This window comes from Lotus japonicus, chromosome 2, assembly GCF_012489685.1.
Source record: "Lotus japonicus ecotype B-129 chromosome 2, LjGifu_v1.2".
Lineage (NCBI taxonomy): Eukaryota > Viridiplantae > Streptophyta > Magnoliopsida > Fabales > Fabaceae > Lotus > Lotus japonicus.
The window spans coordinates 48,627,898-48,699,986 of record NC_080042.1 but is presented as its reverse complement, the minus strand read 5'-3'; the positions used below and the strand labels follow the sequence as shown (position 1 = coordinate 48,699,986).

The 72,089-nt window shown below is 39.9% G+C and overlaps 5 protein-coding genes and 1 long non-coding RNA gene across 9 annotated transcripts; 5 read left to right on the top strand and 1 right to left on the bottom strand.

Moving 5' to 3' along the window:
* Window positions 1-6,789: 6,789 nt before the first annotated feature.
* On the bottom strand, window positions 6,790-7,404 carry LOC130736544 (uncharacterized). The gene has a single exon (XM_057588363.1). It carries the CDS (start codon window positions 7,402-7,404, stop codon window positions 6,790-6,792), a length of 615 nt encoding a protein of 204 aa, XP_057444346.1.
* Window positions 7,405-16,521: 9,117 nt separating this feature from the next.
* LOC130738195 (extensin-2-like) lies at window positions 16,522-19,309 on the top strand. The gene is made up of 2 exons (XM_057590128.1): window positions 16,522-17,924; window positions 18,995-19,309. The coding sequence occupies exon 1, from the start codon at window positions 16,561-16,563 to the stop codon at window positions 17,896-17,898; it is 1,338 nt and encodes a 445-aa protein (XP_057446111.1). The 5' UTR covers window positions 16,522-16,560; the 3' UTR covers window positions 17,899-17,924; window positions 18,995-19,309.
* A 1,362-nt stretch (window positions 19,310-20,671) lies between these two features.
* LOC130738196 (proline-rich receptor-like protein kinase PERK7) lies at window positions 20,672-22,715 on the top strand. 2 transcript variants are annotated; one of them, XM_057590131.1, is made up of 5 exons: window positions 20,672-20,799; window positions 21,075-21,230; window positions 21,339-21,409; window positions 21,498-21,572; window positions 21,679-22,715. In XM_057590131.1, exons 2-5 carry the CDS (start codon window positions 21,161-21,163, stop codon window positions 21,691-21,693), a joined length of 231 nt encoding a protein of 76 aa, XP_057446114.1. In that variant the 5' UTR covers window positions 20,672-20,799; window positions 21,075-21,160; the 3' UTR covers window positions 21,694-22,715. The 2 variants fall into 2 exon arrangements, with proteins under 2 accessions (XP_057446114.1, XP_057446112.1); XM_057590129.1 differs by lacking the exon at window positions 20,672-20,799 and having other exon boundaries at window positions 20,871-21,409.
* Window positions 22,716-34,605: 11,890 nt separating this feature from the next.
* On the top strand, window positions 34,606-35,481 carry LOC130736543 (uncharacterized). Its single transcript, XM_057588362.1, has one exon. The coding sequence runs from the start codon at window positions 34,606-34,608 to the stop codon at window positions 35,479-35,481; it is 876 nt and encodes a 291-aa protein (XP_057444345.1).
* Window positions 35,482-44,563: 9,082 nt separating this feature from the next.
* On the top strand, window positions 44,564-52,062 carry LOC130738194 (uncharacterized). Of its 3 annotated transcripts, XR_009019253.1 has the most exons (10): window positions 44,566-45,167; window positions 45,292-45,585; window positions 46,449-46,574; window positions 46,782-46,925; window positions 47,016-47,234; window positions 47,909-49,280; window positions 49,909-50,020; window positions 50,843-50,928; window positions 51,072-51,424; window positions 51,507-52,062. It is a non-coding gene; the product is annotated as an uncharacterized LOC130738194 (long non-coding RNA). The 3 variants fall into 3 exon arrangements; XR_009019252.1 differs by having other exon boundaries at window positions 44,564-45,167; window positions 46,477-46,574; window positions 47,909-50,020; XR_009019251.1 differs by having other exon boundaries at window positions 44,564-45,167; window positions 47,909-50,020.
* Window positions 52,063-53,591: 1,529 nt separating this feature from the next.
* LOC130738192 (extensin-2-like) lies at window positions 53,592-56,106 on the top strand. The gene is made up of 2 exons (XM_057590127.1): window positions 53,592-54,746; window positions 55,870-56,106. The coding sequence occupies exon 1, from the start codon at window positions 53,638-53,640 to the stop codon at window positions 54,718-54,720; it is 1,083 nt and encodes a 360-aa protein (XP_057446110.1). The 5' UTR covers window positions 53,592-53,637; the 3' UTR covers window positions 54,721-54,746; window positions 55,870-56,106.
* Window positions 56,107-72,089: the final 15,983 nt, after the last annotated feature.

Sequence of the window (72,089 nt, the reverse complement as noted above, 5' to 3'; positions counted from 1 at the left end):
ATCATTTCCTTTTGTCAGCACGGGACACGATCTCCCACAATTTCCACAATTCTCTACACGTGGGCACGATCCCAACCGTTACTTCCCTTAATCTCTTAATTCGCCACTTTTGAAATCCTCATATTCTTCAAAAGAGTCAACAACTTTGCACCCTCTCCCATCCTTGTTCTTACTTTGCTTTTAGCGAAAATGACTTCCCAACGCCGTTCTAAGAAATCCTCTCATTCCCAGAGCACCGCCCCTGCATCTCCGTCCCCAGTTGCCCTTCCCCCTCCCGGAGGACTTCCCCTAGGTGACGAGGACATCGAAGCCTTTTGGCTCCGGGTGTTTGCCACTATTCCAGAACCCACGAACCAGGCCCCCCTCGAGGAGGTCATTTGTCAGCCTTCCGAATAGACCTCCGACGACTCCGTCATTGAAACAGCTCGCCAAGCCGGCGGGCTCTGCCACAAGAAACTCCTTGAAGACGCTCTTGTCACCGGGAAGTGCCCAGGCGACTGCCAGCCTTGGCAGCATCGTACGGTTGATCGTGGGGTGAAGAGACCCCATTTCTTCTATGTTTACGAATATTTGTTCCTCGACCTAGGAATCAAGCTACCCTTTTCTCCTTTTCTTTGACAAGTTATGGGGTGAAGAGACCCCATTTCTTCTATGTTTACGAATATTTGTTCCTCGACCTAGGAATCAAGCTACCCTTTTCTCCTTTTCTTTGACAAGTTATGGGGGAGATCAACGTGGCTCCTTCACAACTTCACCAAAACGCTTGGGCCTTCGGCCGGTGTTTCGAGATCCTGTGTTGCGCTGTCGGCATCGAGCCAAAGGTTGCACACTTCTTCTACCTCTACGCCGTGGAGCCGAAGTCCTTGAAAACCCCAGGGTGGGTTTCGCTGAAATCCCGCACGGGCCGACAGCGCCTTCATCCTTATAAGAGCAATGTCAAGATGGGGCCCGAACGCCGGTACTTCCGCATTGCAGTGCACCCCACGTATCCTAAAGCCTTTACCCTTCAGGATGGGACCGCCCAGTTCCCTCTCTACCAGACCAAAACCCCCCGCGTCGTTCCGCCGCCGCCGGACGCGTCGCTGAGTGATGAAGATAAAAAGCCATCCTTAGCTTTCTTGCCAGCCTTCCTATCCTCGAATCGTCTCAACTGCTTGAAGTCGTGTGCAAGAACACCCTTAATTCATTCCTAGGTTAGATTGTCCTCTTTTGCTGCAACATTATACACTTCCCGTGGAGTTTATCACTTGCTCATATGTTTTTCTTTCTTCTCTTAGGTTCGATAAAGTGTACCAAGGCTGAATTGGAGCGTGTTCTTACTGCCAAGGTGATCAAATTTCCCCCCACCTTCAACACTAGTGGGGGTAAGAGAAGACGTGTCAAAACGTCCATTGAGCCAGCGTCTGGAGCCACAAGCGGCATTGCCCTCCCTAAGGCTGGTGAGGCAACCCCGAGCACTGCTGCTCCTGAATCCGGCGAGCCAGCATCAGGTGCCGCCGTCCTCCCTGAGTCTGGTGGGGCAGCGTTGGGGGTTATGGACGATGCTGTTCGCCCTTCCACTTCAAAGAAATCCCCTAAATCCAAAAAGGCTGAGACCAACGAGGACGGGAAGGGCGGAGCCGCGCTCCCCTCGTTAGAGAAGAGCAAGAGAAAGAAGATCAAGAAAAATAAAACAGGCTAGACAACCATTCCTCGCTGGAGACTGGTTGGCGAGGACGTGCCAAACCCTGAAGACGGGGTAGGGAGTCTGATCCCCTCTAAGGAAGCTTTCGACAGCCAGGGTGCAGCCGAGGATTCCATTCTTGTCGCCCTCCAACCGGGCCATCGGATTCAACAATCTGAAATGGATTCACTCCGGGCTTCGCCCGGTCATTGTTGGTCAATCTGCAAGTGTACAGAAACCTCCGGGTTTTAAAATATCGAACCACAGGGATTGTGGGTGAGAATTGTGGATTTAAACCTAAAGTTCGCAAGTTGTGAAAGCAATAAAATTTTGAAATTGATTTTGGTTGTTGGTAACAATGGATTTGCAAAAGAGCAATATTGTAAGTGTTGAAAATAACAATTGATGGAAATGCCTTGGGTTATTGATCATCTAAGCCACTCTAGTCTACCAATCCTATTTATGTGAAACCTTGATTCATTCCCTGTTGCTTTAGCCTATGTATTCACTTATTGATTCCTCACATAAGCAATTCTCTCAAACTAAAAGTTAAGCCCTATTCCTTGTGTACTTAATCATTCATTTGAGGTTTTAGAGCATACATATTCAGGCCAACAAAACCCAACCCTCACTCTATTCCTAGTAGCAAGCATAGAATGATATATTCCAATTCATGTCCCTAAATTATAACAAACTTCCGTTTTGATTATAATCTAGTCTATAGCAAGTGTGCACTCAAGCTAAACATGCATAATGGAATTGAAATACAAGGTTAAATCAAGAACTCATGCATGGAGATAGGATTTAGAAAACTAAAGCTTCACAGAATCTCAAAAAACCCAAAGCATAAAAGAAAACTAGCCACTCATGGCTAGAGAATCCATACAAGAAATGTTAAGAACTTGAGAAAAATTACAAGTTGGAAGCCTCACACAAGCCCCAAGGTTCTCCTCAGCTTCTAAACTTAATCCAAAATGAGTAAAATGTCTAACTCCTCCAAAGAAATTGGCCAAAGCCTTATTTATAGGCAAAACACACAAGTCTGGGCGCTCAGGCGCCAATTCAGCGCGGTTGAGCGCCAATTCCATGCTGAAAACATGCCTCTGGAAGGCAATTGGCGCCTAGCACGCCAATTCCAGAAACCCTGGAAAAAGCAATCGGCGCCTAGGTGCCAATGGAGCACGCCTAGGCGCTCAAGCTCGCTGGAAAACCTTTTTATCTTCCTCTTAACTCATCTTCAAGCCTCTTTAAGCCTCCCTTCAATTCCCAAAGCTTCTTGACCTTCTTTCTCCCTCAGTTTCAGACCTGAACATTTAACCACAAAGCCAAGGAAATATCTAGGAGCTCCAAGAGTCTATTAGCAAAGAGAACCCTCAAATAAAATTGGAAAATTATGGAAGTTCTAAACTTACTTAAAATGCAAGAAAAGTCCTTATAAAACTATGAAATTACCAAAACAAAGTAAAAATACAAAGAAAGGCAAAAATGCATGAGAATGCATGAAACACTACATGAGACACAAGAAAAAGACTCAAAACCTACAAAGAAGTGACCCTAAAAATAAGACTAAATCCGGGTCATCATTCATCAGATGAGTCGCGACGAGGCGGATCAGGCTCTTGTTTCCCTGCCATCCCCTCACTGCCCTTCTCCTGCTCCTAGCCGCCCGACTACCGAGGAAAAAGAAAATTCCCACTTGGACCAGCGACCCACCCCCATCAACTTCATGCTGTCCGATCCTTTTGTTTGGTGGCCTGAAAGATACTGAAAATCCCAATCTCGATGGTATGGCACAAGAAGCCATCTCGAGCCTCCTCCGCGCGGGATGCCTCTTCGCCAAGCTATCACAAGATTCGGCCTCTGCCGCTGAAATGGAGGAGCTCCGACAGAAAGCGGAGAGTTATCGTCTTGCCACACTCGAGGCGTATGACGAGCGTGACAGGGTGCTAACCCAGGTGACGACCCAGGTAATCAAACTGAACAACCTGGGTATCGAGATGAACCACCGCGAGGAGGATTTACTCGCCTACGATGGGAAAGTGGAGGAATTAGCGGAAGAGCTGGAAGATATGCGGAAGGAAGTAGAGGCGAGGGCTGAGGCGATTGCTGCGAGCAAGGCAGCTTGTGACGCCAAGGATAAGGAACTTGCGTCCTTGCGTAGTGACCTGGCGGCATCAAACGAAGCCCTCGCCGCGGTAAGAACCCAGCTCGAAGCGAAAGACAGGGCTATCGCGGAGGCGGAAACTTGGGCGCCTTCTGAGGCCAGGGCTCTTAGAACTAGGTTGGAGATTGAAGCTGCCGCTGAGGCCGTGGAAGAGCGTGGCCGTGGTTTCTTCCTCGCGAAAGCCCAGGTTCAACACCTTTACGAAGGACTTGATCTTAGCGGATGGGGGCCTTCAAGAGAGTTATCCCCGAGGGTTTGGTCGGTCTTGACGATCCTCCAGGCTTCAATAAAGAGTACTTTCTAGCTGCTGAAAATGCAAGGAGAGAAGAAGAAAATATTAATGCAGTTTGAATATTTGTAATTATCTTTCCCTCACTATTTTTGTAACTAACAGTTTCCTGCAGGCTAGCTATTAATGAGAGTTTGTCGTGGTGTTACTCTGGCTTCTTCTATTCGGCACTCTGCCACGCTTTATTTTTTGCGATCGTTTACGATTTGAGTTTAAGTTTCGTGTAGCGATTTTAAATGTGTGCCAAAGAAAACTAGGACTTTCGCTCAGCTTTGAACTGAGGCTTCGTTCACACCATTTTTCCCGTAAGATTAGGTGTGGCCTTGCCATTTTTGTCCCGGCGAGGACTTACAGTGGTTGGGGTCCCAATGGCCATGTGGGTTGCCCGAGACTTAGCCTAGTTTTGAATGCTCGACCATATTTCGGGGAGGCTTTCGCTCGCCCATATTTCGGGGAGGCTTTTGGGATAAGAAGCTTATCCGCAAACGTCGCCAACGAGTGACCAACGGTTCGTGCCGGACTTTCCGGAGCGATCCTCAGACATCAAGGTCGTGTTGGGTTCGCCACCTTCAAGGAATTGTTCCCATCGGGCGACCATGACAATTCAGTTTGTAAATTTAGGAGTATTTCCGAGAATATCCTTTTGTATTTGATTTGTAAAAAGTTTTTACATTTTGAGGGATGCCTCATTAAAAAACTCCCGTGGTGGAGAAAAAGAGTGCATCTTTATTTTTGTCCTAATTCCTGCTTTTCCTCGCCGCGCCCCTGCTCCATCTTCTGCCACCCCGATCAGAGCACCACGTCGAACACCCCATCCTTCAAACTTGATGTGCTTGCTTCCTCCACCTGGCTCTTGTGAGGCCAGTCCCTTCGCCAGACCGCTCCATCGTAGAGAGGATCCTCTTCTAACTCGCCTCCTTGCTTGTCGCTCTTAGCTGGCCTCTAGTATCCCGCCTTCCCCTTTTTCTTGCTCTCGCGGCGGTGCGATCGGTTCCGCTTTCGCACCTTCTCTGGTTTGCCCTGGGGTTGCCCAAATGTTCTCCATCCATTTTTCCTGACGCCTCCCTGTTTCAGATTCGCTCGAGCCACAACTTGCGTCGCCACCCCCTTTTCTCTGCTCTCCTCCTGGCCCATGCTTAAAAGAGCTAGCTTCTTAAACCGGGGCAATCCCCAGAGCGTTGCATCTTTCTGACTCCAATTAAAGAGGTCAAAATTATCCTCCACCAGTTTCTCTAGACGCTTCTCTTGGCTAGTCGTGAGCCTGGGCTCAATCGCCAGCACTCCTCTGCTAAATTTGTACATTTCCAAGTCCCCGATTATGTTCGCTCAGCGTTCCTCAACATGGGCATCAGTGAATTGCCCATCTCTTCTCGTCCTACCGTCTAACCTTCCCTGGCCTTGGCTGCGCCTTAGTCTCTCGCTCTTTCAAGCAACCATCTGCTCCAATCTCCCTGCACTGTTTCGCCCATGGCCTTGGAAGCCCTACTGGCTTTGACCCCCTTTCAAGATCTCGATCTCGTGGCATCTGTGTCCATCACTAACTCCCTTCATTTTATACATACTAAGGCAATTATTATAGCATTCTCTCGCTCTCCGCTGATCCACCATAGATTAGTGGGTACTTCACCGCTAGGTGAGCCGTCGAAGTTACTGCGCAGAGGCGATTCAGAGTGTTCCGCCCGATGATGACATTGTATGACGCCACAACCTGCAATACGAAATACCTTACACGCAAAAGCTTGGCGTTCTCGTTTATTCCAAAGATCGTGTCTAAATCCAGATAGCCACACACCCAGACCTGCTCTCCCGAGAAACCTACCAGAGTCCCAGCGTACGGCATCAGGTCCTTATCTGTTAGTCCCAATTGCTCAAACGCATCGCTGTATATAATGTCCGCAGAACTTCCCTGGTCCAAAAGTTCTCTTCGCACATTAAAGTTATTGATCCTTACCAATTACCACCACGGGATCATCCTTGTGTGTCTTGATTCCCTCGAAATCTGCCGATGATATCACTATGTCCGGGTGATGAAAACCGAATGGAGTTGCATTCTCTTGCACTGATGTTACCGCCCTGACATGCCTGCGCCTTGCCGAAGGTGTGTCACCGCCTCCACCGAAGCCTCCGGCGATTGTATTTATCCTTTCCACCGGCGGTTCGAGATCTTTGTTGAAGGTTTCTTTAGCTCCCTTCTTTCTTGTTGCCAACGTCTCCTTCTTGTCAGTTGTTGGCGTTTGGCGACGATCGTCTTGTTCGCGATCATCCTGCTGACGACTCCCTTTATAGCGATTTCCCTGTTGTCGTTCGCCTTGCCAACGATCACCTTGATCATTCATCTGTAAGCGTCCCACCCTGATTAGTCTCCCAATCTCGTTCTTTAACGTGAAACAATCTCTGGTGTCATGACCCGCCGATCGATGGTATTCGCACCACTTGGTTTTATCCACTGTCGCCCGAGGCAGGTTAGCTTCCTTCTCACCCTCTTCGACTGTGTGTGTCACCTTGACTTCTCAGAGCAATTCCGTCAGATGTGCGCTCAGACTTTTGCCCGATTCCTCCCGCCGGTGAGAATTAGCTTGACGCCACGGGCGTCGACGCTCGAAACTTTCTTTATTTGGGTAGAGTTGCTCCTTTGCAAATTTTTCAACTGACTTGCCCCTCTTGTCCTTCCGCTTACTGCTTGCTGCTTTCTCCTTTTTCCCACCTTTGTTTACCCGTCGGCGAGACATCCCTCTGGTTGCCGTCCTTCTCCATCTTTGTGCGCTTCCTTTTGAAAGCGTCGTCCTCCTCATCCAAGATGTAGGTGTTCGCCCGAGCACGTACTTCCACCATTGATCGAGCGGGCTTATGACTCAACTTACTGTTCAGCTTCCCCGGCTGCAGTCCATTCTTAAAAGCTCGCGCACAGGCATGCGGTTCCGACTCCTCAATCTTAACAGATGCTGCACTGAACTGCCTCACATATTGTTTCAAAGTTTCACCTTCTGACTGGCGGACATTATATAGATCGTCAATCGTTACCTGCTTGATCTTACTCGCAGATAATTGAACAAGGAACTTTGACGAGAAGTCACGAAAATTTGTGATAGATCCCTGAGATAGAGTCGTGAACCAAGCCATTGCTGTACCCTTAAACGTCGACAGGAACATCCTGCACTTCACCGCGTCGGAAGCTGAGCTTATGACCATCTTCGTGTTGAAATAAAGCAGATGATCCTTTGTATCGGTCTTCCCACTGTACGTCTCAAGAACAAGGTTCTTCATGTTGTCCAGGATGACCACTTCCATCACCGCTGCCGAGAACGGCTCGAACTCCGCGACGGCCTCTGCTTCCCGCTCTCCCTCGTCTTGCTGCTCGTGATGATAGTACTCTAACTGTTTCTACAAGTAATTGTTCTGTTGCTGTATGTCATCAACATTGCGGATCAGGTGTCTCCAATCGCAGTCAGTGATCGGAGCCTGAGCTAGCGGCGTTCTATCTCCCGAGACCTCCGGTGAGTGCGCCGGGGATTCCTGTCGCTCAGGCGAGGACGGTGGAGAAGGTAACGGGGGCGTCGAAGAAGGAGGAGGAGGCGACGGTGGAGGCGGAGGAGGAGTTGGTTGCTCAGGTTGCTCGCGACGGATCTCTTCCTGGCTCGGCCTTCCTCTTACACGGCGCGGTGGTGAACCACGTCGCTGCTCCAGCTCCCTGTCGCGTCGTCGACGTCATGTTTCCATCAAATATCGATCACAAACTAGGAATTTTGCCGGAAATACGGAAATCAAAGTAAATTCTATAGAAAATCAAACTTCTCTCAACGAAATCACAATCCACGTAGTCCGGGAATCGAAATCTACTGATCCCCACAGACGACGTCAAATGTTCTATCCTCATTACATAGAGATAGGGTATAGTACCTAATGTGAGAGGATTGCGATGTGAGAATCTTAGAGAGAAAAAGTGTAACCTCTTAGAGAGAGAATGTAACTGAATTTCAGGCTTATTATTTCTCAAATGAGCTAAGAGTCCCTTACAATTGGTAACCGCCCCCTATTTATAGGCTTGAGGTTGGGCCTAGCGTCCCTAATCGTCCTTAGTGGGCCAGACGGGCCTCTCGGGGGAGGCCCAACTCCCTGGCTCGCGCACCGCCCTTAGGTAAGTGCCCCTGGGCGAGGGCCCCTGGGGTCTCGCCCAGTCCATTTAAGAATACCAAAACCTAACTGCGTGATGTGCTTCGTGTTGTGTGATTAGGGTTTTGATATTTGAGTTCACGCTTGTTTTGTAACTCTCTCATCAGCTTTATGTTCTTGTATTAGCTGAAAGTTGTTTGATCTTGAGATTTGTCTTTACTCCTATATGTAAGAGATCAGTCATTGTGGCAGTGATTTGGTGAGAAATTGAGAGGAGCTCTCGTACATAGGGGGGACTAAGGAATAACCATAGGTAGGAATACGTAGAAAATGCAGTCAACCGGAGCTAAGACCTTTTGTGTACATGATTCCCTATAATAGTGGATTATCTTTCTCGGGTGAAAACCCTCCAAACGTATGTGATATTGCACCAAACTTGGTTACCAATCTCTTGTGTGTCTATTTTGCTATTTCTTCTCTTTAACTTGCATATTCAAACATTGATAATTGCAACTTGTTGTACAAGATGTCTTAGACTTTGTGTAGAACATCTGTCCTACGAGTGCCATAATTTCAATTGGTATCAGAGCAGGCACCCTATTATGCTTGGGTGAGATTTAGCCATTTAGGGAACTTTTATTCTGGTATTATGGGCAACAGCAAAGAGGGAGGATTTGTTCATAGGCCACTAATCTTGGATGGCACCAACTACGATTACTGGAAGACATGTATGATTGCGTTTCTGAGATCAATTGATAGCAAGACCTGGAAATCAATACTTTCACTATTGCTAAAGATGTCTGGGAAATTATCAGGGCTGCTCATAAAAGAACCACTACAGTACAATTGTCAAGGCTCCAATTGGTTTCTACACAATTTGAGAACCGAAAGATGAAGGAGGATGAAACAATATCCGATTTTCACATGATGGTGCGTGATATGGAAAATGCATTTTTTCCCTTAGGAGAGCAGATGTCCGAAGAAAAGCTTCTCAGGAAGATTCTCAGGTCATTGCCTAAAAGGTTTGATATGAAGGTTACAACTATTGAGGAGGCTCAGGATATTGGTAGTATCAAAGTGGATGGACTCATTAGCTCTCTACAAACTTTTGAAATGTCTTTCAATGAGATATAATACAAGAAGAGCAAGAGCATAACTTTAATGTCCAATATAGAAGATGATGATCAAAGTGAGAAGGACTCCGATGAGAATCTGTCAGAGGCAATAGATTAACTTCGAAGAAAGTTCAACAAAGTCATGAGAAGATTTGACAGAAGACCTAGACCAAATATTCCAGACAAACGGTCCGACATTGTCAAGAACTTTGGTATCCTCGTAGAAATAAGGAAGAGGATAAACCTAACAAAAGCAAAGTTGTTCATGAATGTGAGGGGTATGGTCACATTAAGGCTGAATGGAAAACATATTTGAAGAAACAAGGGATAGCAATGGTGGCAACTTGGTCAGATGACGATTCTGAAGAACAAGAAGAAACTCAAGACATGGGTCTTACAGTGAAATGCAATTATGACAATGAGTCTAGTGATGGTGAAATATCAGAAGAAGAACTTGTTGAAACCTACAAGCTGTTATTCAAGAACTGGAAGAAGCTTGTGAAAATGGCAAGAAGCTGGAAAGGACTGTGAAGGATCTTGAAACTGAAAAACAGAATCTTCTAGACATCAATAGCAATCTTCACGAGGAAGTCACTGTGCTGAAATAAAAATAGAAGGTATGATAAAATTTGTACGTATGCTGAACAATGGAACTAATGTTTTTTATTTGATATTGGATACATGAAAGAGGACTAAGGATATGAAAGGATTGGGATATGCTGATGAATCTACACCAGAAGAAAGCAAAAAGGTCATTCACAAGTTTATTCCTACAGAAAGAAAAACTGAGTTCAGGATGTCAAACCAGATGTTGCAACATGATGTCAAACATATGTAATTGTGGTAAAGAACTCAAGCTGGAGATGTCATCATTGTGGTAGACATGGACATATAAGACCATATTGCTACAAGTTATATGGAATTCCTAAGTCTCAAAAGCAAACTCAGAGGAACAATCATGCTAGTCCAAAAAGGAAAGAGTGGAAACCCAAGAGCAATGTAACAACACTTGTTGCTTACACCTCTCTAAGAGTATCTTCTAAAGAGGATTGGTATTTTGACAGTAGATGTTCCAGACACAAGACAAGAGTGAAGATTTATCTTGACAATGCCAAGCCACACTCCAGTAGTTATGTTACTTTTGGTGATGGTGCTAAAGGAAAAATCAAAGGATATGGAAAATTTATCAGTAGTGGATAACCTACTCTGAGTGATGTGTTGTTGGTGGAAGGTCTAACTGCAAATCTGATCAGTATAAGTCAATTGTGTGACTTGGACCTCAATGTCTTTTTCAGTAAATCTGGATGTAAAGTGATTGATGAAAATGATGAAGTGATCATGACATAAGTAAGATCAAAAGACAATTGCTACATGTGGACTCCACAAAACAAGGTTATGTCCTCAATGTGTATTGTATCTAAGGAAGAAGAGGTAAAACTGTGGCATCAAAAACTAGGGCATCTCAATCCTACAAGCATGAAGAAGATTATCTCCAAGGAAGCTATCAGAGTTCTCCATAAAATGAAGATTGAAGAAGGAAAAGTGGGTGGAGAGTGCCAGATTGGAAAGCAAACTAAGACATCTCATAAGAAATTGCAGCATGTGGCTAGAACTAGAACACTGGAATTGTAGAAAGAAAGCATTGGAGGATAAATGTATGTTTTTATATGTGTTGATGATTTTTCAAGATTCACTTGGGTGAGTTTTATTGCAGAAAAATCAGATACCGTTGAAGTCTCCAGAGAACTTAGTCAATAACTTCAAAGAGAGAAAGGATATGGAATTGTGAGAATTCGATGTGATCATGGGAAGGAATTTGAAAACAGAAAATTTTCAGAATACTGCATCAATGAAGGTATCAAGCATGAGTTCTCAACACCAATTACCCCTCAACAGAATGGCGTGGTTGAAAGGAAGAACAGAACCTTGCAAGAATCTGCAAGAGTTATGCTGCATACAAAGAAGATTCCATATCATTATGGGCTGAAGCTATAAACATTGATTGCTACATACACAATCGTGTGACTATTCGTTCAGATACTGATTCTACACAATATGAGCTGTGGAAAGGGAAGAAGCCAATTGTCTAATACTTTCATGTTTTTGGAAGAAAGTGTTACATTCTGACAGTTGGATACCAAGAGTGATGAGGAAATATTCCTCTCCATCAATAGTAAAGCTTACAGAGTGTTCTATTCTCGCACTACAACCTTGATGGAATCAATAAATGTTGTTATTGATGATAATTTGAGTGATATGAAGGAATCTATTGAATTGAAGATTACAGTATACATCAGGTAGTTGATGTAAGACCACATGTCTCAGACATCTGGTCCAACACTGAATCTGAAGATGAGAGTGAGAGTATGTCACCAAGGGATAAAGTTCCATCAATCAAAATCCAGAAGATTCATCCCAAAGAAAACATCATATGAAATTTGAATGAAGGTGTCACTACCAGATCTAGAGAGATCATCTCTAATGCCTGTTTCATTTCCAAAATTGAACCAAAGAACATCAAGGAAGCTTTAACAGATGAGTATTGGATCAATGCCATGCAGGAAGAACTGGCTCATTTCAAAAGAAATGAAGTGTGGGATTTAGTTCCAAGGCCAGATGGAGTAAATGTAATAGGTACCAAGTCGATCTTCAGGAATAAGACATATGAGAATGGTATTGTAACCAGGAACAAGGTCATATTAGTTGCTCAAGGGTACACTCATATTGAAGGAATTGACTTTGATGAGACCTTTTCCAACATGATGTCTTTTGTTTCTTTTTACTATTGTCATTTCCTTTCCTGTACTATCAATTAAATTTGGCCATGTTATTTCAAAATCACTTATATATAAGATTATAATTGTCTTATTCATGCTTGTATGAGAACAATTTGAATCGCAAGATCGAGAAAGAGATATTAAATAGAGACAAAAGATCTTCATCCATATACCTTAGATGATTAATGCTCAAAAGTGCAAAAGGAGTTGCTCACTCTAGAAATAGTACTTGTGCTTGCTTGTGAGTTAGGGTGCAGGAGTTCCTTTGACTGTAAGGATGCCGTGGATATTATGAGTTCTGATAATGATATTAATAATCACTTGTTGAGGAATGTCATTCTTATTATATACGTGCTACTCACGAGGAATTGGAATGCTAGTGCCAAGCATATTCGTGAACATAATATTGTTGAGGATGTTGTGACTTACCAGGCTTCACGAGATGGATCTCCTATGCATTTTTCTAAGTTTTCTTATTCATCTGTTAGTTCTTTTTTGTGCCAAGAATTACTTAGATTGTCTTGAGTATTTTATTTCAAGTAGAAAAAAGGGTTTTAAACTCTAAGATCATTACTATATAAGAAGCCTTAATCGACATTTATTATATAAATTAGAGTAATTTTCTTGGAGATTGACGCTATTGTGCTCTCAATATTCTCAATGAAACTTCTTGAATATTCTCTCTCTTCCTCATTGGAGAGTGAGTTGAACACACTACCTGTGTGAATGAGATTCTCATAATTCAAAATAATGATTTTTTTTTTCTAATTATGGTTATTGTTTTTTATATTAATTAACATTATTTTTTATAATTTAACTTTAAATTTAATTAAGATCAAAATTTATTATTTAAATTGAATAATTACAATAAATTAACTCAAAATTTAATTTAATTAAATTTTTAAATTAATTATGTAGCATTATATTATTTTTTTTATCTTTTTTCTAATAAAATATTTGGGTGCATTCGGCTTCGACCACCCCCACGGTCAAGACACGCCTTTGGTACCATAGGTCGATTACATAGGTACTTATAGATTGTCCACCAATACAACCCTCACAGCGGCAACGAGAATGAAACACACAATCTTCTGAAGAAAAGTGGTTCGTCCTTGTCAACTGAGCAAATATGTACTGGAACTACTTTTAATCATTTGATATTTTTTTCATTTTATGATTCTTACTTATATATTGACTTAATTGGAGTTTTAGCCCCTGATCTAATATGATATGCAAAAGGTCGGATCCTCGATGTTTTAACGAGCGCATTTCGTCCCAAATCTTTATACCGTTAGCAAATTTGGTCCCTTTGTTAAAGTTCCGTCAAAAAACTAACAGAAGTAGGTGATGTGAATCTCATTAAATGAGTTGGCACCCAACAAAGCATCCTCATAATAATTATAATAAAATTAATATTTTCATAAATAATAAAACAGAAACTCATAAAAAATTAGAATCTCCAATCCCTTCTTCTTCCAATCTCCACTCCCGCTATAACTCCCACCAGTGCCACATCACCCTAACTTCCAAATCCTTAGCAGTGAGTTCTTCATCACCAATCTAGGCATATTGACTCTGAGTCTTGTACACCTCAAACATCTTTCGAAATTCTACTTCCTCTTACAAGCCAAATCCCCAACAACAACGAGAAGAATCATAAAAAGCAGAGCTTACCCCCACCAAGCTTACCCCAACCAACTAGAAAACCCCAACCAACTAGAAACCCCAACGTAACTTACCCCAATGAACCCTGAAACCTTGTAATACCCGAAACTGCGCAGAAGTTACATAGGATGCAGAAGCATTGAAAAATATTTTTTATTTATATATTTTGTTAACTAATTATCTATGTGGAGGCATGAGATGACATGCCACATCATTTAATGTGGCCATATCACCTACTTTTGTTAGTTTTTTATAGAACTTTAACGAAGGGATCAAAATTGCTCGTGCCAGAAAAAGTTGGGACCAAAAACGCCCGTTTTAAACATTGAGGATCAGTTTTGCACAATCGTATTAAATTAGGTTTCAAAAGTGAATTTAAACCTTATATTTTCTATGATCCATAAGAGATTCATGAATATTAATTTTTTAATTCTTATCAGCTCATCTCAATATATAAAACACTAAATCAAATTCATAATAATTATCATTTAAAAAATTATCCATTTAAGAAATGTGTTTTCATATCTAAATATTAAATCTATTTATTGTATTTTAAATGTCTATTATAAATGTGTTTAAAATAATTATTATACAAAAGATATTTGTCAGATCCAATTATACGCGGGATAAAATATAGTTAACCATTATTTTAGACAGGGGAATTAGTCTTACAGTCACATTTGTGTATATTCTGAATATAGAAAAGTTAAGAAAATAAACAAAAGGAGCAATATTGAGTTATAGACCTCTTCTAGTTTTTATCTTTTCTATGATTCCTCCGGCAGCGGAAAAAATTATGCAATATCCCAAATATAATAAAAAGTACACGCACTAAATTGACTCGTAGAGAAAGGGGAAAAATTGTAAAAAATAAGACATCGCACTTGATTTTAAGTGAAAATGAATGATAGCAAGTAGTAAGAGTTAGTAGACATATGAGTTGGGTGAAGGAGGTTCAGGATCAATCTCTAAGTGTAATTTATCTTTTCGATGTACCACAAAAATGAAAATTACCACTTTGTTTGTTTGAGGGGAGATAGAAGAGAGAGATGCAAGAGAGAGATAGAGGAGAGGGGTGGAGCACATTTGCTTAGAGTGAATAAATACTGTAGACAAGAGAGATAGAGGGTATATGTTTTTCCCTCTTTTCCTGGTCTTCGCAGAGATTGGGTACCAGCACGTTCTTTTTTTTTTTCTTGTTCTCTGCACTTAGTAGCGGCTTAGAACTGCCACTCCACTATTTGCTTCGACCCACTAAAGTACACTTTTCAGTTACAAAAATGTTTTTTTTATTCAAAAGTTATTTTTTTTTCTCTTTCACCTCATTATTTCTCATCTCTCTCTTCTTTATCTCTACCATATCAAACAACCATAAATCTACTCTATTTTTCACCTATTTCTCACTACTCAACTTCTCTCTCCTCTACTCTCTCTTCTCTATCAAACGGAGCAAACAGGTGGAGAGGAGAAAGATAAAAAAAAAAGATAGAGAAAATATGAAATGTGATGTAATAGATTATTGGAAGAAGTAAAAACGTAATTAACTGCTATAAATGAAGTTAAATTTTTTAAGAGTGTGAATGAAATTTAGTATGTTCCATATTAAATGCAAATATGACTAAAACGTATGTGATTATAAATAAATGGGTCATCCTCACCTCTAAATTGGTTTTAGGAGAAGAGTATATTCATCCCTAATTTTTGTGATAAGAGAGAAAAGGAAAAAAACAAAGTAGATATATAAGTATTTTGTATAAGCATTAAGAAAAATGTGATAGTTCTTTTTACTATTTTTAATGTTATAAATTTGATATTTTGAAAAAATGTGTATGATAAACTGTGTTAGTCATTTTCAATTTATTTTCACAGTTTAACCAAACATATTCATAGATGAAATAGAAGAAAAAAATCAGTGTGAATGGAATAAAATTTATTTAAATTTTTATAAGCCATTCCATACTTTCATTAAATTAGAGAGAGAAAAAAAGTTAAGAGATGCATGAAAATCATTGTGGCAGCCCTGGGCCGGTACTTGAAGGGGGACACGTCTAGGATAGGGCAACATGTAGTGTCAAACTTTGCTATGGAATTATAGATGAAGAGGAGAAAGGACAACGTAACTAGATTAAATACCCTATTATTAAATTGACCAAGACTATGCATTTATAATTTAATTATTTAAGTGGTTGGAGCTTCTTATTTTTTATTTGCAACATATTTTATACCTAATAGTTATGAGACTAATCTATAAAGTTCTGAGATCATGTTTATTGGATAGGCCGAATCCAAAAAATACTTCTCTAAATTAACACTCTGTTCATCAGGAATCGAATCTACGACTAAAAACTCGTAACTATCTATAATTGTGCTACATGAAATTGTTAAGAGGCTTTCTTCTTGTAAAGAAAATAAGGGCAGGGTCAACAGCTACAGCTAATTAGCTGGTTACTTTATTTATTTATTTTGGGCTACAAAGGAAAATGCTGGTTACTTTATTCGTTTTTTATATTTCAGGTAAAGTTTGCTGTCTCTATCTAATCCAAATCCGCGTTCTGAAACCCACTTGGATCGAATTGGTCCAACAAAGCTCAATGATTTATTCCAAGGAGGCCCAATGCTCTAATTATTTCAGATTTTTCATGAAGTGAAACGTAATTATATGGAGTCAAAATTCACCAACCAATGTCAAAAGTTTGTGTTAAATTGGTAAAGAAAAAACTATATAAAGGGTGACACTCTATTCCTGATAGCAGTACCAAAACCCACTTCAGGGGAAAATGGGGTCTCTCATGGCCTCTATTACTCTAACTCTTGCATTAGCAATAGTCTCTCTAAGCTTGCCAAACCAGGTTTCAGCAAACAGCTACATTTATTCATCTCCACCACCACCAAAGAAGCCTTACTATTATCACTCTCCGCCACCACCAGTGCACTCACCTCCTCCTCCATATCATTACTCTTCACCACCACCTCCACCAAAGAAGCCATACAAGTACCCTTCTCCTCCACCACCAGTTTACAAGTATAAGTCTCCACCCCCACCAGTTTATAAGTATAAGTCCCCACCACCACCACCTAAGAAGCCATACAAATACCCATCTCCTCCACCACCAGTTTACAAATACAAGTCTCCACCACCACCAGTTTACAAGTATAAGTCTCCTCCTCCTCCACCAAAGAAGCCATACAAATACCCTTCACCTCCACCACCAGTTTATAAATACAAGTCTCCTCCACCACCACCAAAGAAGCCATACAAGTATGCTTCACCTCCACCTCCAGTTTATAAGTACAAATCTCCACCACCACCAGTCTACAAGTACAAGTCTCCTCCACCTCCAGCAAAGAAACCATACAAGTACCATTCCCCTCCACCACCAGTTTATAAGTACAAGTCTCCACCACCACCAGCTTACTATTACAAATCTCCTCCACCTCCACCAAAGAAGCCATACAAGTACTCATCTCCTCCACCACCCCCATACAAGTACTCATCTCCTCCTCCTCCACCATACAAGTATTCATCCCCTCCACCACCCCCTTACAAGTACTCATCCCCTCCACCACCGCCATATAAGTACTCATCTCCTCCTCCTCCACCTTACAAGTACTCATCTCCCCCACCACCTCCGTACAAGTACTCATCTCCTCCTCCTCCACCCTACAAGTACTCATCTCCTCCACCACCCCCGTACAAGTACTCATCCCCTCCTCCTCCACCTTACAAGTACTCATCTCCTCCACCACCCCCGTACAAGTACTCATCCCCTCCTCCTCCACCATACAAGTACTCATCTCCTCCACCACCCCCGTACAAGTACTCATCCCCTCCTCCTCCACCATACAAGTACTCATCTCCTCCACCACCGGTCTACAAGTATAAGTCCCCTCCTCCTCCACCTCCTTACCATTACTCTTCACCCCCACCACCACCAAAGAAGCCCTACAAATACTCATCTCCTCCACCCCCAGTTTACAAATACAAGTCTCCTCCTCCTCCTGTCCATTCACCACCTCCACCACATTATGTATATTCATCACCTCCTCCTCCCGTCCATTCCCCACCTCCACCACATTACATCTATGCTTCACCTCCTCCCCCTTACCACTACTAGATAGTGGTTTAGCATAGCATCTCATGGTAAGCTTCTTCGTGCAACCTATATTATCATGTGTGACATTTTACAAATTAAGTTTCATTCGAATAATATATCTACAAAGTTACAATATCTGTCCAGGGTCGGCCCTGGGCCCGTGCAAGCAGGCCCACAACCCAGGGCCTCCAAAAAAGAAGGGGTCACAAAAAAAATTCGAATACTTTTTACAGCGTTTTTACTTAAAAAAGCGCTGTAAATAGTCAATCTTTTACAGCGCTTCATACCGCTGTATACTATTTAACAGCGGCGAGAGGTTCGAAGCGCTGTAAAAAGCCCTTTTTTTGGCTTAGTGATTCTATTAAACTTTCTCCAAAAAAAATTTAGTGGTCCATTTTTATTATTAACCCAGGGCCTCCAAAATGTCGGGACCGGCCCTGTATCTGTCTATTCAGCAGTTCCATGGTTAACCATATTAAAAACCAATTTTCCCATGTAAACCATATTTTATGATTAAAATTTAATACATATTATTTATAATATAGTTGTTACGTGTTAAAATTAATACGCAAAGAAAATTAAACTCCTAACTTTTTTAAACCAAAAGATATTATATTATTAACAACAAACCTCGAGACTATCATTTTCAAATTGATGTAATTTTCTATTCAATTTACCCAATCCATGGCCAAATATGAATCTCTCTCAATAATCACATTGGTGATATTATGAACTGCATGTTTTTTTTTTTCATGGTAGAGAAAGCCGTCTCTATTTCTCTAGTATAAATAAATAAATAAAACATAATTTCAACAAAATTATTTTAGTTTAAATGCTTGGTTGCATTACCCATTTCAAGAGTTGTGATAATCTTACATATATATATATATATATATATATATATATATATATATATATATATTATATTTGTTTTATACATATTTCTCAACTCCTATCATATCATATATTATATTCATTATTTCTCTTTTTAAATTAATTATTATTAACACTACTTGAGTTTCACTTTTCTCCCTAATAATCTAAAGTATACATATCTCTCTGATTTATCAATATTAATGACAGGGACTGATATATCCATGTGTATGTACTTATGTAGGATTTGAAGTATATTTGCAAATAAGAACATAGTGGACAGGAGGAAGATGCACTTCGCAATGACCCAAAAGGAAAACAACGGAAGCAAAGTTTCCGCGTATTTTGTCTTTTAGAAAAGAAATTAAGAAGTGCCACTCCTTTTCTCTTTGTTTGTTTTATTCAATTATTATTGTGTATTTAGACAGTTGCAAGGCACTACTTTTGCAATACTGTCATTGAATTTTCATGAATGTATTTTTGTTCGATACTTAATAAGTTTGAGAGGAGTTGTGAAGCCATGACTATAATAAAATAAATAATATATCTTTTTGTCTTACGCTTGAACTACAGTGGGAACTTTCTTTTTAAGCAAAACAGTATTTCTTAATAGATGAAAATCTTGAGGCCTCCTTCAAGCAGGTTAAATGTATTCTTAGCAACAGGGGTATCCAGGAATTTTTTTTGTTGCGAGGGCTGAAATTAAGGACTAAAAAAATTTCACTGGATATTGCATCAACTAATAACAAAATTTATTTGATTACAACTCTTCGTTCTTTAATAATAATAAATTTATTTATTATATATTATTGCATCAACTATGATTTTTTTAGCAATTTCTCGCTTAAATGTATACAACTACTACATTTTTAAGAAGATAATATCCAATCTTGTTGCACATTCGAGTCTTAACAACTTTAATTGCAAAAAAAGATTGTTATATAATTAATACTATTGAAATAGGAAATTCCAAGACAAGACATATCAATATAGCTGAAAGAAAAAGATCAGTAGACATTTTTCCTAAATTAAGATCTCGAGAAACATTTGAATAATATTATCTTTGCTGAAATGACAAATTTATATCATAGTTGTAAGGGCTGACAAATGATATTATTGATTCTCAATATTTCTTTCATTTCATTTAACATAAAAGCAAATTCAAAACTCACAATTTTCGAGAAGTTTCTCTTGTATCTCTTCGTTGAGAAGAATTAAATGTATTCTCATTTATATTTTCAAGAACCTTAGCAATTTTACTAATAATTTTATCAATCTTATTATTAATTTAAAATGAGAACTTCATCTAGTTTCAACAGGACATTGTAAAGTATATATTTGTGATAAGTGAGGGATGAGACTAAAATTCTACAACAACAACAAAACTTTGCAGGGACCGGAATATGATCACAAACAAAACTACATAAAAATACCTATAGTCAGTGGAAAAATTATAATTCTTGCGAGGGTCGTAACCCCTGCCGGCCCCTCCCTACATACACCCCTGTTTGATATTATCACCAGAAGGGAAAACAATCAAAAATAAAAAATGAGAACGATGTCAACGGATCGGGTGAAGATGGTGGTGGTAGTGGTGGCAATCACTACTACAGAAATGACATTTTGCCACGCCTCAATTGCCACGGTTATAGGCGGAACCGTGGCAAAAGCTCAATTGTCACGGTTATAAACGGAACCGTGGTAATAGGGGACAATATTTTATTATTTTTTTAAGGGACCGTGACAATAGATACCCCTAAACCTTCTCCCCTCTATCCCACTCTCCACACTCCAACCCTTCAAAACGACGGCGGCAGACCCAAGCTCTCTCTTCTCGAGGTCGACCTCGCAGCCTCTCTTCTGTTCACGACGACGGTACCATGGTCTCGCTTATCCTCTTCGTGAGGTCAAGCTCGTTACTCTTCCTCTATCATCTACAGGTCTCTGTCGCGTCTTCCTCCTTCGTTCTTTTGTTCTCCATCGCGTCGTTCTCTGTGGTTGTTCTTCGTCGCGCCATCGCCCATCATCGTCATGCTAGAGTCGTTTTAGGTATGCATTTCTGTCTCTCACACTCTCTCCCTCCCTCTATCTCTCACACGGCTATTTTATTTGCTAGCTAGGGTTTCAAGGGACCAAGGTTAGAGAAGGAGTGAAGGAAATTTTGTAATCTTTTTTGAATATGATGATATGAGTAGTTGAAATTGATTGTATAGGTTCCAATGTCATAGATATACTTGGGAATTTCTTTGAATCAATTCAGTCGAAAAGTGTTTGATTTTTGAAACTACTAATCAATTTCTTGTAATTTTCTTTTTTATGAGCAGTGGCTGCTCTCCAGGACCTATACAGAACCTTGAACTACCCACCAGAGCTTCAAGGATGGAATGGTAGTGATCCTTGTGTATAACTGATGGACTGGGACACCAGGCTCAAAATTGCGATTGGATCAGCCAAAGGACTTGCTTATTTACATGAGGATTGTAAGTGATATGCATGCTTATCTTCTCTTAAATAATCAATTTGTGTAGACTTTTTTTTTGTTAAAAGGATGAAATCATTGTTATTAACTTATGGGAAACATCAATCAGGTCACCCTCGCATCATTCACCGAGACATAAAGGGTGCAAACATTCTAATTGAAAACAACTTTGATGCCAAAGTATGTATATCAAATTTCATGAGCTAGAGATATTTTAAGAATTGTGGCTCTTGATTCCTATTGGTAATCATTGGTTTTATCTATTCAGGTGGCAGATTTTGGATTGGCAAAGTTTAATCAAGACACTAACACATGTTTCTACTTGTGTGATGGGAACATTTGGGTAAAATACTAATAAACCAAACAATTCACAAAGTTTTATATCATTATATGTGTATGTTTCTGTCTGCTAATACCAAATTGGTCTAATCACTTGGTTTCTTATTCAGGTATTTGGCTCCTGAGTATGCATCAAGTGGCAAATTAACTGTGAAATCTGATGTTTTCTCATTTGGTATCATGCTATTGGAGCTCATTACAGGACGACGGCCGGTAGACAACACTGGTGATTATGAAGAGGATAGTTTGGTTGATTGGGTAAATTACTTCAAAGTTCTGAGCTCATTTGCCATTCTTGTGTGGAGTCCTTTAGCATGCTCTATAGTGTAGAGTAGACAAATTAAATTTTATCTATATTGGGTTTCATCCAACTAAATTTAATGTGAAATCTCGAGTCATCAACCAAATTTTGTTTGAAGGAGCAGCCAAATAAGTGGGGCTTTATGAGTTTCCTAGTTTACTTTGTAACTTCGTCCTCATGCCAAATTATATTGTTTCTAATTCATCAAACTTGCATTTCCTTTGGGGAAGAACTGTGACTTGTTCAGAAATATTTTGACTTTATCTTTGCTGGTGAAGCACGTTGTGTGTAACCTCTTGTTCTCATTTTCTTATAAACTTCCGTTCAGAATCACATTGACTAATATTTTCTAGTTAGGTGTGCTCTTGTGTTTGTTTTCATTTTCATTGGACTTTTGTTCTGAAGCACATTGTCTCTATCTTTACTAGTAAAGAACATTTCATGTTTGTAACCTCTTTCTGATTTTCATTAGACTTGTGCTACCTTTGGGTAAGAACTCTCCACTTGTTCAGAAGCATTACTAGTAAGTCATGTCTTCGTTATCCCATTGCTCATGTTTTCATTAGACTTCTGTTTCCATATAGAGCAGATCTCTTGCTTGTTCACACTATAGATACTTACATTTAGAACTAGCACCCCAACTCTTGCTTGAGCATTTCATTTTCCTCACAGGATACTGAGTGCTCATGTTCCATTTCCTATAGAATGGTCTCAAGTCCTGTACTAAAACAGCTCTTGTTTTCATGTTTCATAACTTGAGAATAACATGCTTTCAGTCATCCAATCTTAGTCTATTTTATTGTAAATTTGCCAACATTTGGGTTTTCAAATATGAAAGTTTAAATATTTGTGGTCTGATTTTATTTTAAGAATTTCTATTTGAAATTATTTGAGCTGCAATTGTGCACTTTGATCATAAATCAGCAAGCTGAAGCTCTTAAGCAACTGGGTCAGAACTTCAATGGTAGTTCTATCAGTTCTTCCCACAGTCCTGGTAATGATTCATTCAAGAACATATTTTTTGTTTTTCGTTTTTTTTTTCACTTTGATATGGCTTTGGCTTTTTAGTTGTTGGGGAAGCTTTGAGTTTTAGCATGTCATAGTAAATTTTGCATTTATTTATAATATGTTTCTTTTGCCTATTCGGATGAAGGAAGGTCCAAAATGGAGAAAGGCAAGGGACAGATGAAAGTCATGAAACAGACATAGCACAGAATGTTGTCTCTCACAGAGGACAGAGATTGTTAAAAAGTGTGGTTGCTGTTGCAGGGTTCTAATTTGGATTCTGCAATGATGTAAAAGATGATAGCATGGTAAACTTCTACACCAAGGTGATCATATTCATATTACATCTCAAAAAGTGTTCAAAATTGAAGTACTTAAAATGATTATCACGTTCAGTTAGATCTAAGCAGGGTACATTCACATCCTAGTAGAGCTAGCGCTCCTTGCTAGAGTTTTACTTTTATTTATACACAGGACTCAAACATAAGACATTAAGAAGATGGAAAAGAAACTGCCTGAAAAAAAAACTGTGAAGGTGGGTAAGAAAAGGTCTATGGGGATGGCTATGAGCCTATGATAGTGGCTATGCTCATGGGTTTGACCATGGTGTTGGCTACGGCAGCAGGAAGGATGTATATAGGAACTATGATGACAACAACATCAGTAAATACTCTTAACCATGGCCATGGCTCTGAGCTTGGTCATGACTGCATTGACAGTGGATATGGCTACTATGAAAATTATGGCAGTGAATATGCTTTTGGAGGTTATCATGGTGCTTTGGAGTGTGTTAGAGGAAGTAATATAGTTAGTCTTCACAGTTATGTAATTGGTTAGGAAAGCTATTACATGTTAGTCTGCTAGTTGATCAGTTTGGTTTAATTTTGTTATTATGCTCCAACTAATTCTGTTTTGAGAGATTAACTTGTACAAGGTTTATAATATACCCTTCATTGCCACTAATTAATGAACCCCTTAATTACCTACTTTTTGTCTTTATGCAGCAAAATTCAAGGATTGAACATCACTAGGTATCTCGGAGGCTTTCTTCACAATCTACAAAACTTGAAGCATATGTAAGTAATTGTGTATATATTTCAAGTTGTTCTGTTTCACTGTAAACATATGTGACTTACTTGTTTCCACATGGATGTGATTTCTAACAACATAGTTGGTGAGATACCATATAGTTTGCCACCCAATGCCACACATATGTAAGCCTATTGTTCTGATGATTTTTTCCTTCATCAGTGAATTCTATTTGTTTATGTGACCCTGTGTCTTCAGCAGTGAGTTTTTTTGATGAATCTTCTTTATTGCAGAAACATGGCTTGCAATTATTTGAGCCAAAATATCCCTCATTCTTTACCAACCATGAAGAAACTGAGACTTCTGTGAGTCATTTTCTTATTGATTTTAGTCCACTGGTTGCTTATTTTGTCTTATGTTCTCATTTTTGTTGAGTGAGATATAGTGATTCAGTTTTACAAATGACTGTGAGGTGTGAAAACTTTCAGGGTCTTGGAGTTTACTAGTGTTTTTTTTATCCTATTCATGTATAATTTGTTTCAGTGTTTAATTTGAGCCCATGCCATTTTCCCCATTTTCCACATGATTCATGGCATCGGGGAATTGAAAGTATGTAGTGGTTTACAATTGGATCATTTCTTAGATGGAAAAAACAATCTATAGTCAGGGAATAACTTGGCCATGCCATTTCCCCCATTTTCATCATGGTTCATGGCTTTTCTACCATGTCAATCAGTTTGCTTGCTTGCTTCACCATTTTTTTCTCCTTCTTTTCCTAAATGTACATACATAACTTCCCTCCCTCTTACCTCGTGTGTTGCTTTTTTGAAGGCTTGGTCCCTTGGAAAATCAACTCAAACAGAGCAAAGTAGCAACACAAGGATATACAACTCATAGCCCTACAATAATGACAAGGCCTAAACAGGTGACATGCATTTCCCCTTTTTTCCATGTTACTTCTGGTTTACTACTTAGAGCTTTGCATTTAACTAATATACATTCCTCCCTCTCAAACGACCCGTTTCCATGATTTATTTGCTACATTTTTCTTCCTAGAACAAAAAGGGTTTGGTTATTTTTAGCTTTATCAAAGTGCATGTAAACAAAGTAGTGGCTTTGACATAGTGTTGCTCAATTGTGTTTGCACTGTTTAAATTTGGCATTGTAGTATTTTTGTTTCGGCTTCTGCTGTGCTGTTGGTGATGGACTGCTGTTTTTCTGCTACAGTGTGCATTATGGCAAGTTGTTGCAGATGCTCTACTCTCCCTCGCGTCTTTCTGGATGCAGCTAGATCCGATTCTAATTCCAACAAAACTTTGTTAATTCATGCTTTTAACTGATGTAGCTTGCTTTAATTTCTTGAGAGAGTATGTTCTCAACAATAATTAGTATTGTTTTAGACAAATTAGTAAAGTGACATGGATTTTAGTATTGTTTTGTTATTCAAGGCTGGAATATTTGAGTAATTCTGTTAGAATATGTGAATGTTGTTCTCAACATGAGATTTTATGAAATTTATTTTTCTTGAAAAAATGTACTGCAATTTATGCATAGACCAGATCAAATAAAAAAAAACATAAATCTGGCCGTGGTAATTGCACAGCCCAGGTGTACAACATATTGCCACGGTTAAAAAACCGTGGTACAAAAGCCTCATATTGTCACGGTTACGTACTTGACCGTGGCAATATGTGGACTCTATTGCCACGGTTGAGTGGGTAACCGTGGCAATATGTGGACCCTATTGCCACGGTTATCCTTTACCGACTGTGGTAATAGGCGAATCAATTGCCACGGTTCGCCCTTGAACCGTGGCAATTGAGCAATTGCCACGCAAGCTATCGCCACGGTTAAACCGTGGCTAAAGGGCGTGCGGAACCATGGCGAAAAGCCTTTTCTGTAGTAGTGAATGGTTATGCTTAGTGGTGGAGGAAGGTAGTTGTGGCGGTAGTGGTGATGGCAGCAGCGATGGCGGTGGTGGTGGCGGGGTCATGGCAGTTAATTATTGGTACTGGGTGATGTTGGTGGAGAGTATTGTGGTGGAGTTAGTGTGGTAGGGCGATGGTGGTCGACGACAGTGGTGGTGGCGGTTTAGGTGGCGACAACGGTGATAGTGGTATAGGAAGGTGATGGTGATGGTGGTGGTGGTGGTGATGGAGGCAACAACGGTGGTGACAGTGGTGGGGTTGAGGCAGAGGTGGAGGTAGCGATGGCGGAGGGTGGTAGTAGTGGTGGTGCATGAAATATTTTTATGTAGCTTATATATACATCACACTCTTATTATCCGGATTTTCCCTCATCCATATGGTGATCCAATAATCCATCATTTTAATGTATAGGAGTTTATACAATACTATGTTAGAATCAAATAATATATAAGGGCCCGTTTGGTACGCCGTATTAGACATGATAGTATAAGTTTATCCATTGTTTGGTACTCACATTGTACTGTATAGGCTTATACATCAATCCCCTCTTATACATCAAAATGATGGATTTGATGGATAAGGCATGATAAGAATTTGATGTACAACTACTTGAATATATTTAATATAATCAACCGCCACAACCACCAGCACCCTCCACCACCGCCGCCGCCACCCTCGCCGCCGCCACCATTGCCGCCGCCACCACCACTGCCACCACCGTCGCCGCCACCACCACGACCATCAAGCTCCACCACTGCCAGCATCGTTGATATCGTCATCGTTATCACCACTACTACCACCACCATCACGCGCCGCCATCACAACCGCCACTACTGCCACATCCACTGTCGTTGCCACCACCACCACCACACTCCACCACTGTCACCATCGTTGATACCGTAATCGCCACTACCACCAGTGCTGCTGCCACCACCACCGTCACCGCCACCACCCTCTACCACCATAATCGCTGCTACCGCCACTATTACCTTCACCACCACCGCCACAAACCTTCACCACCACCACTGTCACCACCACCCTCCACCAGTACTTCCACCGCCGCTACCGCCGCTGCCCCCATCCACCACCGTCATCACTTTCCAATACCACCACTACCACACCACCACTGTTGCCACCAAATTATACAGTGCATGACCAAATGTTGTATAGTATTAAAATTTTATCAGGCCTTATCCTATCAGGCCTAATACAATCAGGTCTTATACTATCAGGCCTTATATTATACATCATACCAAACGAGTCCTTAGTCGTTTATAAATATAACCTTATATGATCATGTCTAATACTATGTACCAAACGAGCTCTTAATTTCGTAAACTCTCTAAAACATATTGATTATTTTTCTATTGGCTTAGTAGTACTTTTGGTCTCTCACTTATCCCGATTTTGCAGTTTTAATCCCTCATAGAATTTATTAGCCTAAAACGTCCCTCACGTTTACTAATTGTTTCAGTTATTTTTTTCCTTCAACTTCCATATAATTTATGACGGTTTTTGATTCAAAAATCAATTAAAAAACTAGAAACCATAAAATTGTTAATTAGAAAACATTAAAATGTTCCAAAGCGTTATTTTTAATTGATTTTTAATTAAAAATCGTTAAATATTGGATGAAAATTGACAAAATACCAAAAATGCAATAGTTAGTAAACGTACTGGACGTACTAGGCTAATAAATTCCTCGAGCGACTAGAACTGTCAAATCTTGATAAGTGATGAACCAAAAATTCTATTAAGCCTTTTCTATTTTCTAAAAATTATATTTTATCTCTCCTCATTTATTGTTCTCATGGTGATATTATTTGATAAAACATTAATTAATATTCTTTTAGAATTCTAAGTGAATAGATAAATAAAAATAATTTTCTCTCTCTAAGTGGTTAGTTATTAAGGAACTAAAATAGTATTTCTCAATGGGAAAAATTATCTATAAGCATCGTTGTTGCGTTAAAAATTACACATATATACACCCAAGTAAATCAAATTCAATTTAATTTCTGATATAAAAAAAATCAAATTTTGGTGCTTCCAACTTCTCCTTTTTGTTTTGAAACAAATAGCATATATATATTAAGAAGAGGGCACATAGGATATTACATCATGATTGATGTTCTTGCCATTAACATGAAGAGAGGGTATAGCACCGAGAGTAGAGAGATTGCATTTAGAGAGAGAAAGTTAGAGAGAGAATATAACTGAATTTCATGTGTTATTTAGCAAATGAGCCAAGAGTCCCCTTCAAATGGTAACCGCTCCCTATTTATAATGGGTGAGCTGGGCCTAGCATGCGTAACTGTCCGGCTGACTCAAGTGCCCCCGAACCGTGCGAAGTGGTCGCCTATTACACGGCTCACTAACTCTGCCTAGGGTGTGCGGCTACGGAGAAGTTCCGGAGGTTACGAATGAAGCTTCTACGAGGCCCAATTCCGAGGCTGGGCGACCGCCGCTTGGCGGGTAACCCCTGGACGTAGGCCTCCTAGGGGCTCGCCTAGTCCAATTGAAAAGCGGAAGGATCCAAACTCTATGACGTACGTACAAAAATAAAAGTTAGCCAAATTATCGACAACAACATTACCAGTACGTTACACAAAAGAAAAAACAATAACATCATAACTTGAAACTAATAGTAACAATCGCTAATAATAGAGTTAAGGTAGGATGCTCCCCAAAGGCTTGCATTGACCTCTCAAACATTGAAAATAGTCAGTTTCAAAACAAATTGAATGAAAACTAAACACCCAAATAAAGTAAGAGCCCATAATTATAGTTATATAAAGCAGATATACGTGCTATTTTTTTAAAGGTGCAGATAAACGTTGTTGTCAGTCCGTACAGGTTTTATTTGACGAATAATTTGATGAGCAACCATGCTCTAGGTAGGGCAATGACAAATTAAGACAGAATCGATGACTTTAAATATCTTTTTCTTTTTACTTATTGGTCAATAATTACTTTATTTTTTTTTAAACTAATTACTTTATATTTGAATGAACGTGACCACGTCTTTTATTATTTTTGGATTTTGGTTAACATGACAAAGTTATATTGAAGTTGGGCCAAAGGTCCTAAGATCATCATCAATGCATGGTTGCTAGTTGGGTTACTTAAATATTATTCTGGTGGACCAAACTGCCGCATATGATTTAATCAATCCAAGCAGAACTCGTTCCAACCACAATTGTTTATTTTATTTTGGGATGGGTCCAACTATACTTCACATATTTATATTATTCCAATGCCATAACACTATTCATGTTCATGAATGAAAGAAAAAAATATAATATTTTAGTCAAAAAGTAAGAAGAAAAAGAATAAGCAACTGTTCCTTAAATTAGCAACGTTGCTAAAATTTAAGCAACAACAACTGTCATGTCATGTTGCTCCAATAGTACACCAAAATAAGCAACGTTGTTTCAGTGCTCCAACTAGATTAAGCAACCCCATTGGAGATGCTCTAAAGAAGCTTACAAAGCGAACTTCAATCATTCCTGACACTAAACTCATCACTAGAATATCCAACAACTCATTTAATACTCAATTTAGACACAAAAGTAAAAATAAGAGGAATTGATATAAAGAGAAAATAAGGCAATTTTAAAGTTGTTTTTGGCATTGAGAGGAGTAAGATTTTTACCATTACTAATTTTCCCTTATTTATAATTTTTACAAATAAGTTAGATCCAATTTATAAATTATAACTTTCAAAAAAACTTAAATTATAACATTATAATATTTAAAAAAATCATTAATATAATATATATTTTATCTTTCACTTTTTTTTTTGAAAATCATTTTTTTAAGTCACTTTTTTTTATAACAACTATCCACAGATAATTTTTCTCATGTTTTATTTTCTTGTAATATATCAGGCGTTTTTTTTTATATTTATCTATTTTTATCATGTTGTTAGTAAAATATATTACAAAGTGGTAAATAATATGTATATAAGGGCTCAAGTTCATCTTCAGATTTTTGCCCAATGAAGTTTCTCAACAAAATAAGCGAAATGCATTTGTGGCTTTTTTTATTGTAGAACATGATTTTCACAGCAATGTTGGAGAGATTGTTTACATTAAACTATTCACGTATAGTTTTTATGATGAATAATGTTGCTTTCACATCCGTTTTTGGGTGGAAAAAGGTGGAAGGAGGAGAAAGAAAGTAAGAAAAGAAAAAGTAAGAGAGAAAAAAAATATGAGATGTGATAAATATTAAGAGGAGAGAAATATTTCAGTCTATAGTGACATTAAGGGGTCAAAACCCTCTCTTCAATTGTCGTTAGGGTTTCCACCTCACTGCCCATGAGATCTCGAATCACTGGGATCGTGACTACCTCATCCAGTTCCTGCTCCTCCCTGACCATCTAAAATGCCTCGATCCTCAAAACCTCCTAACCCAAAAAGACACAAGGGTTTTAAAGCTTTGTTCACCCATGTCACATCCACACTAAAAACATTTCAAAGAATAAGAAGGGGAGCTGTGACTGAAAGCCATACCAAGACTTCATGTGAAGTTTAACTGAGCTACCTCATGTGCAGTCACGTTACCCTTCCTTAAGACCCAAGTGAATATATATATGCACCTTCCAAATGTGGCCTTGAACCTTACTATATCTCTATGACGCTTCAAGTACAATAATGCATCGAAATGCAAAATGCAATAACTCTATAAGTCTGATATATTCCCTACAACTTCCACACCGGAGAATCGCAGGAAAGCAATGCATCGAAACCTACACAAAACCAAGAGTAACTTATATAATTAACCCTACAAGCTTTAACCAATGATGGTAAACTTCACTACCCAAGGCCCTAGCCTTATATTTAACACCACTTTTACAGTATTCGATTGATCCACCAATCCAGTCTTCCCGTCGATCAGTGCAATCACCTTCTCCTAACAACAAGCAGCTACTCACAGTACCACCTGTTATGGTCTGGCAGTTTGATGATCGCCTAAGCACAAACAATACAAACAATGCAAGCAAGGGCCAATTCCTAGAGTAATGTAATATAGATCCTAGCATAATTAAGCATAGTTATATCCAACATGTAAATAATTAATTAAAAGAGGCACATGTCCATATGTGACATATGCACATCATGCCATCAGTCCGTAGCTCATCGGCTACACATAGATCTATCTTCATATCCTCACAGGGGCAGCACCACGTGCCACTAACGTACTTGCACAACCCAACGGTCCATCAAAACTAACCCGATTAAATTATATCCATTTAATCAAAGAACAAGATTAAGGTTTATCCCCTTAATCAAACAACAAACAACGTGATCAAGGTCTATCCCCCTGATCAAACAACAAACAACAGGATTAAGGTCCATCCCCTTAATTAAAAAAAAAAACAACACACACGATTGAGGTCCATCCCCTCAATCAAACAACAAACACGATTAAGGTCCATCCCCTTAACCGATCAACAAACACAATTAAGGTCCATCCCATCAACTGATCAACAAACATGGTTAAGGTCCATCCCCTTAACCGATCAACAAAACATGATTGAGGTCCATCCCCTCAACCGATCAATAAACACGGTTAAGGTCCATCCTCTAAACCGATCAACAAAACACGATTGAGGTCCATCCCTTCTACAGATCAACAAACACGGTTAAGTCTCATCCCCTTAACCGATCAACAAAACACGATTGAGGTTCATCCCCTCAATCAAACAACAAACAAGATTAAGGTCCATCCCCTTAACCCAACAACAAATAACACGATTGAGGAACATCCCCTCAACCGACGTGAAGCCCGATCTTTCGACCGTCTCAACCTCAAGATATGCACGCATGAAAAAGCTAGCAAATAATGATTCATCCTCACACGGATACGCGTCTAGCTAAAGTTCATTGTCTCTTTCATTTTCCTAGGGTAAACGTTGGTCCATTGACCAATTGCTTTAACAAGCAAGGAAGTGCCACCTGCACTTAGTGACTTCTTCAGTCTATTCCATTAACAGTTCAATAATTCGGCATAACTCAACAGTTATGCATAACCAACAATTCAATGAATCCAAAACTTGTCATATCCACTACAATGCGATAAAACATAAACTTGTCCTATCCACTAAAGTGCAATAAAACATAACTCTGTCCTATCCACTACAGTGCAATAAACCATAACCATGTCCTACTAGAAAGCAATAGAACAAAAATTAGTAAACGACATCAGCCTCAACAGTCCAATAAATTGGCATACGCCTTAGCAATCCAATAAATCGGGATAAGTCTCAACAATTCAATAAATGACCTAAGCCTCAACAATTCACAGTCATTAAAAATTGTCGATTCTTTGACACCTAAACATAATAGCTAGTAACTAGGAGAGTTGCCTTACCTCGAAAGCTTTCCTTCCTATCATAAGCTTCCAAGTCCGAAGTGTGCTCTGAACCTTAGCAAACACACACACACAACTAACTTAGTCTCTACAAACCAAGTTTCAAGTCAACCTAGCTAGTTCTTCTAGTTTACTCGACTATACATCAACCTTCATACAAAAGGGACCGATTTGAAAACAAGTTTCAAGCTTTACAAACAAGCCCTTGAATAAACCATAAATTGCAAATAGGTCATCAAAATTTAAATCCTAGTCTTCCCAAATTGACAATTAATTGTAAAGAAGCCTTTAAACTTTTAGGAACTAACATTGGTCTTCAAACCTTAAACAGTTTACATTTTCAACCCAAAACACTTTCAACTACCTTTATTGTCTAAAAACACTTAATCGATACTTGAACAACGTTTTCAAAAGCCCAACCCCAAAGGCAAGCCATGTTCGAAACCTCAAGATTCAAAGGTATGATTTTTCTTATTTAACTCTTAGCCAAATGCTATAAAACAAAATCTTTAACATTAAGCATTCCGATTAGTTTATGAAAGAAAGTTTCGACTCCAAAGTTGTACATAGGCCACGACGATACCCATAAAAGGCAAGATAAGATTTTTGTCCAAAACCAACTTGTACATAAACATTAGACAAGCTAGAACATAAGGCATATTCATTTTAGAACTCGAAATTACTTTTAGCCAAAATCACTTATCTACAATCATTCAAAGGTATGATTTTTCTTATTTAACTCTTAGCCAAATGCTATAAAACAAAATCTTTAACATTAAGCATTCCGATTAGTTTATGAAAGAAAGTTTCGACTCCAAAGTTGTACATAGGCCACGACGATACCCATAAAAGGCAAGATAAGATTTTTGTCCAAAACCAACTTGTACATAAACATTAGACAAGCTAGAACATAAGGCATATTCATTTTAGAACTCGAAATTACTTTTAGCCAAAATCACTTATCTACAATCATTCGAACAATACAACAACATCAAAGACACAACAAAGAGTTTAACCTAAGCAAGTAACAAGTAAGCAATTAATACTTCTACTTCACATTTCAAAACACAAGACATGGCAACAACCATAAGCAATCATCCTAACATGTTTCTAGTGCATTCCGACAGTTTCTCTTCTCTTTCCCGACCTTCATGGCCTCTAACTCATTTTTAGCATACCATTTCATTTCCACTTCATTTCCTACATACATCATTAATATAAGTTCATGTTGAGTCTTTCTATCAATTACACCGGACTGGGCGAGACCCCAGGAGCCCTCGCCCAGGGACGCTCGTCCGGGGCGACGCGCACGCTAGAAAGTTGGACCCTTTCCCAAGTGGCCCAGCCGAACCACTAAGGACAGTCCAGGGCGCTAGGCCCAGCCCCAAGTCTATAAATAGGGGACGGTTGCCTATTGCTAAGGTACCATACCTCATATCCATATTCTTGGATAGAACATTTGACGTCGTCTGTAGGGATCGGTAGATTTCGATTCCCGGACAACGCGGATTGTGATTTGGTTGAAAGAAGTTTGGTTTTCTATGCAATCTTCTTCGATTTTCGGAAGGGATCGGTAGATTTCGATTCCCGGACAACGCGGATTGTGATTTGGTTGAAAGAAGTTTGGTTTTCTATGCAATTTTCTTCAATAGACCACTAAGGACAGTCCAGGGAGCTAGGCCCTACCCCAAGTCTATAAATAGGGGACAGTTGCCTATTGCTAAGGTACCATACCTCATATCCATATTCTTGGATAGAACATTTGACGTCGTCTGTAGGGATCGGTAGATTTCGATTCCCGGACAACGCGGATTGTGATTTGGTTGAAAGAAGTTTGGTTTTCTATGCAATTTTCTTCGATTTTCGGATTTTCGGTTGGATTCCTAGTTTGCTAGTGGAACTTGATGGACTCACGTCGCCGACGGCGCAACGAAAAGTTGGAGCAGAGGCACGGCTCACCACTGCGCCGCGTGAGAGGGAGGCTGCGCCGCGAAGAGGTGTGTCGTGCACGATTTGAGCAATCGACTCTTCCTCCGCCGCCTGCCCCGTCTCCTCCTCCAACACCTCCGTTACTTTCTCCACCGTCATCGCCGGACGTCTCGGGAGACGATGCGGCGCTACCGCAGCCCCCGATCACTGATGGTGATTGGAGGCGCCTGATCCGCAATGTTGACAACATAAGATAGCGAAACGATTATTTGCACGAGCAATTAGAGCACTATCGCCTCGAGCAGCGAGATGAAGAAGTGCGGGAAGCCGAAGCCGTCGCGGAATTCGAGCCGTTCTCAGTGACGGTGAGAGAAGTGGCCATACCACACAACATGAAGAGCCTAGTGTTGGAGACGTACAACGGGCAAACTGATCCAAAGGACCACTTGCTTCATTTCAATACGAAGATGGTAAAAATTGCAACTTCCGACACGGTGAAGTGCAGGATGTTCCCATCTACGTTTAAGAACGCGACGATGGTCTGGTTTACGACTTTGCCTCGGGGATCCATAGCGAAATTCCGCGACTTCTCGTCAAAATTCCTCATCCAGTTCTCTGCAAGCAAAATCAAGCAGGTTACGATTGAAGATCTGTATGATGTTCGACAGTTGGAGCGAGAAACTTTGAAGCAATACGTGAAGCGGTACAGTGCTGCGTCCGTGAGAATCGAGGAGTCGGAACTTCAGGCATGCGCGCGCGCTTTCAAAAATGGATTGCTGCCGGGAAAGCTGAACAGCAAGCTGAGTCGGAAACCAACGTGCTCGATGACGGAAGCTCGCGCCCGGGCGACCGCCTACATCCTGGATGAGGAGGACAACGCGTTTAAGAGGAAACGTGTAGAGGCGGAAAAGGTAGGCGGCCGAAGGATTGTGTCGCTAACGGGGAAACGAGTACGGAGAAAGGGAGCGAACAGTACGCGAAAGGATAAGAAGGTCGAGAAATTTGAGCACTTTGAAGGGAAGCGACTTTGTTCGAAGAAGGAGAACCTTGAACGTCTCCGCCCGCGGCGGACAACCGACACTCGCCGGCGTGAGAGGCCAAAAAGATACTTGAATGCGGAATTGGCAAAGCTGCTCCGAGAGGTAGAGGTAACGCATGTAGTTGTGGATAGCAAGAACGGAGTCGACTCACGACGGGGGTTGGAAGGCCGGACAAAATGGTTCGAATGTCACTGCTTGGAAGGCCACAACACCAGTGATTGTTTCACGTTGAAAGGCGAGGTTGGAAGGCTGATAAGGGCGAGGAGATCGCGAATAACGGACCGCGAATCGGACAAGGACTAACAGGGCGAGACCGGGCAGGGCGACCGTCGGCGAACGCCAGTAACAGACAAGAAGAAGACGATGGTGACAAGGAAAGAAGGAGTTGAAAAAACCTTCAACAACGATGTCAGGCCGCCAGTTGAGATGATCAACACAATCGCAGGGGGCTTTGGCGAGGGCGGCAACACGTCGACGGCGAGACGCAAGCATATGAGGGCGGTGACGTCAGTACAAGAGTATCCAACCCCATTTGGTTGTCAGTACCCAGATATAGTGATATCGCCGGCAGACTTTGAGGGGATCGAGGCGCACAAAGACGACCCTGTGGTAGTGATGGTAAAGATCAACGGCTTTAACGTGCGAAGAGTGCTTTTGGACCAGGGGAGTTCTGCGGATATTATTTACGGTGATGCGTTCGATCAGTTGGGATTAACGGACAAGGATTTGATGCCGTACATGGGGACTCTAGTAGGTTTCTCAGGGGAGTAGGTCTGGGTGCGCGGCTACTTGGATTTGGTTACGGTTTTTGGGGTTGGTGAAAACGCTAAGCTTTTGCGCGTAAGGTATTTGGTCTTGCAGGTCGTAGTAGCGTACAATGTCATCATAGGACGGAACATGTTAAATCGCCTCTGCGCAGTGATATCAACGGCTAACCTAGCGGTGAAGTATCCGCTGATCTGCGGAAAGGTAGGAAAAATCGCAGTAGATCAGCGGAGGGCGAGGGAATGCTACAACAACTGCCTTAGTCTATATGGGAGGAAGGGAGCTAGTGATTGACACCGGTGTCATGAAATTGAGGTCTTTGAGGGCGGACGGGTACAACCAGCCACACAAGGCCAAGGCACCGCGAGAGGGCGGGAGTGGCCGATCAATGAAAGGATAAAAAGGTCAAGTAAAGACCGAAGTCAGGAAAGAGAAAGTCAAGAGACAGAGCGGTGGGGGAACCGGGATATGGACACATCTAGTAGGGGCGTAATAGCAATTGAGTCCAGACTCACCGCTGAGCAGGAAGGGCGCCAGGATAAGTTGGTGAAGGACAACGCTGACCTCTTTAGTTGGGATAAAAAAGACGCAACGCCCTGGAGATTGCCCACATTCGACAGACCAGCACAGCTGATGAGAAGAAAGGTGGAAGGGGCGAAGCTACAGGGGGCAAGCAGGAAAGCCGGTCTGTTTCAGGGCGATTGGAAGACAAAGGAAGAGGGGGACCAGTCACAGTGTCACCGAGATAAGGGAAAGAATAAGATGAAGTGCAGGAATTCAGCGGATGTTGCGGGTGTGAGGCCAACGAAGGCGGTCCGACGCGTCGGGCGAGAGAACGAGCTAAGCAAACCTCCTTTCTACTACAGGGTGGTAGAATGGGACAATGGTGTGAAGAACGGGGTATTTGGCGAGGTGCAGTGATCAAGAGGTTCAACGAGCGAAGCAAAAGCGTGACAAGGAAAAGTAAGAACTATGACAAAAATAAAGATGTACTCTTTTTCTCCACCACGAGAGTTTTTTAATGAGGCATCCCTCAAATGTAAAATCTTTTTTACAAACCAAATACACAAGGATATTCTCAGCAATACTCCTAACCTTCAACTGAATTGAGACGACAGACGGTGGGAAATTTTCCCTGAAGGTGGTTGGACTGGGCGAGACCCCAGGGTCTCTCGCCCAGGAGCGCTAGCTCAGGGCGACGAGCGAAGCAAGGACTTGGGCCTCCTCCCAGAGGCCCAACCGGCCCAATAGGAAGGGTTAGGGGCGCCAAGCCCAACCCCACATCTATAAATAGGGGATGAATACCAATTGTAAAGGACTCTTAGCTCATTTGAGAAATAACAAGATTGAAATTCAGTTACTTTCTCTCTCTAAAAGCGGTTACGCTCTCATTCTCTCTAGGAATCTCACATCACGTTCCTTACACTCTAGGTACTATACCTCATCTCAATGTTCATGGATAGAACATTTGGTGTCGTCTGTGGGGAGCGGTAGATTTCGATTCCCGGACTACGTGGATTGTGATTTGGCTGAGAGAAGTTCGATTTTCCGCGCAATTCCTTTTTGGTTTCTTGATTTTCGGTTCAAATTCTTGAATCGCTAGTGACACTTGATGGAAGCACAGCGTCGACGAAGTAAGAGAAGGATGAAACACATGCGTGATTCGCGTCGCGCGTATGGAAGGCGGCGAGGTGAGGAAGCAGAGTCCTCAGTCTCCTTGATGGAACCTTCATGTAACACCCCGATTTCGGTGGCGTCACTTTAGTAACCAAAATAAACTTAATGCGGAAAAACGTGAATATTTTTTTTTTGTTGATAATAACTAAGACAAGACTGAATTAAATAAAACCCAACAATAACAATAATCAGAACTAATATACAATATATAAACAGCCCCCGCTGTAGTAGTAACCTCGTCACGAGTAAACCTCCAGTGACGGAAAGAAAAGTGTAACGCCCGAAGGCAAAAGGTACAATCCACAAGAAAGGTCAAGTGTCCGCAACACCATCCCTCAAAACTGAGAATAAGCTGGCCCATCGGCCTGAAGCAAGACCTCCTAAGTCCAACCAACTCTCTGTGATTCTCGTAAAGAACCACACAAAAGCTATAGGTAGGAAACTACCCTGTCCCCAAAGAAAACAAATGATGTTCAGAGCTAAGACTCTACTCCTACACTAATCCCATCTCGAGGAGCTCACACCAGCACTAAAACCTACATGCTAGCATGATCGTCGCCCGAATCTGAATCCGGAACGACCTAGTCTATGTACACCATCCGTCCTCCTCTCGCTACCGCGATACGCTCCAGTTCCCGCATCTCAACCCTAGTTCCTCCCGAAGGATGAACCATCATGAATCAGCCCGCCAAAGACATCTGACAAAGGGCGTTTGTTCGCCAAAGCACACACAGAAGACGCGAGGGTCAACTCCAAAGAATTATGTAAATAATAGCACCAATAGATATAAATAAGATAATAGCCACTTAGGCTTATAACTAGGGATAACATCCTAGGGTTGCATATTTCTCAATGAACATAAACGACAGTAAATCACAGTTAACATGCCTCAAATAGAATTAACAAGTACCAAACACACTCATCAACTATGTCAGTATGCATGTTGCATGAAATGATATGCAGGTTAACCCAGTCAACCAATATGCAATCCGGAACGGATGGACATCAACGGATCAGCCCTTCACCAGCCACGGTGGTGCCATTTCGGCCCGCGTGCCTCTTACACCACACAAAGGTAGTCAGATCAGCCGTAACCCGTAGGTCTGCCATTTCAGTCTGCTACAAGAGACGTTTACAAACGCTCTTTCACGGAAATCCGGGTCTTATGACCATTTTGGAATCCGACGAGGTCCAGAGTACGTCCTGTGTTAATACCCCATTAATGTTGCATGAATGCAGGATGATTAGTCAACCAACGTCTCCGATCTCACTCGACACGTCGCCACGTGTTCTAGGTAAATTAAAGTTTCTAAAAGCTTACCCTAAGGTAAAGTCGATTCTGCGACAAAATACAATAATCATAAAATGAGTGCAACCACTCACGATGACTCTTCGGGTCATCAATGCTCTCACGAAGTCTCACGCTCCAGTGAAGTTTCATGCTCTCACAAGGTCTCACGCCTCAGTGGAGTTCCATGCTTTCCACAAGGTCTCACGCCTCAGTGGAGTATCCCGCATTCACAAGGTCTCACGCCTCAGTGAAGCTTCATGCTGTTCACGAGGTCTCACGCCTCGGTGAAGGTCCATGCTTTCCACAAGGTCTCACGCCTCAGTGGAGTATCACGCATTCACAAGGTCTCACGCCTCAGTGAAGCTTCTCGGCTCATCCCTTGGATGGCTAACAAACTGCTCAACGAGCGAAGGAGTACCAACATACTCAGAACTTACCAAACTCCTCAACACTTGGATCCGACGACACTCCTCGCTTTTCCAAAACTATGATTTGACTTCCAATGCCTTCCTTCGAGGTTGTTATCATTACTTAAAGATTTTGAGGTTATTTAAGGTCTTATGAATTTTCTTTATAAAATAGATTCCATTTTGTCTTATCGCGAATCCTATAAGTTCTCGGGATCTCCTAATCCCCAAATCGCTTCCAGAGGATGTCTCGATCCACTAAACAAAATTAAGGCCCGAACCTCGTTCGTCCTATCAAACTTTCTCAAAACTCTCAAAATAAAATCGGCATGACCTGCCCGCTATTCTCACCATTCAGAACCTCAGATTCCAGTACAGAGCATATTTAAATCATCACAATCAACAACATGTCATATATCAATAAATCGCATCATAAACACTTAGCACTTAGCATATAAAGCATGCACCACACATCCTAGATTACCCACATAGCACATAGCATGTAAGACAATCTCAAAAACATTCAGTAGATGAATCATCTACATTGTCAGCCGAAGCCTCAGAAAACATTTTCCAATCACACACAATTCCAGTGCATAAACAGTAAGCAATGTCGAAACATCGACCCTAAGCATTAACTAAAGATTCAGTGAGAAGCCCTCACCTGCAGATTCTCCAGGATTATCTTCTAACTCTTCCTCACAAGCAAAGCGTTGCTCCTCAGGAAATTCCTCAAAAGTTCCTTTAAAGCAAAATCACAGAAATACTATCAGAATCTATCGAGAACTAAGCTATCGATACTTACTAAGGTTACACGAAGTAATCTATACTCTAAGGTACGATAATCTAGCGCGAAAGACAAGTTTTCGGAAAAGGAAATTTTCCTCCTCCCCCTTAATAGGGCTCGACCACTTTAGGTAATTATGGGGCTCGATTTTTCTTCGATCAAACTTGGTTCCTATGCTACCATTAGCCGTAACTAAGGGTATTCTGAACTCGGAAAAATTATCGGATCGAAAACTGTCGCAGGGGTATTTTGGTCATGATTTTTAACTTAGAAATTTCAAAACTGAAATCCCAAAAACCAAATTTTGCAAGGACGTTACTAACGACGTTTATGACAACTAATCCTACTAACACTAAGCTAAGGCGATAGTTTTTAGCCTAAAGGTTGAAGCTTTACCTCAAAAACTCCAAAAATGGGTATTTAAGGCTAAAATTGATTCCGGCGGAATTCCGGCGACATAACGGAAAATCTAATCCGGCAGAAGTGATCTTGGGCACATATAGAAGAGGTTTAGAATCAGAAATGAAAGATTCAGGATAGTTTTGCAAAAACCCATAAACTATCCGCTCAGAAAACTCTACAGAAAAGCTATGGAAAAAGCGATCAGAGGTAAGGATTAGCGACTATACCTCGAAACCTTGAAGCAGCAACTGATTAATCAACGATCAAGCAAGGATTGAACAAAATCTTCTTCTCCTTCTTCCTTGGTGAACTCGCGGCTTTGAGAGAGAAAATGGAGGAAAATTTGAGTTTTTCTTCCTTTCTTTGCTATATATAAAGGTTGGAAATTCGCGGGAAAATGAAAGTTTCGCGAATCTGATTTTTCCGGCGTCATTCTCCGTGAATTAATAGATATGTTTTGGCAAAAGAATTCCAAAACTATAAAGAGGTCTCCTTGTATTTTTGGCAACTAATGCATAGTCGGTATAAAACTATTTTACCCGATAAGTTGCTTTTTGCATCGAATGTCGGAATAGAAAACTTCCTTCGGAAGAAAGATTGAAATCATCAAGAGAAATGGGTGTACGCGTGTAGAATATTCATTTGAAGCTCTGAATAGATAAAGTCTTCATTGTCGAGAAATTCTAGGGTTTTGAAATACCAGGGTTTCGGTTTCGGCAAACTTCCGATGATTGGAATCGGACGTTCGTAGATCCTAGAGTTTCGCCTCGAAACGATTGTGATATATGGAAAAAGAGAAGTTCTAACATTTCTCTGAAGATTTTTGGAATTAACTTCCGTCGTGCCTAAAAGTGAAAATTAGCTATATACTAGGGTTTCTGACCTAGGTTTAAGCGTGTAACGATCGTGCTATAACTTTTATCGATCATAATACAATCCTTGAACTTTTCCTGAACTTTCTCCTTCATAAATTTATTTCATTTGGTAAACTCTTGTTCAGGTTTCCTTTCACGATACATCAAGCCTAATCGTAAATGGAAATCTCTTCCACTTATTCTAAGCTTAAAATCTTGGGTCTTACACTTCAGGAGAAGGATTGCCCTCATCTCAGCCGGTGGACGCTTGCAAGGATTAGAGATGGCTGATTCGTGATGTCAATAGTCGCCTGAAGCAGCAAGACACGGAGGTCCGAAGGGCGAATGCAGCAGCGGAGCCTTGGACACTGCAAAGGAAAAGCTATTGGAAATCCTCGAAGGAGGGGAGGAATTCGTCTCCAAAAGGAAAGCTGGCGTGCTTGGACAAATCGTACGAAGCAGAAAATCTCCAGGAATCGCGAGCGATGCGAATGAGCAGCAAACCGGGAGGTGAATGGTGTGCTTATCACCAGGCCATGGGCCACGTCACGGAGGAATGCCGCACGTTGCAGCACGATGTGAGAAAGCTGATAGCGGCAGAAAAACCTATTAGAATACAGGGTGGAAATGCTTTGACACCTAAAGGAATAAACACGATCGCTGGAGGTTTTGGAGGAGGAGGAGTCACTAGTGCAGCTAGAAAGCGCCACGCCAGGGCAATGAACGCAGTCACGGAGGTTCCTTTCGGTTTTTCACACCCAGACATTACTTTTCATCCAATGACTTCTTCGGAGTAAAGCCGCATTTGGACGATCCGATTGTAATTCTCCCTCGCGTTAACCAACTCAATGTACAACGAGTACTTTTGGACCAGGGGAGTTGAACGGACATCATTTATGGCGAAACATTTAATCGGCTTAGTTTGAATGAGGGAGACCTCACTCCTTATGCAGGGACTCTGGTGGAATTTGCAGGCGAGCAAGTATGGGTGAGAGGCGTCCTTGACCTTGACACCACATTTGGCGAGCGTGAGAACGCTAAGATGCTGAAGTTGAGATACTTAATCCTAGGAGCGGGGGGATCTTACAACATGATAATTGGCAGAAACACTTTGAACCGACTGTGTGCCGTGATCTCAACGACACATTTGGCGGTTAAATATCCTTTGCCAAATGGACGAATTGGGAGAGTTTCTGTGGACCAGAAAAATGTGAGGGAGTGCTACTGCAACGCAGTAGATCGGTACAGGAAAAGGAACGCCTCGGTAGGACATCGATGCAAAAAAGTCGAGGCGCCATAAGAGAACCTAGATCCAAGGGTCGAGGGGCGAGTCAACAGGCCCACGCCAATCGAGGAAACCAAGGAGCTGAAATTCGGCGAGAAAGTGCTCAAAATAGGGACCAGGCTGACTAAGGTCCAAGAACAGAGATTATCAAAGTTGTTGGGCGATAATTTGGATCTTTTTGCTTGGAGACGCAAGGACATGCCCGGAATAGACCCGAACTTCATTTGCCACAGGCTGACACTGAATCCCGGAATCAAACCAATGACTCAGACACGTCGACGAATGGGCGATGAAAAGGAGAAAGCAATCCAACAAGAGGTAAACAAATTACTAGCGGCATACTTTATTCGGGAAATTAAGTATCCTACCTGGCTGGTGAATGCGAAATGGCGAATGTGTGTGAACTACACAGACCTGAATAAGGCATGTCCAAAGGATTCTTACCCATTACCAAGCATAGACAAGTTAGTGGATGAGGCGTCTGGAAATGAGTTGTTGAGTCTTATGGATGCATATTCGGGATATCACCAAATCAAGATGCTCCCGTCGGATGAAGATAAATCGGCCTTTATGACCGCTAGGGTAAACTACTGTTATCATACCATGCCTTTCGGACTGAAGAATGCGGGGGCGACGTATCAGCGGTTGATGGATAGGGTATTCGAGGGCCAAGTAGGAAGGAACATGGAGGTCTACGTGGATGATATGATCGTAAAGTCAGTTTTAGGATCAAGCCATCACGAGGATTTAACAGAAGCTTTTGACAGGCTCCGAAAGCATAACATGAGGCTCAATCCGAAGAAGTGTTCTTTTGGTATACAGGGCGAGAAGTTCCTAAGCTTCATGATTACGTCGAGAGGAATTGAGATCAACCCAGATAAGTGTAAGGCGATCCAGGAAATGAAAAGCCCAAGTAGCGTGATGGAAGTGCAGCACCTGACGGGACGGATTGCAGCCCTATCCAGGTTTCTCCCTCATTCGGGCGACAAATCGGCTTCGTTCTTCAAATGCCTCAAGAAGAACGCGACGTTTGAATGGAGTTCGGAATGTGAAGACGCCTTTAACCGCCTTAAATAAATGTTGTCTGCACCGCCCGTTCTATCTAAGCCTGTCCAGGGTCTTCCTTTGCACTTGTATTTTTCGGTTAGCGATCGTGCGATCAGCTCGGTAATCCTCCAGGAGGTAGACGGAGAACAAGAATTAGTTTACTTTGTAAGCCATACACTCCAAGGGGCGGAAATCAGGTATCAGAAGATAGAGAAGGCGGCGCTCGCCGTCCTCATTACCGCCAGAAGCTTAAGAACTTACTTTCAAAGCTTTCAGGTAAAAATAAGGACTGATCTTCCTCTGAGACAGGTGTTGCAGAAGCCAGATTTGTCAGGAAGACTCGTCGCGTGGTCGGTTGAGTTATCGGAATACGATTAGCTAACGCCCGAAGACGGTGAGAAGGTAAGCACGCAATGGAACTTACATTGCAATCAACCCCAACAATTCGTTCCTCCCTCGATCCTAACTACGATCCATATTTGATGTTTTAATCTCGTAATCTGGTTGCTCCCGATAAATTGGTCACTTGTAATCTCCCATGAATTTTTTTCAAAATATTAGTCACTTGGTTAAATTGAGTTTTTTTTTATTGGTTAAAGCGTAAGTATGGCACCGTTTCATTCCTTATCAATCCTCCTAATTGAATAAATCATATGTGCTAAACAAATATTTCTCTCATAATTCATAAATGACAAATTAATAATGTAATTTTTTAATTAAAGTGATAGAGAATAAACCATGAGAAGGGAGCAAAATTGTTGAATGGTATAAGGACAATCAGCACGATTGTTGCACTCATTATACCTGGCCCCTGATCTACTAACTTACAAATGAAGGATTGAATTCTACTGTTCATGGCCAACTTTTTTGTTTGAAAGGGGTAAGTTTGGGCTGGGCCTATTGAATGATGTGCTGGCCCCTTTCACTGCTATTGATTCGCCTCTGTTGTTCCTCTTCGCGTAGGCACAGCGTCATCTTCCTCCTCGCGTAGCCACAGTTCTCGCTGCAGATCTAAGTGCGTACGCCATGGACCCCTAGATCTGCTCTACTCTTCTCTAGGTCGTCTTTCCCGTATCTCCTTTGCTGGAAGCTATAACCTTCGAAAGTTCACCTGTTTCCTTGCACGATTCAAGCTTCGATGCACTCCATCAGTGATCTATGATCTACACCCTACCTCGAAAACCAGCTTTTGATTCTGCTTTCCAGGTTGTGTGGCTACACCCTAGATCAGAGGAAAATGATTTCTTCCTCACTCTGGCCGCAGCTTCCTATCGTCAATCTCATCCACCACCAATGTCTACCCTTTTCTTCCTCACTCTGCTATGCTTTACAGGCCTGAGATCAGCATCTCTAGACTGCAGAGTAGCACTTTTCCCCTCTGCTTCTACGGTCAGTATTTTCCGGCGAGCTGCAACCCTACAGCGAGGTCATCATCCCTTGCTGCCAAACAACAGCTGTCCAAGTTGCTTTACAGGTCTTTTGCCTACACTCTAAGCTGGATTTTGAATTTTAATTTTAATTCAAACCCAGTATACAAAATTTCCTTATAAATTCAACCATTCAAGCTCCCAAAACCAGCTGTTCATTATGCTTTACAGGTTGTGTGCCTACACCCTACGTCCCTCAATCTCCTTGACAGCTTGGCTGAATTGATGCATGCCCCAATTTATGCTTATAAATTGAACCATTGTCTGTGAGGATGTTCATCTGTTCGTTGATCAACCAGTTCCCACTCTTTCTGCCGCAGAGACTGTGAAGTGCTATTGCAGGTGTGTAGGCATGTTGTGGCAGATGCAGTTATCATGCGTTTTTGCTATTAGTGCATGATGTGGTTGTGGACTTATGACTGCCACTGAACCGAGATGTATGCGATCTGCAATTCAATATCAAAGGTAAAGCTCTGCCTAAACTGGTATTATTTTGACTTCTCTTACTATGTTCTTGATTTGTCTTCTATATGTTGCAGTTTTGTTTCTTAGTTGTCCCTGTTTTGTTTCTTACAAATCTGTCAGCCTCCATGTTCTTGTCCTGTTGCGGTTGGGGTGTTTTAATTTGGGATTAATTTTTCTTCTTTCTTTGGTGGTGGGGCTTTTGGGTGCTGATTTTAGGAGTGGGTGTTAGTTTTTTTCTATTGTTTCTGATCTTGAAGGAGTGTTTTCAAGTATTTTGTTATTTACATAAGGTGTATCTGAACTCTTAAGATACTATTTTTTCACTTGGTCTATGCTATATTTCACAACTTTCCTTCATGACAAGTGCAGTCTAAGCCTTGGAATTGAATTAGCAGGAAGTGAACCCATAAGGTGATAAAATAATGATGAAGGTAGAAGGTTCTGAACAAATATACCATATAGAAGTGTGTCTGTTGTTGTTTCTTATTTAATGGATGATGCTTATTCACTTGCTGCTAATTAGCTCTGTGTTCACTGAAAAAAATTAGCTCTTTGTGTTTACTGAAACATATGGATCAATAAATAGGGTACAATTGATTCTACCAATGTTAGTGCTAAAGTTTTTTCTACTGGTTAACTTTTTACAATTCTGTTGGTTTTTGCTTATTCATCCAATTTAGATGTGTCTGGTCCTGGTCTGTTCATATACTGCTGCTACCAAGTCCTGGTCTGTTACATTTCTGAGTGGTAGATATACACTGCTACTACCCTTTACAGTTTTTCTGATTTGATTCTTGCCAAATTTTGTTGTTATAAATTGAACTTATGGGTACCTTGATGTTCATCTGTTGTTGCCCATTCAGTCCATTCCTTTTCTGATGCTTTGATCAGTTAATCTTCGTAATCTGAATGAGAGATATGAGTGGGAATGTGAATTGCATAAGGATCGTGTGTCCTGGGAAAAATACTTACAATCACTGCTTGAGGAGGTAAAAAAATGCATAGTCCTTTGTTTATCTATAATTTCTTTCCTCTGAATTCTGCTATCACATTCAATTTATCTTTTACTACCTGTTTTTTACATTTTCTGTCATCATCCGTTACTACATTACTATTAAGTATTAACACAAGTGAATTTATCATATTCAGTTGAGTATTGAAACTAACTCTTCTCTTTGTGGCTTCCATTTCTTCAGGGAGTGTCTACACTTGATACCTCACAAAAATTCTCATTTGCTAATATGTGGCTTCTAGCAGCCCAATTTGAAATATGTCAACTGAATCTCAAGGGTGCTCATGTAATATTAGGAACTGCTATTGGAAAGGCTCCTAAAGATAAGGTAATATATATGTGGTTGAAAATATTTTAGCTTCTTTCAATTGCAGCGTGGTTAACTTTCTCACTAAGTTTTTTTTATCTTTGATAACAGATTCTTAAGAAGTATATAGAGATAGAACTGCAGCTTGGTAACATTGATCGATGCAGAAAATTGTATGAAAAATATTTGGAGTGGGCGCTTGAAAATTGCTATGCTTGGAGCAAGTATGCATAATTGGAGAGATCTTTATCTGAGACTGATCGAGCTAGATCAATATTTGAGCTTGCAATTGCCCAGCCAGCATCGGATATGCCTGAACTGTGTTGGAAGGTAAACATAATTTATTTCTTGTGGAAATCAATGTCTAGACTTAGTTGCATGCAACTGTGTGACTCATTCTTCATGCAGCTCTTGAACTTGATTGCATTTCATGGTTGTATATGTATAGGTAAATTATAGAATTAGGTTTGTAGCTTTTTTATTATGTAGCTTTTTGATTCTAAGTATTCATTCAGTAAATAGCATCTTGTGTTTGTAAGTTCTAATCTTAACCTTATTATACCTTCAGTCTCAATTAGGATTTGATCTCAGAACAAAATGAAAACCATCTTTCACTTTATATAAAAAAGGTGTAACAAGTATTGAAGACCGGGCCATTATTATGCTTTTTAAATTAAAATGCAGAATGCTTTTAGCATTGCTTTATGAAAATAATATTTTTTATCGCTTCCGTTTAAGGGTCCAGTGTGCCCTATGAGGACATCTAATATATAGTTAATTATGCCCCTGTGAGACAGCCTCTGTCTTTCAGAAATCATCACTTTGTTTTTTTTATGTTTCTTTCTTTCTCCTTTATTGTCATCTTGTAATGCATACCATAGTAGCTTCGAAGCATGAACCCTAAGGAGCTTATCTACTATCTATCCTCCCGCAACTATTTCGCTAAACAATGGTACTTTCAACCTACATCAACCTTCTAATCAATTGTTGCTTATGCTTTACAGGTTGTTTGCCTATGATCTACCCCATCGTCTATCATCGATCAGCTATACTATTTTTCCAATTCATTTACAGTTGTCAATTCGTTGCTATACAGCTTGCAGTTCGTGGCTAAAAATATAACTAAGTTGTGAATGAACCATTGAGTTCATATGCTATTCACATTGTTCTAGTTGATGTCGAGGTTTAGTCCTAACCATATATGTTAATCTGATTAGTATATAATTTTTAATTTATTTTTCTTTCCCTCTTTTTAATGAAACTGAGTTTGTGTGCATTTGTGTTAATTTGTAATTTAATTATGACTTACAAGTTCTCTTTAGGGGTGTTAGGCTAGGAATCATTATTTGGGATCAATGAGGATTGACTTCAGTTGGAGTCCTGGTATATTGGTCTTAGTAACTGTATCAGTAGGAGTTACTTCATTTACCCTCAACCTTGCCCTGATGGTATTATTTAACCCATGTCTTCAATTGGAGTCCTGGTATTATTTCCAGAGACTCGGGCATAAGGAGCATTGATTCCCATTTTAGTTTGTTTAGTCTTTGAAGTTTATAGAAGAAGTTATTTATATTCATTAACGAAATGAAAAAAATTGCAGTCCTAATCATAGTTTATCTGTGTGGATGTAGAGGGTGGGGACATAAACTGTATAGGAGCAATTTTCTCAAAAGAAGACATGGTGATTATGTTCACTAACAATGAAAGTATTATCATGAAAGTTTTCCAACCAATCACTACGCAGGAGATATACTGAAAAGTTAGGCATGAGTTTTGATAAGCTCATCACTTTAAGTTTCATTTCTATTCATAGTTTTCTGGTTCTGTTTGTTTCATTCTTCCGCATGCTTTACTTTCTATGGTCACTTTGTGGTGGAGCAAACACCACTCTGACACTTCAAATTATCCGCATCATTTAGACCTTGATTTCAAAAGTGTAATGCAATACTTTCTTTAGCCATCTTTGAGCTGATATGTTATTTTCAGCTGATATTTTTTAGCTCTTAAAAACTAAACACATTTCATCATCATGTTTCAACAACCCATTAGTTAGTTGTATATTATTGATTGATATCAACATGTATCATGTTGCTAATATCCCTCCAAGTATATGTTTACTAATGTTCTATATTTATAAGATGATCAGTTATATTTTTGGGTTAAATATTTAACCCATGATTTATTACTTTTACAAGATCTTGCCCAATTTTCTTATGCTACTGTTTAAGTTGTTGGCACCTCAGGATCCTTGCAAGATATAGATGAAGTTGAACTCCTTGGATTTCTCCTGAGGCAAAATAGGGTGTTGTGTATGTGGTGGTCTCTACAAACCGTTTGAATAAGGTCATCAAGATGATAAAGACAAGTGACAGTCAGGTTGGAAATTAAGCATTACATTAGGCAGACTGCTCTGGTGTCTCTCATTTTCTTTTTAATGGTTTTTGGTGAATATGTACTGTTCAGATTTTCCAATTGTCTTAAATGTTTGTAAATGGTTCAAACACATGAAGGCTGTAAAGTTTTGTTAGGATATGGCAAATAGGAAGTTTTGTGATTTTATTTGTTAAGCTCTTCTACATTTTTCATCTTATCGATTTATAAGTAAGTTAGGTCGTACTCATACTGTTGAAAGCACGTAAGGGAATATATTAAGTCGTTTTTGTTACTTGATAAACCTTTATAAGTTGTTATTCAACGGATGCTCCAGCATTTTTAATGATTCATATCATAGGCACATATGTATCGTTTGTAATAGTCTATCTACATACATTTATGGTTTGTCTAAGAACAAACCATTTAAACGCATAAAATGAGCAGTTGTGATATGTGTATACACTTGAAGGATAAAAATGCGAACAAAGAAATATAAACAGGTTCCGTGCATCGCACGGGTAAAATCCTAGACAGACCCATTCGAAGCACGGTTTTCACAGGTAAATTAGGTCTCATTCAACTCTTCCCATCTCTATATCCACGTTCGTCCACTTCTCTCTCTGTTCTCCAGATTCTGCCCCCATTCGAAGCGGCTAGACGATCAACTGCGCGGCTGTTCACCTGCACGTCGCCGGCGGCGCTCCAATCGGTCATAACTACTTCATTCGTAGTCACGTTGGAAGGTAAGGGCACCACTAACTACCTATTTGATTTTGTTGCTGGGTATCTATCTTCTGGTACCTATTTGAGTTTAGTTCATAAGAATCTGGATTACAATTCTCTTTTCATAATTTTAAATTAAATGTTATGGGTCTCTATCTTTTGAAATTGTCCTGTGCAATAGTTAGGGTTCTTGGTAGGGTTTGGACATGTAGGTTGGTTAGTTTGGCAGAGTGATAGTTTGCATATGAAAACCTTGAATTTAAATTTCAAATCATTATGTATTTTTGTTAACTGCGAAAAGCTTATGTATTATTTCCTTTACATGTCCATTGTTGCCTCTACTTATCTCGCATATATGTGCCATGTATGTGCAAAGCTACATTTTGATATATGGGATGAAGGTCATTTATCTTTATAATTTCTATGTCTGAGGTTACTAGGCTCAATTATGATTGGTACTGGTCTATGGTGATGTTGTGTGAAGGATACTTATGCAATGATGCTCACTAGATTCACAACTGTTGCTATCTGTTTCTTCCCTTACATGATTGTCACTATGTTGGATTCTTTCTATTTTTCATGTGGTGTGGTATCAGATTGCTATGCTTCTTAGTTTATTGTCAAGCTGTGTAATTCTATTTATATGTATTAAGTTGACTCCTTCTGTGTAAGTTTCTTGCCTTCTTATTTGCTATACATAAACATTTGAAGTCCCTACTTATCATGTGCCTTATCCAGCTGATTTACAATAACAACTCTGAATGAAGGATACTTATGGAATGAAATCTTAATGTTTTATCTAAATTATTTAATACTGATTACCTTTTTTGGGTTCAATGCAGTTTTAGGAGCTACCATGGCACAAACCAGATTAACGAGTCTACTAGAAGGAGACAACAACTTTATACTTATCCACCAACCTGACCCGGTAAGTATTTAACTCTTATAAGGTCATCTGGATTAAGTTTTGTAAACTTTCCTATAGAATTGTAATATCTACGAAATAAATATCGGTTGTAAAATTTATGTTTCTTTGGTTGCGGTCATGATTATTGAATAAATTTGTTGTAGGACTCTACAACGCTTCCTAGGTGGTTTGTTAGAAATAACCCCGTTATCAGGCCGTACCAGAATGCTCTGCACACCGATCTCGCAGGCAACACATTTTCAGTGAGCCTTAGAACAGTGGGTGGAGAAATGGTAATGGAAGGTTTTCAAGAAGTCTGTCAAGCGCACCATATCAATGGAACTGTTAGGGTGCACTACACCTACATTAATGGTAGCCGATTCAACATTCGGATTTTCTATGATGAGTACACGAGGTAGCTTACTTAGTTCAAGAGGAAGAGGATTTGATTGATGAAGAGGAGCTTGCCTGGTTGAGTGATATCTCCGAGGCAAAGTCATTTGGAAAGCATTATCTGGTATTATTCATCTCACCATCCCTTTCTTTTTATCAAGTATAACTGTCCAGTAAGTGATTCGTTTTTTGTTACATTTTTTCAGCATGTTCCTGCGAGTGTTGTGCTTGAGCGTCTTCGACACAATCCTCCCACACTAAACATTATATTACCAGATGGAAATCTAGATGAGTGGGTACTGCAATAGGCTACTGGTAGACCCAATGCAGTTGATTTTGGTCATGGCTGGTACGAGTTTGGTAGGCAGAAACGAGTCTGCGCTAGGGATCAATATGGGGTCTATGAGACGCCTGAGACAGACACGTACCGCCTTGAAGTTCGCCGCCACTAGATCATTAAAGGGTTATGTACTTTTAAATGTGATGTTTATTTCAAATGACTTTAATTACCTTATGTTCGTTTTTCAATTTTATTTTGTGTGTTGAGTTTGTAAAACTGTGTTGTTAACTTTCATCTCTCATGAGCTCAAGGGTATGCCACTTATGTTCAAAACAATTGCTATATCTTCAGATTTGGATTACGGCATGTACCAAGGCTGCTTTGTATCACTCTATTATGAACTATTTGCTATGTCTTATGTGTTATTAATTATGGCACGAGCCTTAAGGTTCAGCTCTTAATCGCAATGCAAGTCTTTTTTATTTCTGATTATATCAGGAATATTTCTGCCTCGACACTTTGCCTTTAGCATTGGGGTTGTGATAGGCAAACAATGTAGTTATAATATGCTTGCTTTAGAAAAGGGGCAGGGAAGTAAAATGTGACATTTGGTGAAAGAGATAATTTCAATACATTTGTTTTCAATACATTAGAAAAACTACTCCTCCTCACAGTTTACCCATTGATCAGGAGGTTAAATGGAGGTTACCGTTCACATTTATTGTAGCTATTGTTTTTTTTCAATTTCCATGGTCCTTTCATCCAATTAATCATAGATCTAGTGCTATAAAAACGGCCACAATTACACCTCAATGATCGAGTGCAAGTGTTGAGACTATTTACGAAATTCTCATATATAGGGTTCATAATTTTTTATATTGGTATGATGAAAATTACCTGCATTATAACTTCATGGATTTAACTTTGATTATGTAATTAAGGATGAAGACCCCTCTCCACAGATGATTCGTTCGGTTAGTTGCTAAAAAATTTGGTTAGTCATAAAACATAAAGAAATCAGCGATGAAGACCCCGTGCATCGCACGGGTAACATGCTAGTTATTGTTTATCACAAACCTTATATACTTAATCTTACTTGTGTTTATTTATAACTTGAAACTAATAAACAAAATCCATTTAATTTTTCCTTCTCATTTTTATCTTCTCTTCTAATCAATACACATCACCAATTATATATCTCATCAATTGTATTTCTATATATCTTTTTAAGTGAGGTGAAACTTGACGGTGAACAAATTTTTTCGCCATTAAATAAAATCTTTGGGGCTGAAAAGATCAACGCGCAGAAACATGAGAAATTGAGAAACGACATATTAGTTACGCAATCAAGTGACAAGTAGACAGTTTTTCAAAGTTGCTTATGAATTGAAAGTGACTACGAAATGGCCCAAATTAGAATAATATTCATCAAAGACTTTTATTTGGCTTTGAGTCTTTGAATTACTAGAAAAACTTGTTTTCAAAGTACAAAGCTGAAATAATTAAATTAAGCTGTAACTTTTTTTGAAAAGAAGATAAGGGACGTACGGCCAAAATTACCAGCTATAATTATCCAGTTATTTGTCTCCCTGGTTTACAGAAATTTTCATGGTAGTAAATATGATTAAAAAAAGATTCGTTGAACGCTTTGGCATCACTCACCTGGCTCTAGGGACTTTTAACAGCTATAAAATGAAAAAGAAAACGCAAATGTGGAGGTTTAAAAACTCATAACAAATTTTGTTAAATGAAGAGTGGAACAGTCTGTAGATGTTTAATTCTCGTTAATTAATATCTCAGATCAAATCTTATGTATGAATTTTTTTTATTACGAATGTTATTTTTATGAGAATGTAAAAATTTAGACTAGAACATGATTATCTCTTATTAAATTAAAGTATTCTTCTTTTCTTTGATAAAGAATAAAAGTAAATCTACTACAAAAATTAATAACTAGTTGGTGTTAATTTGGTAAAGAAAAAAACTATATAAAGAAGCTCTCTATACCTCCTCAAATCAGAACCAAAACCCATTTTAAAGTAAAGTTAAGGGTGAAAATGGGGTCTCTAATGGCCTCTGGTACCCTCACTCTTCTATTGGCAGTAGTCTCTCTCAATTTATTGCCAATTCAAATCTCAGCAAACAATTACATCTATACATCTCCACCACCACCAAAGCCTTACTATTACCACTCTCCACCACCACCAATGCACTCACCTCCTCCTCCTTACCATTACTCTTCACCACCACCACCACCAAAGAAGCCATACAAGTACCCTTCTCCCCCACCTCCAGTGTACAAGTACAAGTCTCCACCACCACGTACACCAGCTTACTATTATAAGTCTCCTCCTCCTCCACCAAAGAACCCATACAAGTACCCATCTCCTCCACCACCAGTTTACAAGTACAAGTCTCCACCACCACCCTTTAAGTACCCACCTCATCTACCACCACCAGATAAGCCCTACAAATACCCATCACCTCCTCCACCAGTTTACAAGTACAAATCACCACCACCACCTTACAAGTGGCCATCTTCTCCACCAACACCAAAGAAGCCGTACAAATACCCATCACCTCCTCCACCAAGTTACAAGTACAAGTCTCCACCACCACCGTATGTGTGGTCATCTTCTCCACCACCAGTAAAGAAGCCCTACAAATACCCACCACCTTCTCTACCAATTTATAAGTACAAGTATCCACCACCACCGTATAAGTGGCCATCTTCTGCACCACCACCAAAAAAGCCCTACAAATACTCATCACCCCCTCCACCAGTTTACAAGTACAAGTCCCCACCACCACCGTATAAGTGGTCATCTTCTCCACCACCACCAAAGAAGCCCTACAAATACTCATCACCCCCTCCACTAGTTTACAAGTACAAGTCCCCACCACCACCGTATAAGTGGTCATCTTCTCCTCCACCACCAAAGAAGCCCTACAAATACTCTTCACCCCCACCACCAGTATACAAATACAAGTCACCTCCTCCACCACCTAAGAAGCCATATAAATATCTTTCTCCACCACCCCCATTTTACAAATACAAATATCCTCCTCCTCCTGTCTACTCCCCACTTCCACCACACTATATCTATGCATCACCTCCACCTCCTCCTTACCACTACTAGATCATGATCTAGTGTAGAATTCCATGGTAAGCTTCATCACAAATGAAAAATCCCATATCATTCTTATTTTTCCGACACAAGTTTCTATTTTTATGATGATCAATTCGTGAAAAGTTTATTTATGGAAATTTGAGAATGTTCAGTACGTGTTCCAGGGGTAGTGTTTTAGCCTTTTTAGGGGTGTTTGTACTGTGTACGGTTAGTGGTGTATATGAAAGTATAAATTATATTTTCAAGGTTTTTTTTAGGGATTTAATGAATTAACTAATTAAGTGGACCATGTAATAATTATTTGACATTCATGCAGTGAAATTTAGATAAATTATGTATGATTTAATAAGGAATTTCGCATTCCATATAAATTTACATTTTTAAAAGTACATTATAGGTTAAAATTAAATTATATTATGAGGTATTAATAAAAAATACAAGTTATATAAATTTTGTATGTTTCATCTACTTAATAATTATAATTAATCGAACTAATGAATCAGTGAAATAAACAATTGTAAAATGTTATTAAATTAAATAGATAAATGAATCCGTACTCAATTTCATGAAATAACTATTGCAAAGTTTAAGATTCACCGGTTAAAAAAAAAAGAAAAAAGATTCACACGTCCCTCACCTCAATTGGATTTGAAGCTAGCGTTAACAATGCAATAATGAACCAACCATGTGTTGATATTTAACTTTTTGGATTAGATTAGGCGGTAAAAATCGAACTCTAAATATTTTAGTCATATAGTTTGATACCATGTAATGAGTTAATTATATAAAAAAACTTAAGATATTGGCACACATGAATAATTATATTTCTAACACCCAACACACATATGTGATTTTCCATTTCATTTTTTTTTGTAGTGTAAGAATATTTTTTAATTGTCACATTTTAAAAACTAAAACTCATTTTTTTATTTTATTTAACATATAATAAGTGTGGTGCTTATAATGATATATTGTATTAAAAAATTAAAGATATACCTTAAAATATTAAAATAATTATAATGTAAATAAAAATCGATTATATTTTTCATTGATTTTATATGCTTAATTATGATTACTATAAATTTGAGTGGATTTAATGACATATTTACATGTGATGATAAACTAAATGATCTAGGCTTATGCTTATGCATTTTACAGGATCCAAAGAACATGTGCAAATAAAGGACACGGTGCTTGGTTGGATGGAAGAATATAATCAACGTACATTACAGAGATGAATTAAACGCGTTTTGTGAGAACATTCTTAGTTTGTATTTTTTTCTATTTTTTAAGTTGTAAGGCACTGTTCTGATCTGATCCACGTACTCCTTCCTGTCTTTGCATGCATTGTGGTTTCATGCCAATATCATAAATAAACAGTTGTTTTCTGTGGCATATCTGACACTTGCTTTGGTCTACTCTTTGAATTTTCCATTTTAAACTTCTATTTCCTGTGTACAAGAATGGTATGAGATGGAAGAAAAATGGAAAATGACGTGCCTCGGTTTTTCCTTCTACGTACATTATTTTATTCGATCCTACAGTAAACGGCGTCAAAATAAAGCTAATAATTTATCATATATTTAATTAACACAGATATTAATAGATTATGAACATATAATTGGCGGTGCTCGTTGTCTTTATATCTATCTATCTATTTATACTATATATAAAAGCAGAGTTTCTGCAGCCTTGAGGGCAAACTGGTCATTCAATAATCCATTGCACTACAACCTAATTTTCAGCATGAGTATTTTAGTAAAAATTCACATAATTTTTCAAAGATTCAATCCTGGCCGTTGATAACTTTGTGGCAACTCTTCAACTTCAGGAGAACAGTTTCATAGTAATCTCATTGTCTTTTGGCATTCCAAAATGAGTTCACTAAGCTCAATTTTTTAGAACCTTTGAAGAGACCTTCAATCTTCTTGAGTTTTTTAGACCTTCAATCTTCTTTAAACCTTAAACTACGAGTATAAATACCTCTTTGCTCCATACTATTTTTTGTGGTTTTTTTACCTTTATTTTGCTTCTTATTTGGTTTAAAGTAGATCAATCATTGACCCTTCAAGCTTGATCAAGCTTCCAAATGGTGAATGTTCTTCCATGTACTTTTTGCTTTTCCCTTTTATTTTATCATTTTTTTTTATGTTTTCTCTTTTTTTTTTTAAGTGAGTGGGTCTACAAAGGCTTGAGCTTCTAATTTCGAATATTATCGTTTGGTTTTTCTTAATTTCAGGTTCCAATTGTGCGAGTGGAGAAGATGACAAATGAGTGTGTTATGAGGAAACAAGCAAAGCGAGACAATTGTGTAAAGAAATAACTAATATGTTTGTATTTTTTTCCTTTAAAATGTAGTTTTCCTTAAACATTCATGCTTGAATTTACAAATTGCTATTTTGATGGGAAATGACTCAACTTACACCTTTTTTGGCATTTTGTTGGACGATGACTCAACTTGCACCATTTTTTGCATGGGTTTGAAACACAAAAATAAGAATTTGTGTTTGCAATTTGGTTTAAATAACCAAGATGAATGATTCTTGCTTCCATAGTTGAACAACTTGAAAGGCAAACTGTATTGACTAGGAAAATGCACCCTTGAAGGGTAGCTGTTGCAACAATAATGATACGTGTGATGAGGATGATCAAGCTTCAAAATCATGATTGTTATCTTTACCTGATGTTGTATCTTTTCCGGCTTTACTCTTATACTTTTTTTATCCTTAAAAATTAATATCATTTTGTCCCATCTGAAGGTATGAAAAACGGTAGAAAGGGGGGGTTTGAATAACGTTTTCAAGATAAAACTTCCACCTTAAAGATTTTAACAAATCTTTCGAGAACTAAGTGCTTAAGATAAGAGATAGAAAAGCACACAAGGATTTTTATCCTGGTTCACTTGATAAATCCCTCAAGCTAATCCAGTCCACCCGTTAAGGTGATTTCTTCCTTCTTAGAATGAAGGCAATCCACTAATCAGGTAAGTGTTACAACTGCACTTGAAACCTACAAGTGACTAAAAATTACACTGACTTAGCTCACACTAAGATTCACTCTCTTAGTCTTCTCTAGGATCCGATCAACCTTGATCTCCTAAAGGTAACTAAACAAACTGTTTAAGAAAGAATGTTTACAAAGAATTTGCTTCTGAAAAGCTAATAGTAAACACAATGAATTCAGATGAAAGAATGCTTAGAAGGTTTTTGAATATAGCTTGCGCGTGTGTAATTCTTCCAACCGTATCTTTCAATCTTCAGCCTCTATTTATACTCCAAAGATTAGGGTTTGAACGCTGCATGGAAATGCTACCGTTGGAGGGCAGCTCTGGAAATTCCAGCTTCTGCTGTGGCTGAGAATGTTAGGTAGGTCGTCAGGATAGTACATTTGCTTTTGTACTTGGATAGTGACTTGACCTTTAAACCTAGGAGACTTCTGATCAGGGGAATGCTTCATGTTGGAACTTGTGAAGCCGGTTGATCAGAGTCAGAGGGGAAAGCACAGATCCTCTGACCGTTGTATCTTCTGATTCTGAACTCAGAGTGAAGTACATGGTCTTCAGAGTTTCTTGCTTCTGGACATCAGAGTTTCCACTATTCAGCTTCTGGATCTTCAGAGTCTTCTACACCATCAGAACATCTGAACCTTCAGAGTTTCTTGGTTGTCAGAACTTCTGGATCTTCAGAACTTCAAGTGACTGAGTCCATATCAGAGCTTGTATAACTTCAGATCTTCTGAAGCATTTCTACTGTTCAGAGTGAACATAGATGTTGCGAAAGCGTTGCTTGGGTCTCTCTTTATGCACAGTGCTTCTGATTTGTGTGAGATTGAATTGAGGTCAGAGCCTGTAAATAGCACACTCAGAAAAACACGTTAGAGTACCATAATTGTTCATACTAAAATGTTAACTTGTAATCATCAAAACATAGAGTTGTACTACTCGATCAAAACTTGATCTTACACCATCCATATATTCTTCTATACTTGCAAGAGTTTGAGTTAAATATTTCAAATGATTTGTTCTATCAGTACCAGAAAAGAAGGAGGAATATCCAACTTTAATAGAGACACATACATATTTAGAGGCGTGGGTTGAAGAAAAATGAAAGAGACAACGGTTAAAGAACCCAAACTTGCTCATCAAGGTTTTGTAAGTTCCTTGAAATCATTATGTTCTTGCATCGACTTAAATTACTCCAAACCAATGTTAAATCTAGAAAATTTACTTAAATTTGATAGAAGAATGTTCAAGTTCATTGGTACATTACTTATTTTTATTTATATTATTAGTAAATTATAATAGTAAAAGTTGTGCATAATAATATCTATTTATTAACATAATAAAAATTTAAGACTAAAATTGATAACATAATGAGTTGAAGAATATTATAGAGATGTTGATGGAAATTTTTATATGTTAATAGTACAAAAAATAATAGCAGGCCAAGACATATAAATATAAATAATATTTTTCATATCTTATAACTAATTGATAAATCTTAGTGTCATGTAATTTGAAACAATATCATTTACATGGAATTAGGTGAAACTTACAATTGGATAGTAAAGAGGCATAAGTTATAAAGTTGAAGTTCATTCAATAAATTTTTAGCAGTTATAAAGTGTGAATTCCTAAAGTTTCATTCTATATTAGCAATTATAATAATTAATGTCATGAATAAATATTATTTATGACGCTCACACACTTTGTTTACTGTAGTGTTAAGGTTGAATAAATGAGATATGCGAAAGTGTTGGAAAAATTAAAATTATAAGAGTAATATATGAAAATTGATTAAAAATAATTTAAATTAATAATTTAAAAAATAATAATAGAATGAGTTACTATTTAAGGAAGAAATATCATATATATTAATATGAATTAAACCTAGGTAAATGTTCAAATTTAAATAAATACAAATATTTGATTTAAAAAAAAAATCTTTGAATTTTAATTCTAATTATCCAATATTGAAATTTTAAACTAAAACCAATATAGAGTTAAATCTAAATTGAAAGAAAATTATTTAAACATCATTTACTCATAAAGTTAATGTTCATTAAAAACATAGCGGTTAAAAAATTAATTAAATTGAAATTGAAAGAAATCATTTGTAAGATCAAAAACTTGGGATGTTGATGACGAAGTTCGAGATTGGGTACACAGTTGAAAGGAACCATGTTTGATGGAAGACTAGGAATTGAGCGTTAAGTAGCTTACGTGAAAGTTCTGAAGACCTTGCAACTGAGAGCAATTCAAGGTGCAATGATGAAAATACCAAGTGTACAAATTATTTTGGGATTTAGTCAGTCAAGGGCGTCAATTTGTTCTAGGTAAGCTCTTCTTTTCTATGTGAGATACATATACATACTCTATAGTAAAGTTATTTGGATATCCAAGTAAAAATCTTTTTTTGTCTTAAAAAAATGCAAAACAAATCCGCCAGAACTCCAAGATGCATAAACTCCCAAGAACATCCACTAAACTCATCGGCTTCAGGCATAACAGCACCGGTGTGAAGCAGATTCAACAATTCTTATATTTAAAATAAATTTTATTCTTTTAATTCATGATTCTTCTTTTAGTAAATCTATAAAAATAACTAAGAATATGAAAAAAAAATACACATTATAAACAAAAATGAATATCTCCGTGTATTTCACGGATCACAATACTAGGACTTGAATTAAAACTTCTCGAGTCAAAATCTGTTTATATTTTCCAAATTTTTTTCTTCTGTTTTTGTGCTCAATCAACAATTATTCTATATGAAAATTATTGTTACCCTTGGGTAAGATTCTTTTAAGGAAATCATGTTCGAGTCGAGAACATCCATATCACTGTCAGGTTATATCTCTTAGGGGAAAGTTTCCTTCATTCCACATGAAACAAAAAATAAAAATCTATATGAAAATTACCTAAATGCACATCAAATTTACCTCACATAATTTGCCTAGCTTAAAACTCTCATGTATTGTCATTTTTTCACTTTTTTTTTACTCTCTTTTATTTCTTAGATTTCTTTTCATATGTTTATTGTTTGACATAAATAAGGATGAAAAGACACACACACAGAGATATATATAATAAATTCTTTTCTGCAAGAGAAAAACAAACACATTTATCATGAAAAAAATACTTACAAACTAATATTTTCTTATATCCAAAATTAAGTTTTATCATTTATTAATCGGCAAATTATCTTTGGCCACTGTTAAAAAGTACTACACACACCCTTATTAATACCAACCACCCTAATATGTAGCGGTAGTGAAAATGTAACACACTTTCAAGTGTGGTACACATTAGGGGATGATAATGATAGGTGTGGGTGATATTAATATCAATGTCCATTATCTTTTAATACATATAACAACAATAACAAAGACTTTAAAATTTAACGCAATAAAAAAATGAAAATCCCCCCGTGCATTGCACGGGTAAAAAATACTAGTTTTAAAATAAAAATAGAACACGCTACTCATTATTTTTAAGTTTTTTTTTTATTTTACATTTAGAAGATAAGATTTGGTTTATTAATTTTAGAGAATTAATTCTAAAATTTTACAATTAAACATCATTACATTGTTCTATAAAACTCATTTTTTACAAATCAAACACTAATCACATGGGCTATGTTTGGAATGTTATTTGACTAGCTTATAGCCTTAACCTATATTTACCATGTGCACGTACTTTAAATAAAATCAATTCTCCACAGAATAAATTATTTAGCCTAAACATGCTACACAGAAGAAAGACAAGAATGTGAGTAGGCAGTATAGGTAATCTAATAAAGAGAGATTGGTTACGTTGGCATAAACTAGCTCATAAGCTACAATTACAAGTAATTAAGTGGGTCGGCGTAATGATTCAACATTTCATCTTATAAGAGCATCTCCAATGGAGTTCTTATTTTGGGACCTTAAAATAAGATCCGAATCTTATTAAATCCCACCATTGGAGCTATCCTACATGGCATGAGATCTTAGCAAAAGCTAAGATCCGTGCCTTAGCTCAGGTACTCTCAAATGTGGGATCTTAAACAAAATAATATTTTTTTCTCTCTCCTTCAATACCATAACCAAAGTAAAAATTAGGGAGAAAAATAAATAATATAAATATATTAGGTACCGTGGGTCCAGTCAAAAGTAAAATAAGATCTCAACCACTAGAGTGAAATGTGCATGAAGACCTTATGAGTGTCTTAAATCCTATGTGGCAATTTGGACCCACAAAAATTGAGTTAAGTCCCAAAATAAGTTCCTACCATTGGAGATGCTCTAAGGGGTTCCATTCTCAACTTGTGAATGAAAAAAACTCTTTATTGCCTCTTAATCAACGATTTTCTTGAAGTGATAAGAAAAAGAGTTAAATCATATTTATAAAATTACTTTTTTATGTTTTTTTATAAGGCAATTATTTTTTGGGTTAATCGTCTACTTGGTCCCTGTCTTTGTCTCGCCGTCTGAAATTAGTCCCTCCCCGGAAAATTTTCAAATCTGGGTCCTCTCGTTTGAAATAAGTCTGGAGCAGGTCTTCGCCGGAGCCCGGAGCTCCGACGAGTGATGAATAGGCACGCTGACTGGATAAATGAGGCTGACGTGTCAAGGAATTTTTTTTTAAAAAAAAATACAATTTCCAATTAATGAAAATAACCCTAAATTAATTAACAAAATCAATTCCAATTAATTTGATAGATCGTGTTCTGGAATTTTTGAAAGCAACCAACTTGGCAACCTGTCCTATCACCTATGCTTTTCACGTTTGCAATGGATAAAAACTGGATGATTTCTCAAATTTAATTAAAAATAGAACCCTAAAAAATAATACAACAAACCAGTCAGATTTATCCCTTCTTAATCTCATCTTTAACTTATTCATCTTCATCACTCTCATCTTCAACACTAACACCAACACCAATTCTAAACCCAGCAACATCCACCTTCACTCCCAACCCCCAACCCCACCTGCAACCTCAACCTCAACCCCACCCCACCCCTAACCAAAACCCCAACCTGCAAACGGAACCCCATCACCACCTGCAATCGAAACCTCCACCCCCACCCCCAACCGAAACGCAAGCCATATGCCTCACTTGCGTTCGCTGCGGCAACGCCGTCGTCGCCACCAAGGCCGACTACTTCGTCTGCGGCTTCCTCCTCAAGCTCGATACATACCCACCTCTTCCCTCCGTTCAAACCTCACTCTCACCTGCAAAATCCCAGATCTGGATCGCTGGGCAGGTAGCGAGGTTGAAGATCAATGGCGAGGCTTCCAGGTTTGATTTCCAAAACAGAGGACACTGGGTAACGCGGCGGAAGAAGTTGTTCGTCCCAGATCTGAGAATGAATTGTTCGTCCCATGACCCTGGCTGCAGGTGGCGTCGAGCTTACTGAGATCGACACAGTGGTGCGACAGTTGCGGCCGTGAGTTCGACGTGGTGAAGCGCAAGGAAGACCGAAGAGAGAAGGGAAGGGTGAGAGTTTGAAGAAAGGTGATGTAAGACCCAGATTTCAGAACTGGATTAAATAATTATTTTTCCGACTCACGCGCAGGATCGGTGTAAGCGTGACAGGAGTTTGCTGTTTGGGAAAGTTTAATGAAGAAGAAAGTTCAGGAATTGGTTAAGGATAGTACCATGGACGTTTTAGGAGTTAGCACGAGTCGTCTGCACACCTGCCTTATGGCGAGAGTGTTCAGAAAAGGCTAATTCCGCTCTTAAAGCACTATTTAAGCGAAATTCTAAATCCTTGGAAAAATAAGAAGTTCTCTTTATTTTTCTCTCGACCAGCGTTTCATTTCAGAACTCTGGACTGTAGGCACGATGGGTTTCACTTCTCTGAAAGCCGACGACGCTAAATTTTATTCTCTAAAAACTCTAAATTCAAACGCTGAATGAAGACTTTTTCTATTCGGAGTTTCTGACGAAGTTTCCATCCACGTTGCCAGTTTTCTTTTGACGTTTCCAATCTTTCTTCAGAACGAAGTTTTGTCATCCGACTTTCACAGCAAAAAGTAGTTTTTCGGGGCAATTTAACTCACACCGCTTTTGGATCGTTTTCTTCAAATTCAAGAGACTTGTTTTGAGTTCTAGAATTCTGTTGCCAGAATCTCGCTTAGAATTCACAGATGAACGTTCTACAAAAATCGGAATCGCGAAATAGTCATTTTCCCGCGATTTCACTCTCCTATAAATAGGAAAAAATCACAAAACTCACCACATTTCCCCATTGAGGCCGCGAGTGAGAAGAGGAGAGGGAGAGGAGAGATTTTCTTCGTTTCTTGACGGATCTTCGAGCTGTTTGTCTCTACTTCACGGCACAGAGGTAATCTACTTACTTCTTACCTCTGATCATTCTTTTTATCGCGTTTCTTTATCTCTTTCTGAGCTCAAAGTTTCGAGCTTTTCGTAAAATTGTTCGATTTTCCCGATTTTTCTTTTGAACTACCTTCTATAGTTGCCCAACAAGCTAAATCACTCGCCGATGCGCGCCGATTTCGATCGAGTCGCCAAAGATCTGAAAAACTGTATAAAAACCCATTTACGCACATATTGAAACTTTATCTTCGAAAAGCCACAATCCGACTTAGTGCCTATAGGATTTGTTGCTATAAATGTCGTTGTGAACAACCCCATCAAATTTGTTTTCCAAAGTTTCAACTTTGAGTTTTTGAGCTTTAATTTTGGACCAAAGTGCCCCTAACTAGTCGTAATTCGACCCGGTCGTTCTAAAATTTTTCCGACAATTTCTTTGCCCTAGTTTTACCCTAAAACTACCTAGGAATTAAATTAGATCGAAGAAAAAGCGCCGGAACCCTTTTTCCCTTGAGTGGCCGAGAGCATGTTCTTGAGGGGGGGAGAAATTCGTTTTTCGCGATAACTTGTCCTCTCGTGCTCGATTGTTGTCCTCTGAAGCTTCAAACGCTTTGTCTATCGTTAATTAGTTGTGTTGTGATCGAGCTAATCGATTTTGTATTGATTTTCGCTTTGTTTTCTCCAAGGTTCAGTTGAGGGAACTTTGGGTATTACTGAGCTAGATTGTGAGGAGAACCTATACCGCGAGGCTGGAGCAACTCGAGGTTAGGGCAACTTACTTACTAGCTATCGTATTGTAGGCATCGATAAATTCGACTTGAATATTGTTTGATATTGAATATTGCTTGGATATTGTTTATCGCTTGAATTGGAAAATGTTTCTGGAGGCTTCGGCCGAGTAAACTTATATGAGACGTGTGTCTCCATTTTCTGAGAGGCTTCGGCCGTTTACTGGTTTCCGTCTTATGATTTCCGCACTGAATTATTGTTATATTGATATTGTTACTGAACTGTGCGCTTTGTCGCGACTACGGAGTGTGGAATCATGGAACGTCCTACTTGTATTATTTCGGGTTGAATGGACAACCCTAGGCGAGTCCAAACCCAAGGTTTGAGATTAAGCCGATTGGAACACTTAGACTTTCCCCGGGGGATTACATTTGGGGGATTTTGGCAAACTTGAAATGATTAGAATTTGGAACTAGAGACCTTAGAGAAATTAGTTTTCAAGAATGAAATTCATAACTCGATTAATTCAACTTTAAATACTTTTATTAACGAATAAAACCATAGGGAACTTAAGTGGAGAGATGATTGCGAAAGACGGGGAAATGTCGACAAGTTCTGGAGCTATTGAGATTTGGTGGACGCCACGAGGGTGAGCCACGGTGACGAGTGAAAGTCACCGAGTACATTGGTACACTTGTTGTTGGAGTTTATGTCGTAGAGTCGACATTAAACCCTTGAGTTTTGAAATTGATATTAAAGCTAAACACTTGCGTTGTGAGGACGATTCGATGTTTGGCTAACCATATTGCATCATGCATACATTCGAGGTTGAGACGATCGGAGGATCGGGCTTCGGTGAAGTTGAGACGGCTTCGGTCGGCTTCACGAAGGTTTGAGACAGTCGAAAGATTGGCCTTCATCGAAGAACACCAAGAGTGTATCTTCGGCATAACGGGCGGAAATGGTTAAACCTGGAGGGTTTAGGACTGATCCGACTATGCATGGGTTTGTAAGTGACACCCGAGCGGAAATGGTTAAACACTAGGCCGGTGTTAGGACTGACTCGATGGTGCCCATCCTAATTGAATTATCCGGATCATTTGGAACACATTGCAAGCATACATGCACCCTGACTGGAATTGTGTACTATTGTTTATTGAATTATTGTTAGAGCCGATAACATGCTAGGAATATATATAAGCATATATATATATATCTATACCTCAATCACATGTTGTTTGGATATTTACTCTATTCCGTGAGTCGACCCTAGCGCCTTGGCTTTGGTTTCATGTTTGTGTTTGGGCGGTCGGCCTGCTGCCAGATGTCGATGGCGGATTGGTTTTCGATGGTCTCTCCCTCGAGGGGGGGGGGATCAGGTTTGAGCTGGTTGACCGACATGACCCCACCGCTTGGGTGATCGATCCTGTGGATCATCGGGCGACGTATCGGGGAAGGGTCATGGAGGACCGGATTGATGAGCGCGGACGTCTGACGAGAGGAGTTCTACGACGCATGGAGCTGAGCTGCAACTTACCACCTTCGGTGCGCTGTGGACCGGGCACTGGTCGGAGACCACCTTCACCACCTTCATCTTCATCCGATGACGAGGATCCATCCGAGATCGAGGCTGATACTGAGGCATCTGTCGCGCCACTTCCTGCTACTGCTGTCGATCCTACCGACGTTGCGTCTTCCTCGAGGCTCGTGGAGCCGAAGAGGGAGCCTGTTGTTTCGTCTGCCTCTCGCCGTTTTTCGTTTACTCCACCACGCGGCTACCGTGTGGAACCTCTGGTTCGTGTGGTGGAAGAGGATGTCCTTTCTGAGGAGGTAGATGTTGAGATGGGTTCGACTAGGGTTGTACGCAGGTCAGTCAGGAGGGAGGTCGTGGACTTGGATGCTGAGATGATCACGGTGGACTCTGATTGTGACACTGATGTCGACTACTACGTCGGGAGCGAGGAGGAGGAGGAGGAGGAGGAGCTTTGAGCGGTACTGGAGGGTAGGTTTAGGCAGGAGTCATATTTTGTGTAGAGCTCTGATTCGTCTTGTTTTGGGACAGGGTAGGTTCCCGACGTATAGCTTTTTGTGTGGTTCTCTTGCTGAGGGATCACAGAGAGTTAGTCGGACTGTAGGGGTCTTTGCTTAGGCCATTTTGAGGGCCGACTTTCTTCTGGAGGATTGTATTTATAACTTCATCACTCACGTTTCTGGATCTGTAAATATTTGCCTACGGGCACACTACTTTGGAGTCACTGCGAGAGCGCGTGACGTTGGAGTGCAGCTGAGGCTGTACCTGTTTATATGATGTACATCGGTTAGGTTTGAATTGCGGGTTTATGTCTTTATCCTTATGACGTTTTCAATTCAACAAGAAACAAACAAAAAAAAATACCTGTTTTCCGCTTAAAGTTTTTTTTAAGTTACTTAAGTGACACCTGAAAATCGGGGTGTTACATTGTGGTATCAGATCTTAGTTGAGTCTTTCGGGAGTCTTTGGGGAATAGGTCTTATGTGCTAGGTTGTGTGACTCTGCAAAGAGAAAAAATTGATTGTCTGCAGAGCGAATTTCGCTCTAATTGGTTGCTTGTTACTTGATCATATGGAATAGTTTTCTAGTGCTATCGTATGGTTAGGACTAACTGTTTGCTTGGGGTAACAGACGATGGTGGGTGAACACGAATCAGCTAGCTGAGATGATGGCCACTATGGCCCAAGCAATGACTAATCAGGCAAACGACAACGCTCAGAGGCGTGCTGCAGAGGAAGCGCGCCATCAACACCAGCGTCAGAGGGAGGTGACTCTGGATCATAACAAGGGGCTGAATGACTTCAGGAGACAAGATCCACCTATGTTCTCGGGCGGTACTGACCTGGACAAAGCGGATCTCTGGATCGAGGAAATAGAGAAGATCTTTGGTGTACTACAGACTGTTGAGGGAGCCAAGGTGGGCATGGCAACCTTTCTGCTTTTGGGCGATGCTGAGTACTGGTGGAGGGGCGCCAGAGGTATTATGGAGGCAAACCATGTGGAGGTGAACTGGAATTCATTTCGTGCTGCTTTCCTGGAAAAATATTTTCCAGATAGTGCACGCGATGAGCGTGAGGCGCAGTTTCTGACTCTTCGTCAAGGGAGCATGTCTATTCCGGAGTATGCTGCTAAGCTGGAATCCTTGGCCAAACACTTCCGATTTTTCCGCAATCAGGTTGACGAACCCTACATGTGCAAGCACTTTGTGAATGGGCTGAGGGCTGACATTGAGGACTCAGTAAGACCGTTAGGGATTGTGCGATTTCAAGCATTGGTTGAGAAGGCTACGGAGGTAGAACTGATGAAGAACAAGAGGTTGAACAGGGTTGAAGTTGGGGGACCGATGAGGTCGGGCTCCCAGAGTTTTCAAGGAAGAGGAAGATTTCAGGTGAGGAAACCTTACCAACGTCCTGCGGGGAGAGGGTTTACCCCAGGATCTTACAAGCCGATGGCTGCTGCTGCTGCTGCTTCTGGAGGGTCGGGAAACCGTACCCCAAACAAGAATGTGACCTGGTTTAAGTGTGGGGCCGTCGGACACTATTCAAATAGTTATGTTTCAATAGTTATGTTTCAACTGCAACCGACCGGGGCATCTGGCTGTGGACTGCAAGGCACCTAAGGCGGAACCGTCTATGAATACGGCCAGAGGAAAGCGCCCAGTTGCGAGGGGAAGAGTTTGTACAATGGATGGCGGGGACGCCGAAGAAGTGGATGGCTTGATCAGAGGAGAATGCGAAATCGACATTAATCTTCTAACTGTACTCTTTGATTCTGGTGCAACTCATTCTTTTGTTTCTAAGGATTGCGTATCAAGACTGAATCTGCCTAGCACTGCTTTGAGTTTAGATCTTATGGTGACTACACCTGCTAAGACACTACTTGCTAATGTCGCATGTATGCATTGTTCAGTAGTATATAGAGATAGGACTTTTCATGCCAACCTAGTATGTCTATCCCTTAAAAACCTGGATGTAATCCTAGGAATGGATTGGTTATCCCACTACCATTGTCTTTTGGACTGTAGTCGAAAGAAAGTGGTGTTCCCTGACTCGGACCTTTTCGAGTACCTTTCTGCTAACCACATTAGTACATCGCTGAGCGAGGGCGCTCAGAAGTACTCTTCATTGCTAAGTTTGGAGGGTAGGAAGGACTCAGATGTTCATGGTATCCCGGTGGTTCGAGATTTCACTGATGTTTTTCCTGGAGACGTACCTGAACTACCGCCAGTACGCGACGTGGAGTTTGTGATCGACATTGTACCCGGAACCGGACCGATTTCAATCGCACCTTACCGTATGACACTTGCAGAGCTAGTGGAGTTGAAGTCTCAGTTGGAGGATCTTTCGGCGAAAGGATTTATTCGACCAAGTGTCTCACCGTGGGGAGCGCCAGTGCTTTTGGTCAAGAAGAAAGACGGAAAGTCTAGATTGTGTGTGGACTATCGACAGCTCAACAAGGAGACGGTCAAGAACAGATACCCGTTGCCAAGAATAGATGATTTGATGGATCAACTTCGAGGGGCTGCCGTATTCCCCAAGATAGATTTAAAGTCTGGCTATCATCAGATCAGAGTGAAGGCCGAGGATATACCGAAGACTGCGTTCAGAACTCGCTACGGACACTACGAGTACCTAGTGATGCCGTTTGGAGTGAGGAATGCACCTACTGTTTTCATGGACTACATGAACCGTACCTTTCATGAGTTCATGGATCAGTTTGTGGTGGTTTTTATCGACGACATTCTAATCTATTCGAAGGACGCTAAGGAGCATGAGGGACATCTGCATCAAGTTTTACAAGTGTTGCGGGAGAAAAAGCTGTATGCGAACCCGTCCAAGTGTGAGTTTTGGCTTGAGGAAGTCAAATTCTTAGGCCATGTTATCTCAAAGGAAGGCATAGTTGTGGATCCAGCGAAAGTGGAGACTGTTTTAGCTTGGGAACAACCGAAGACAGTGACAGAAATCTGAAGTTTTGTGGGCTTAGCTGGGTATTATAGACGTTTCATTGAGGGTTTTGCCAAGATAGTTGGACCTTTGACTCAACTTACGAGGAAGGATCAACCTTTTGCATGGACAGAAGCGTGTGAGACAAGTTTTCAGACCATGAAGGAACGTTTGACGACGTCATCTGTGCTTATTTTGCCACAAACGGAGGAACCTTATGAAGTCTACTGTGATGCTTCACATCACGGCTTGGGATGTGTACTGATGCAACATCGGAAAGTGGTGGCTTATGCTTCGAGACAGCTGGAGACTCATGAGAAGAACTACCCGACGCACGATTTGGAGTTAGCTGTTATTGTGTTTTCGCTTAAAATCTGGAGGCATTACCTCTATGGTTGTACTTTCACGATATTTAGCGATCACAAGAGTCCAAAATACTTGTTTGATCAGAAGGAGCTGAACATGAGACAACGACGATGGATGGAGTTCATCAAGGACTACGAGTTTACGTTGCAATATCACCCTGGGAAGGCAAATGTAGTTGCTGATGCTTCGAGTAGGAAGATGCATGTCTCGTCAATGATGGTTAAAGAGCTGGAGTTGCTGGAACAATTTTGAGATATGAGTTTGGGTGTGACACCGTCTGAGGGAATGCTGAAGTTCGGCATGATCAGAATCACCAGTGGACTGATGGAAGAGATTAGAGAGCAACAATTGCAAGATGCGTTTCTGCTAGAGAAGAGAAACTTGGTGACTCAAGGGAAAGACCCGGAGTTCAGGGTAGGAGCTGACAACATCCTACGATGCAAAGACAGAGTATGTGTACCCAACAACCCAGAATTAAAAAGGCTGATCATGGATGAAGGACACAAGAGCAAATGGAGCATTCATCCTGGAATGACAAAGATGTATCAAGACTTGAAACTGAATTTCTGGTGGCCGGGAATGAAGAAACAAGTGGCCGAGTATGTAGCTGCATGTTTGACTTGTCAGAAGGAGAAGGTAGAGCATCAAAGGCCTGCTGGTATGCTACAGAGTCTAGACGTGCCAGAATGGAAATGGGATAGCATCTCCATGGATTTCGTGGTAGCTTTGCCGAGGACACATAAGAGGTATGATTCGATTTGGGTAATTGTGGACCATTTGACCAAGTCTGCACATTTTCTACCAGTGAGAACTACCTATAACGTGGAGAAGTTGGCTAAGATTTATGGGGCCGAGATTGTTCGACTACACGGAGTGCCGACGAGTATTGTTTCTGACCAAGATCTGAAGTATACTTCGCACTTTTGGGGAGCTCTTCATGAGGCGTTAGGAACCAAACTGAGATTGAGTTCGGGTATCATCCACAAACTGACGGGCAGACAGAGAGAACTATTCAGTCGTTAGAGGATCTACTGCGTGCTTGTGTGTTGGACAACAAAGGAAGCTGGGATGATCTTCTGCCATTGATCGAATTCACCTACAACAACAGTTTTCATGCGAGCATCGGTATGGGCACCGTATGAGGCTTTGTATGGTCGAAAGTGTAGGACACCTTTGTGTTGGTATCAAGATGGGGAGAGTTTGTTAATTGGACCGGAACTTCTGCAACAGACGACTGAGAAGGTTAAGCAAATCAGAGAAAAGATGAAAGCTTCGCAGAGCAGACAGAAGAGTTATGCCGATTAGCGGCGTAGGACCCTAGAGATTGAAGAGGGCGACCATGTGTTTTTACGAGTTACTCAGACTACCGGAGTTGGCCGGGCTATTAAGTCGAGGAAGCTCACACCAAAATTCATTGGACCTTATCAGCTCACTCGCCATGTTGGGCCAGTTGCGTATCAGATCGCGCCACCACCGTTTCTTTCCATCATTCATGATGTTTTTCACGTGTCGCAATTGAGGAAAAACATTCCAGACCCGACACATGTAATCGAGCCAGACAACATTGAGCTGAAAGATGATTTGACTTTTGAGACACCGCCGGTCAACATTGGGGAGAGAAGAGTGAAACAGCCTGAGAGGAAAACAAATTGCTTTAGTAAAGGTAATGTGGAACAACGACACGGGTGATGCTACATGGGAGTTGGAAGACAAGATCAAGGAACAGTATCCCAGACTTTTCACAGAACACTAAGTTTCGAGGACGAAACTTTCTTTTGGAGGGGAGTATTGTAAGATCCAGATTTCAGAACTGGATTAAATAATTATTTTTCCGAATCACGCGCAGGATCGGTGTAAGCGTGACAGGATTTTGCTGTTTGGGAAAGTTTAATGAAGAAGAAAGTTCAGGAATTGGTTGAGGATTGTAACACCCCGATTTTGGTGGCGTCACTTTAGTAACCAAAAAGAAAACAAAGCGGAAAAACGTGA

What these genes read in the sequence shown, in the direction of transcription:
- LOC130736544 (XM_057588363.1), bottom strand. Translation starts at nt 7,404, where the DNA reads ATGGAAGTGGTCATCCTGGACAACATGAAGAACCTTGTTCTTGAGACG.
- LOC130738195 (XM_057590128.1), top strand. Translation starts at nt 16,561, where the DNA reads ATGGGGTCTCTCATGGCCTCTATTACTCTAACTCTTGCATTAGCAATA.
- LOC130738196 (XM_057590129.1), top strand. An exon ending in TGTGTGATGGGAACATTTGG is followed by an intron (nt 21,573 to 21,678) that starts GTAAAATACTAA and finishes TTTCTTATTCAG; the next exon opens with GTATTTGGCTCCTGAGTATG.
- LOC130736543 (XM_057588362.1), top strand. Translation starts at nt 34,606, where the DNA reads ATGGTAAAAATTGCAACTTCCGACACGGTGAAGTGCAGGATGTTCCCA.
- LOC130738192 (XM_057590127.1), top strand. Translation starts at nt 53,638, where the DNA reads ATGGGGTCTCTAATGGCCTCTGGTACCCTCACTCTTCTATTGGCAGTA.